General features: G+C 43.0%; 2 protein-coding genes and 1 pseudogene across 8 annotated transcripts; 2 read left to right on the top strand and 1 right to left on the bottom strand.

The window, feature by feature from the left end:
• Positions 1 to 15,986: 15,986 nt before the first annotated feature.
• On the top strand, positions 15,987 to 18,429 carry LOC136494863 (cytochrome P450 87A3-like; annotated as a pseudogene).
• A 2,584-nt stretch (positions 18,430 to 21,013) lies between these two features.
• LOC136493497 (protein FAR1-RELATED SEQUENCE 5-like) lies at positions 21,014 to 23,564 on the top strand. The gene has a single exon (XM_066489588.1). The coding sequence runs from the start codon at positions 21,497 to 21,499 to the stop codon at positions 22,475 to 22,477; it is 981 nt and encodes a 326-aa protein (XP_066345685.1). The 5' UTR covers positions 21,014 to 21,496; the 3' UTR covers positions 22,478 to 23,564.
• Positions 23,565 to 30,598: 7,034 nt separating this feature from the next.
• LOC136493495 (sulfite oxidase-like) lies at positions 30,599 to 33,277 on the bottom strand. 7 transcript variants are annotated; one of them, XR_010768366.1, is made up of 7 exons: positions 33,110 to 33,277; positions 32,409 to 32,524; positions 32,088 to 32,150; positions 31,949 to 32,014; positions 31,761 to 31,842; positions 31,114 to 31,232; positions 30,599 to 30,912 (listed from the first exon to the last, which is right to left on the bottom strand). XR_010768366.1 is itself a non-coding variant. In XM_066489587.1 (7 exons), exons 2-7 carry the CDS (start codon positions 32,440 to 32,442, stop codon positions 30,802 to 30,804), a joined length of 450 nt encoding a protein of 149 aa, XP_066345684.1. In that variant the 5' UTR covers positions 32,443 to 32,524; positions 33,110 to 33,277; the 3' UTR covers positions 30,599 to 30,801. The 7 variants fall into 7 exon arrangements, 1 of the variants encoding a protein (XP_066345684.1); XR_010768368.1 differs by having other exon boundaries at positions 31,949 to 31,984; XM_066489587.1 differs by having other exon boundaries at positions 31,949 to 31,984; positions 32,083 to 32,150.
• Between the last annotated feature and the right edge of the window lie 38,812 nt (positions 33,278 to 72,089).

The following is a 72,089-nucleotide window of genomic DNA, read 5'->3' as shown; positions in this document are numbered from 1 at the left end:
TTGCCTAATTATGTGTTTGCAACATAAGTTAATATTTATTTTCTTGCAAATGTGGTTTTTGGACAGATCTGGGAACTTATCAAAGTTCTTCATGATAATGTGCTTTGTTGTGAAACTTGTTTATACAAAAGTTATAGATAATTCATGTATCTAGCTTCTATTAAAATTTGGTGTCATTTGGCCAAGTAGTTTGAGAGTTACAGCTGTTTAAAGTTGGGTTTCAGAAATGGCTGTTTTCTGTCAATTGTGGACCAGTTTCTGTAAATGGATATATTTGACTTAGTTAACTTGAGAATCATGCTAAGATGATTAAAGATGAATTGTAGAAAATTTCATAAGCTTTCCATAATGTCTTCTTGCAAGTCATTTGGATTTGTGTAACTCCAGTTATAGCTAAATCTTGTAGCTACTGTTTGTATGTCCAGAAATTGGCAGATTCCAATTATAGTGCTTGCTTGTATATTGTTAAGTGTGACGTATGCCTTGAATGATGACTGAGTTAGAGCACTTGAGATCTTGGGAAACTTGTGTCATGATTGGTGTTGTCGTCTTCTTTGCCATCTTAACATAATAGATTGTGTGATGTTTAAGTTAAGCATCGCAAAGTACTTAAGTGTGTTAGTGTAAACTATGCTTGTCTTGCTTGCTATTTTGTGATGTGTCTCATGGTACTATTCTTCATATTTATGCACTTGCATATTGCATCTCATCTAGGTACGCTAGATGAACCACGTAAAGGACGTGATGTTGGAGCCAAACCCGAAGACGGTGTTTGATGGATCTATCCCGAAGATGGAAGGACTAAACGAGTGCTAAGATCTGAGATGTCACCAGGATGGTGCAAGCTAACTGAACTGACTTGTGGTGGATCCCAGGCAAGCCCCGGAGCATTATAATTCTTCTAATTTATAAAAGCAATTCTTTCTATATATGAGTTATATATTGTTGCATTAAGTTGTAGGAGTTGATTGAAACCGTTGATGCATTTATTACTATCCTTGCCTACCTTATTACCTTTTTACCCTGTTAGGTCAGGATCGAATAACTGCTTAGCCTTGCTTAGACCGGTAGCGATCGGTGATATCCGGTCACCTACATTTATAGGTGGTTACTGGAAGAATTTAGCTATGGAAAGAATGATATCCTGGAATTAACCATGTGTGATGGATAATTGGAGACCGGACGGAAAAAGTTGGAGGCAACCAGACAGGGTTCTGGGGTGCTGTTAGTTTCCGTCTGTGTCGATTAAGGACCGACCATTGTTGGGCCTCGAGTCATGTTGAACGCATGCCTTACATTTAGCTGGCCGGATAAAGTACCTTCCGACCGCGAAGCTGGGAGATTTTTCGGGCCGAGTAGATTGCCCGCAGCGCACTGTGCCGGAGCAGGTGTGGTAGGACACGGGGACGAGATGATAAGACCAAAGTGCAGTCGGTCGGCCCCTAGGTACATGTGGTTCCTAGCAAACTCGAGATTCCTGGAAAGTTGACTCGGTGATCAATATCTCACTTTAGCGGGTGAGTGAGGTTTGTGTAAGTAATAAATCACCAGCTGGTTAGGAATCGATTCGAATCGCCATCGCTCCTGGATAGTGAGCACTTGACTCGAGTTACTTCATTGTAGTAATTATTATGGAACAATGATGGTTATCTAGATGGTATGAGATATGCTAAATCTAAATTGGTAACTAGATGTTATTGGTTAATCAAGTGATTGCTATAGTACAGGTGCTTACCTAGATGGATAGGTCATAATAAAGATGATGCAAAGTACTTAAAATGGTTTCTTCATGATAGCTTATGCTTTTCGCAAATAAGTCAGCTAACCCACTAAAGAAAGCCTTGCATAATCCTTGGTGTCACTTTATTTTTGGTTTACGACGGGTAAGTCTGGCTGAGTACATTCGAGTACTCAGGGTTTATCCCACCTTGTTGCAGGTGATGTTCTCGACCTGTTGATGATGGTGGCTAACCACCGGTGGGCTCGGTGATTCTATACTTACTTCTCATCTATATGCTTTTGTTAGATGATGTCACTATACTAGCAATATATTTGGAACTTATATTAATGTAATCATTTGAAAGCTATGTTGTTTTCACTAAGCGGTTTTGAAACCCAAACTTGTATTATTATTTGTTAACCCCTTTGTAATATTATTTTCGCTGCAACCCGATGTATGTGATGTGTATTTGCTTAATCACGCGATCTTGGTTGTGATGTTGATTTACCGAGGTCTTTCGGGACACTCGGCGGACTACCGGGTTTATAGGAGTGAAAGTATGGGTGTGTCAACGTGTTAGCGGGGACAACCGTACTTGATCTTGTATAAATTGGGCGGTTCTGTCATAGCCGGTATCAGAGCGAGATTAAGCATAATACTGTTAGGTACATAGTTTTAAAAGCTAAGTTTTGGTTTTAAAAGGTCTATTTTAACTAAAACTTTAGCTACAGGCAAATTTGTCAAAACTTATTTGCAAAACTATGCTAGCGACATCTTCCTTTATGCCCAGTTAAGGACTATTAGGTGGCTATCTAAGTACTAACTTTAAGGGATGTACTTTATTGCAATTTTTCTTTCGTCGTCCATACGGCGTGCTATTGTATGGATGCCATTCGCTTGAATGGTACTGTATGGATCAATTGCCTCTACGTCCAGGTAAGTGTGAGTTGTGAGAGTATGACCGTCCAACTGTCGGTCTAGAGAAGAGTTAGCTATGGTTACTGGAATATTTACATGTTACACACATGTATATATGAAGGTACTTAATTGCGGGTATATGTATCGGGTAGCTATGGATATCAAAGTATATACATCTGGGGATGTATATATGGAGAGTATCTTAGTTTACTGTTTTCATTATGCGCTTATTTATCTCTTGTGGGGATGGGCTGCAATGAATTTGCCTGCAGGTACGCTAACCACGAATACGTAGATTGAATGTAGCTGACGACTAGCTATATATCGAGAGAGTACGTGTTATGCCGCCAACATAGAACGTGATTGCCACCTTAGGCTGGCAATTTCGTGAGGACGAATAGGACGAGCATGCATCATGATTGTGCTTGTGCATAAATATGCTTCCCTTCCTTTGTTTAAAGTACTAAGTAACTTGTGATCGATGTATTGCACTATCTTCCTTGTGCGGAGTTAAACAAGAATGCCTTGTTCCATGTTTCTTGAATAGGAAGTGCTTGAGAAAAGTGTGTGCTTAGTCTTGCTAGAAATAATTGTGGTTACATGCTTAACCTATAATGTCATCTAGTTTAGCCAAGTGGTGGGTATGTATGCTTGTTATCTAATTGGTGCCATAGTTATCACCCCTTTTGTCCTCGGTAAGCATACGAGTGTTGAAGAGCGCTATCCTAGAACCACGTCCAAGTTTTGGTAATCACTTGGTGGACACAAGACGTATATGGAAATTTGGCAAGAAGTCCCCTGCTTGTTGACTCCTAACCTTGTGACTACCTTTGTTTGCTATCCCTCCTTCGCATAGTGCTTGCTCCTATGCAACCCAATTTGTGCCATGTGAGATTTCTTGTAGGTTATATGTTCAGTAATGGTGCCACGATTAGCGATCTATGGTGCTGTGATGAAATCGAGAGCCTCCTGTGGGCGCGCACACAAGGTTGTGCTGCTCGGCACGCGCTGGTATCGAGGTTCCTAGTCATGATCCATTGCCGAACTACGCCGATGTGTTATTTTTACGTGAGCTCTTCCTTGGTTATCTCTCCTTATCATGTCAAGAGATCTATATGTCAAACTAGATGCAATAGGACTTCCTTCTGGAGTAGTCCAACGGTTAACCTTTGAAGAACAGGTCACTAACAGGAACATAAACAGACTGCAAGAGGTGGTAGACAAGTGACTCTACTTGACGATCTCTATAATGATGTCAGTCATCTAGTGAGCAACTTATGCCATCCATGTTGGATCAGAAAGGTGCACCACACTTAAGGTTGAACAAGTTATCAGTCGGATGATAAATGGACTAGGAGATTATGTGCTGTAATAGGTCACCTGGTATACATGAGATTCCTGTCCAAGTTCTCAGTCTTTAGGTGCATAAGGCTAACGTAGACAAACCGACCTTCTTTGGTGTGACCCCTTTCTGCTGACTTCAATGGCGACCATCTGTAGGCTTCGACCAAAATTTTTATTATCAAGAGTGAAGATTTGGAACCTTTTTAAGTGTTGAGGGACAACTGATTTGTTACCAGTAGGAAAGTTAGTCTTCAGATAGGTAACAACTAATTGGTAACTATGAAGGCCAGATCTCATAGAACAATGTTGATCAAGGAAACAGCAAACCTGGCCCCACAATGCAAGTGCTACTTCTTCTCCAAATGTGCTATCAAGTCAATTCCATCTTGGACAATCACGTTGATAGTACAAGACGTGGTATCGGCTAGGTAGGAGCTAGCGAAAGCACGTCCCTAGTTTTTAGTCAGCATCTTTGTGCCCCAAGGTGCCACTAACACATGTGTCCGGACTCTATTGGATGAAGTGCCGAAGGATATATAGGAATGGTTCCTTGTCAATATAGAAATGTCCTACATGTGGAATAATGTTTTGTGCCCTGCGAAAACAGCCCACGAGTCCAATGCTTGTGCATAGTCAAGTTGGTGTCTAGAACGATGGTTGAAGTGTTACCAGAGAAGCATGTAAGGAAAAACTCTAGCCTCCATCTTCAGCTAGAGAAAGGCTGTTGCTGCTATGAGAAAGATTATAGAGTGCAAAACACACACCTCAATGTGCGAAGCAAAGAAAAGGGAGAACACGAAATCTGTCCAGATTTTGTGGCACTAAACTAGTTATCTTCAAGCTGGCGATTAGTGACTCAAACGAAGTTGGATTGACCCCAAACTTGGTGATCTCATTCCTTACTTAGGACCCTTCAATGTCTTAAGTTAGTTTGAGTATTGGTTGAGTAAAACATCAGATTTGAGAGATATCTTGTCGGCTTGGTTTGCTGCCATTTTAGAACAGAGCAGTTTTGGTAGATGAATTGTTTGGATGGTCAAATGGTGTTCGGTTGAGTTGAATTTTGGTGAGTATTTAGAAGACTCATGGATCTATATGCCTACCAAAATTCATGCATAATGGAGCTGTAGATTATGAGTTATGAACAACAAACTAAAGGGTATAGAATCTACAATTTCTCTAATTGACTGTGATCATCCTTTACTTTAGAAAGTTGTGTTTGCAATTGACGTCAAGATTAGCAACGCAGTCAAGGTGTTCTAGAAGTCAAAATTTTGCCCTTGCAATTCGAAAGCAATTGGAAAGATGTCTAACCATATATTTTTCTTGGATTATGGTTTTCGAGATATTGATTGGCCTAAGAATGGAAGCCTCGATGTCAAATATAGTTCAAGAAAGCTGATTTTGCTACGATGCAAGTCAACCCAACTTGCTGTGCAACTGCACCACGAAGGCAAATTGTGCTCAACCTGCTTGGTAGTGAACTAGTCCCTAGTTTTGTGATTACTTGCAACTTGTGTTGTCCTCCAAGCCTCGCTAACATCCTTCTGCGTCAATGGTTCTCTAATGCTGACATGCCTTTGGTACCTTATATGTGTTTTTACCCAAGAGGTTGCATCAGATTCCACCCAGATCCCTGTTGCAACCTGGATCCAAAGGCTCCCTAAGGAATGATCATCGAGAATGTTGAGCCGACAGAGTCAGCTACTATGTTTACTACTCACTCAGCAGACTCAGGCCATACAATATTGTTATCAAAGAAAGAGCACTGCACACATGGAACATTATGTAGCCTTCCATCAGTTGACATTTGAGTGATTGCACTGCTACAACTAGTTTGGATATTGGTTAACTAGCTTCTCATACCCTCAAAGGACGTTTACCCGTTTATGATCACATCCTTTGCGAGAAGTTGTGCTCAAGCCACTTTGATAGCGAACTGTTTTTCAAACCTTGGGAACAAATATAGTACCGTTGCAAGGAATATCCGTCAACAGGCTGCGGTCTAGTGCAAAGTCCATATGGTCTGTGCTATATCCACTTGGGAAGTAGATGCTACAAGTATTTAGTCTACGTTGTATTGCCTTTCGTACATCAAGGATGAAGTACGTAGGACATTGCTATCTTGGATTCCTCCCAAAGTAACAATACATCATGAAGGCCAACGAAGGAAATTCTTTAGACAAAACTTACTACAAAGGACAAGTATCAGAAAGTGTCTTGACCAAATTAGCCTCTCTTATGCTTGAAGCTATGTAGCCTAAAGCTCTGGCTGATATTGGAAAATGGTAGCATGTCTCTCTTTCATAAAAGTCTTTCATCCTGAATCTCGGGACGCGATTCCTTTAAGGGGGGAGGGCTGTAACACCCCAGGTGTTTATCACCAGTTAAGCAATGGGTTTGAGCTCAAACATGGCATGTCAAGTGGTAATCAAGGTGTCAAGATCAAATTTACATGATGAAGCTCCAACTTAAACTTGGGCCACACACAATTGCTTACATATGGACCCTTGTTAAGATTATGCAAGAGTAATTCTAAACATACTTCTTCCATGTACATTACATCCACACGCATCCATCTAGACCCGTGGAAAAGTTTCATGAAGTTTGGAATCAAAAAGTCACATGAAATGATAAGTCATATCTTTGCATGAATTGCTTTATCAAGTGGATGGAAGCCTATGAAGTCAAACAAACCTTGGTACTTTGCTCAAACAACTCCACTTGCACTCATGAACAAAAGTTATGAAGGGTTCATGTTGAGCAGGTGGCCAGAAAATGCCTCAATCGGTAAATAACTCTAATTTAAGCTTTACAGTGACGATACTTTGACCTATGTGGACCAACCACTTACAGTGCTTGCATGGAGTTGTACTTTAAATAAAAGTTGAAGATTGAGTAGAGTAGAACAAACTTTGTTTTTGGAACAAGAACCAGATCAACTTGGAACTAAGTCAAACAGAGGCTCGAAGATTGAATCATCAGCTGTTTTCAGGTACTTAGAATTTTTCTAAGTCTGGAATTCATCGTCGTCGACGTTGGCATGTCGCGTTCTCATGTTTTCATTAAGCAACTCGACTTGACCCCAAAATAAAGGTTGAAGGTTATGTTATGGAGAAGAGACTGCAAAAGTTGCACTAAGTTTGATCGAGTTTCGACCTCCGAAAGCGAGTTTCCGTGATCGCTGTTAACATATTGACACTATCATTTTGGAGCTTAATTATCTGCTGTTACAGAGCTCAAATGGCCGGGCACCTTAAATAAGAAACGTAGAGCAGGCCGAGGTGAACAAACTTTGTTTATGGCCCAATGTCTAATTCGGCCTGGAAGAGGCCCAAAACGGTGTTCCACCTTGCCCACGTCGCTGCCCGCCACGTGCTCGGTGAAATGACTCAACGGGCGACACCTGTCTGTGGACGTGGCCACCATTGACAGGCTTTGCTGCCGTGTGGCCGCCACGCGCCATGGCCAGCCTGACGCCGATGCCCACTGGCGACCGCTTGAAGGCCGCGCCCGCCTGCCCTCCCACTCAACCTTGCTCTCTATTTCCCTCTCGCGCTCTCCTCGCTCCGCTCTGAGGCAGGACGCGCGTCCGCCATGGCCGGCTGGCCAAGCTCGCCGACGCCGCATTCCCGCTGCCCCCGTGCTTTCTTGTGTCTCTCCGCGTGCGCCACCGGCTCAACCGCCCTCTCTTTGGCCTTGCGAGCCACTTCCCGGCCCTTCTTCACGGCCGTAACACGCTGCCATAGGTGCCGTGGCCGCCGTGGGCACCTGTGCACGCGGCCAGGCCATTCTGGCCCATCTCAGGACATGCAAGATGGTCCTACGAGTCCGCTATGCCCCCTTGGTGCTCGTCCACCCCTCCTTTGCCGCCGTTGAGAACTGCGGTGGTCGGAAGAGCGAGCGCCGGCGAGGCTGCCGCGGCCATCGCTGGCTCACGTGGCCGGCCCTTCACCGGCAGTCTTCGTCCTAGTTTGGGACCTCCTATAGGTGCGGCTGGGCACGTTGATGCTCTGGGACCCCTCCTTCGTCGCTGGCGATCACCACGGCGGCCGGAATCACGAGCTCCGGCGAACTGCTCTGTTTCCGGCCGAGGGATGAAGCTGATGGACTTCGCGCTCAAATTCGAGAAAAGGGGAGGTCCTAACTGCGAAGTCAGTGACTCATGTGAATAGTGCCATAAGGACTGGTTTGTAATTATTTTGCAGGAACTTTGGAAATTCATAGTAAATCGTAGAAAATTCGTAAAATAGTAAATGAGGACTTTTTGGAATCCTTGTAAAATTCTCTATGCACTAGATCTATAATATTACATGTTTTACTTTAAAGTTTTAGCGGTAAAAATATATTTATGCAGCTAGGTTTGTAATGCTAGTGGTATTTGTCTTTTTCATAACTGTAGATCTAGGGCTCCAAATGAAGTGAAATTTTTGTGGCATGCTACTCATGTGATAGTTGATGTGTGGTAAAAATTTCATGAGTATTGAATGAAGTATGAGTGAGTTATTGGTTTACCTCGCTCTCACATGATTTCTTGCTTTAGCAACTTGTCTTTTTCATAGAGGTTGCTATACATATACAAATGGAGTGAAATTTGTACAGTAGACTATTAATAGGATATGTGAGCCACTGTAATTTTTGTAGAATTTATTGTATACTTTTGGTATATGTTCATTAAGTCACCCTGTTATATAAAATAAATTAAGAAATGCATTAAAAGAATTTAATTGGCCATGGACACTAGGTTTTCTGGTGTTCTTTAGTCATGTGGGAAATGTTGGTAAAGTTGGTTTTGCCTAATTATGTGTTTGCAACATAAGTTAATATTTATTTTCTTGCAAATGTGGTTTTTGGACAGATCTGGGAACTTATCAAAGTTCTTCATGATAATGTGTTTTGTTGTGAAACTTGTTTATACAAAAGTTGTAGATAATTCATGTATCTAGCTTCTATTAAAATTTGGTGTCATTTGGCCAAGTAGTTTAAGAGTTACAGCTGTTTAAAGTTGGGTTTCAGAAATGGCTGTTTTCTGTCAATTGTGGACTAGTTTCTGTAAATGGATATATTTGACTTAGTTAACTTGAGAATCATGCTAAGATGATTAAAGATGAATTGTAGAAACTTTCATAAGCTTTCCATAATGTCTTCTTGCATGTCATTTGGATTTGTGTAACTCCAGTTATAGCTAAATCTTGTAGCTGCTGTTTGCATGTCCAGAAATTGGCAGATTCCAATTATAGTGCTTGCTTGTATATTGTTAAGTGTGACGTATGCCTTGAATGATGACTGAGTTAGAGCACTTGAGATCTTGGGAAACTTGTGTCATGATTGGTGTTGTCGTCTTCTTTGCCATCTTAACATAATAGATTGTGTGATGTTTAAGTTAAGCATCGCAAAGTACTTAAGTGTGTTAGTGTAAACTATACTTGTCTTGCTTGCTATTTTGTGATGTGTCTCATAGTACTATTCTTCATATTTATGCACTTGCATATTGCATCTCATCTAGGTACGCTAGATGAACCACGTGACGGACGTGATATTGGAGCCAAACCCGAAGACGGTGTTTGATGGATCTATCCCGAAGATGGAAGGACTAAGCGAGTGCTAGGATCTGAGATGTCACCAGGATGGTGCAAGCTAACTGAACTGACTTGTGGTGGATCCCAGGCAAGCCCCGGAGCATTATAAGTCTCCTAATTTATAAAAGCAATTCTTTCTATATATGAGTTATATATTATTGTATTAAGTTGTAGGAGTTGATTGAAACCGTTGATGCATTTATTACTATCCTTGCCTACCTTATTACCTTTTTACCCTGTTAGGTCAGGATCGAATAACTGCTTAGCCTTGCTTAGACCGATAGCGATCGGTGATATCCGGTCACCTACATTTATAGGTGGTTACTGGAAGAATTTAGCTATGAAAAGAATGATATCCTGGAATTAACCATGTGTGATAGATAATTGGAGACCGGACGGAAAAAGTTGAAGGCAACCAGACAGGGTTCTGGGGTGCTGTTAGTTTCCGTCTGTGTCGATTAAGGACCGACCATTGTTGGGCCTCGAGTCATGTTGAACGCATGCCTTACATTTAGCTGGCTGGATAAAGTACCTTCCGACCGCGAAGCTGGGAGATTTTTCGGGCCGAGTAGATTGCCCGCAGCGCACTGTGCCGGAGCAGGTGTGGTAGGACACGGGGACGAGATGATAAGACCAAAGTGCAGTCGGTCGGCCCCCGGGTACATGTGGTTCCTGGCAAACTCGAGATTCCTGGAAAGTTGACTCGGTGATCAATATCTCACTTTAGCGGGTGAGTGAGGTTTGTGTAAGTAATAAATCACCAGCTGGTTAGGAATCGATTCGAATCGCCATCGCTCCTGGATAGTGAGCACTTGACTCGAGTTACTTCATCGTAGTAATTATTATGGAACAATGATGGTTATCTGGATGGTATGGGATATGGTAAATCTAAATTGGTAACTGGATGTTATTGGTTAATCAAGTGATTGCTATAGTACAGGTGCTTACCTAGATGGATAGGTCATAATAAAGATGATGCAAAGTACTTAAAATGGTTTCTTCATGATAGCTTATGCTTTTCGCAAATAAGTCAGCTAGCCCACTAAAGAAAGCCTTGCATAATCCTTGGTGTCACTTTATTTCTGGTTTACGACGGGTAAGTCTGGCTGAGTACATTCGAGTACTCAGGGTTTATCCCACCTTATTGTAGGTGATGTTCTCGACCTGTTGATGATGGTGGCTAACCACCAGTGGGCTCGGTGATTCTATACTTACTTCTCATCTATATGCTTTTGTCGGATGATGTCACTATGCTAGCAATATATTTGGAACTTATATTAATGTAATCATTTGAAAGCTACGTTGTTTTCACTAAGCGGTTTTGAAACCCAAACTTGTATTATTATTTGTTAACCCCTTTGTAATATTATTTCCGCTGCAACCCGATGTATGTGATGTGTATTTGCTTAATCACGCGATCTTGGTTGTGATGTTGATTTACCGAGGTCTTTCGGGACACTCGGCGGACTACCGGGTTTATAGGTGTGAAAGTATGGGTATGTCAACGTGTTAGCGGGGACAACCGTACTTGATCTTGTATAAATTGGGCGGTTCCGTCACAGACGCAGTCGCGCGGAGCGCGCACCAGCCGCGTGGAGCGTGCGCGCCCAGACGGAGTCACCGCGCGCAGAGCGCGCCCACGATCTGCATGAGCACGACGAATGGCTGAGCGGCCTAGTCTCCTTGTATGTAGGATCTGAGAGACCACGAGCTGTGCTCGCCCCTGTATAAGTGTAAATGTCAGTGTATCAATGCAAAGTGTGGCTTGAGTCTAAACTTCTTTACTAATATATCCTTCTAAAATTTACGCACTTGAAAAATTCTCTCCCATCGCTCATAACTTTACCCGGACTCAGCGTCACGTGGAAAGAGGTTTCCTGCTGGTCGTGCGCCTGGTACCTCCCGGCGAGCACGTCGGCGAGGACGAGCTCGGCGTCGGCGAACCGGGTCTGCTCGATGAGGCAGAGCGCGAGATTGCACGCCTTGTTGGCGTCCGAGTCGATCATCTGCGCCTTCCGGTACACCACCTCCGCCGCCATGAAGTTGCGCTGCTGCATGTACGCCCACGCGAGGTTGCCCTGCATGCATGTCCGGCGGCGAAGCTAGCTAGCGTCAGACAGATCGAATCATATGTAATGGCACGCACTGGCACTGGCACTGGAACTTCCGGAAGTGAATGAACAATAAGCCGACGGGGATCGAGACGCACCAGGACGCGCGAGGTCTCTTGCTTGACGGAGACGTGGATCTTGCGGCCGTGCGAGCGGGCGCGCTTGGTGGTCTTACCATGGAACGCCTCGCCGAGGTAGATCTTGCGGAGCTTCTGCTTGAGCAGCTCGATCTCCTCCTTGGTCCGCCCGCTGGCCTTGTAGAGGTCGAGGAGGATGTTGTCCAGCGACTCCTGGGACTGCTTGGGGCACAGGTGCCGCAGCGACCTGATGGCGTCGATGGCCTCCGTCAGGTACCCGCGCTGCTTCATCACCACCGCCATGTCCTTGAGCGCGCTGTTCACCTTGTCGCCCGTGCTGATCGCCTTCCAGAACCACGCTGCTGGGAGATGGTGCCGGCCTGCTGGGAGGTGCTGCCGGCGACCTGTGGCTGGGAGATGGTGCCGGCCTGCTGGGAGGTGCCGCGGCGACGAAGACTTTCCTGGGAAAAAAGGTGCCGCAGAAAAAAATCCAAGTCGGACTAAATTTTAATTTTTTAAGTAGAATATTGAGTATTATTGGAGATGGACTTCTTTTTCTCTTCCAATACATTTTTAGGAGTTGGAAAACATAGAGTTTTTGGGGGGGAAATTTAGAATACTCTTGAAGATGCTCTAGGGAAGTTGAAAACTTCTTGAGCCAGTAATATACGCAATCTCTAATTCGTGATGCTCTATAGCGCAACCACATGACCTCCAGCCTCTGCCGGAGTTTAGAGGTTGCTTCTTTCCTCATCCAGTCCTAAATCCCGGCGTACCGGACATCCAAAGACCTTCGGTTCAATCTATAAGAAAATAATCTATACCTATATTAGAGCAAATTATCTTTCTTCCATGCATCTCACACTTCTCTTCAATTCTTTGGTCGTTCGTCGCTCACTCATCTTTTGCGCTCTTCGCCCGGTTGCTGCTCAGTCTTACCTTTCTTCTTGTTTTAGGTTTCGAGCCACAAAACATTAGTTGACGTCATTACCACTTATATCATGGTCTAGCCGTCTGAGCCCATTCGTGTTGTAAAGTACGTGCGAACGTTTGGCTCGTCTTTCACTTCCATTAAACTCACAACAAATACACGCAATAGTCATATATTTAAGTTGAGTCAATCCCAATATTCCGTATATGTGAAGAAGAACGTACCATCTAAAACTTATATTTATGACTAATTAACATTGTATAAACAATAACCATTTTAGTATAACCCATTTAAACTATTTAATAGTTATTTCTATGGCTAACTATAAAGGTTAAGTTTAGTCTAAGATAATTTTAAAACCTATATTTATGATAATTTAAAACTATCAAAGGCAGTATTCTCTGTCGAACCTTGTACTACTTGTTTTTTGATTTTTTAGGTACACAATTTATATTATGTATTAGACATAGCCTATATCTAAGTATACGACTTACTATAATTTGGAATGGAGGGAGTACATTTTTTTTTGAGAATGTAGAGGGAGTACAATTTTGACAGTATCTTGGACCTTCCTTTTGCTTTTGCAAGGGTGAAAATAGAGGGGTGTTTCGTAGCTGTTCAAGAGACAGAGAGATGATACATTTCATAGTTGCTTCAACTAAACACCTTATAATTTTTTCATAGCATATAGTTCACAACAGCTTTTTGCATAGCTCATAGCTCAATAACAGTTTTTTTAGAAGACTTCACCGGAGGGGGGGAGAGCCCCACCTGAATGATTTTCCATAGATTCCGACAAGCCGGTAAATGGAGGGTGCCAGGCACCTAGAGTTTACATGGTCTTAATCGTACAGGGCATTAATTCATGACAAATAAATTACACCAGTGATCAGCAATGGAACGGTCTTGGGAACGAAGGCGGCTGCTCCATAGGCGACATGTTTCCCTGCAGCTGTACAGGAGGCGGCTCAGACAGGGTTGCTGATGGCGAAAGACGACGTCGTGGCGATGGTTCCAAATCTGCCAGCAACACAGTAGTATCATCATCGGGAAGTGCTTAGCCGGGATATGTGGTGGCTGTGGCATCTCCTATAGGTGAGTTGGCTCCGGAAGGTTCACCCCAGTCCAGCCAATATGATTCCAGAAAGCCGAAGGAACCAGGCAACGGAAGATGAGGTGATCGGCAGTCTCTGCCGCATTACCACAGAGTTGGCAAATGTCGTCGTCGAGGACATGCTTGAGGTGGAGGTTGTAACGGCACTGTATGCGGTTGTTTACCAATAACCAGCCGAAAAAACGTACCCTGGGGGGCGCTCGGTTTCTCCAAACGAAGCTAGAGAAATTGCACGGGGAGCCCATGGTCTTGGATGCCTGATACACGGCTGAAGCATGGAGAGTTCCCAGCTGGCCGGCAAATTTGGAATATCTGCTGTCCGGAGCTTGTGTTAAAGTGATGTTGCTGATCATTTCATTGAGGGCATGCAGCTCTTCACTTGCTTGGGGTGACAGCCTGGAGACCAACATCGGTTGCAAACCGATGGTGAGGACCTCGGAGGCAGAGGCATCCGACTTCGTGCAGTGGGAGAAAAGACAGGGGAAGACAGTAGCGAGAGGCGAACCATCAAACCAAGAGTCATGCCAGAAGGACGTAGTCCGCCCGTCGCCCAGCTGCACCTTGGTGATACACCGGTAAGCTGGTAGCAAGGATCTGAGGGCCGACCAGTGACTGCCATCACCATGGTCGGACATGTTGAGGATGTCTTTGTGCTCTCTGACCCAAGCAGCCCAAGCTGACTGTTCAGGATGGTGAAGACGGTGGAGAAGCTTCAAAAGGAGGCAAGCATTTTGAGTGGCAAGGTCCTTTACCCCGAGGCCTCCTTCCAAGGAAGGCCGCTGAACATCGTCCCACTTGACCAGGCATTTTGCACCGGATGTCTTATCTTTGCCGGACCAAAGGAAAGCTCGCCGTCTGCTATCAATGGCCGAGATGATTCCCAGGGGCAGCGCGAGAGCCTGCATCATATAGGTGGCCAGACCGTCTAGAACTGAGTTGATGAGAACAAGTCTGCTTTGGTGGTTGAGCAGCGCAGCCTGCCACCCAGAGAGCCGCCGGTCGACCTTGGAGATCAAGGGCGCGAAGGCGGCGAGGTTAAGCTTGACATTTGAGAGTGGTAAGCCAAGGTACACCTGAGGAAAGCTTGCTTGCTGGCACTGGAGGAGTCGGACGATCCATTCCAAGAGGTCTTGCGGTACGTGCATAGGCACAAGCGTGCTCTTGGAGTAATTGATCTTGAGACCAGTGGCCATGGCAAAGCTATCCAAAGTAACTTTGAGTCTCCGGATGTCTACTATTTCCGCTCGCACCAGTAGGAGGGTGCCATCGGCGTACTGCAACACTGGGTAGGGGCCATCTACAGCAGGGTGTCTGATGTTGGAATGCTTAATGAGTCGTTGAAGAACATCAGCTACCAACACAAACATATACGGTGAAAGAGCATCCCCTGTCTCAAACCTCTCTTGCAGGTAATCCAATTCCCCGGGCAGCCATTGATCAAAACAGCTGAGTGAGATGAAGAGAACAACATTTGCATCCATTGTAGCCATCTATCTGGGAAAGCTCTGGCAGCCAGGATTTTTATAGTACTGTCCCATGAGACAGAGTCAAAAGCTTTTGCAAAGTCTAACTTGAGTACCACTGTCGGGATTTTGTTGCGGTGGCAGTGCTGAACTAGTTCGGTGGCATACACAAAGTGTTCTGCTGCCTAAGTGCCCAGGTGCCTCTTCACCAAAAGATTTCCGGCCGGCCAGTATCTCTACAAAACTGCCCAGTCAAGATTATTACCAAAATTCTCACAACAAGGCTGCAGAGATAACAGTTTTTTCACGAACAAACTCTAAAGCATCACACTTACTAAAAAATCCTTAATTATAATAAATTAGTTTATCAAGACCAGTGGCTGACAAATTTTTGGAAAGGAGGAACCGACCTCATCTCTCAAAGTCTCAACCACCGAATGATGGAACATTCGAAACCATGTCTAATGTTAATGAACCACTCGAATACGTACCAACTGTAACAGATCCAGCAAACCACTAGTCTCCACACCCTTTACGTTGCCATATTCACCAAACCACGGGTCAAAGTCCGGCCGGGCCATATTCTTTACACACTGAACTTGTGCTAGCTGAGGAAGCTCGTGGTCTTTTAAATTTGGGGTCCAGTGTCTATATGGCAGCTTCCGAATGCACGAACGAAACATGCAGAGGCGCGTGACGTGAGTTTTCCCATATCGCCGGATCTCGCACATGCGGCTCTCCGGCGTCGTGGCGGCCTTCGTGCTCCTTATGCTGCTGCTGCTGCTGTATGCGGTGCAGAGGTGGAGGAACCCTCGATGCAGCGGCCGCCTCCCGCCGGGCTCCATGGGCCTGCCGCTCGTCGGGGAGACGCTGCAGTTCTTCTCCCCTGAAGCTTCCTTGGACGTCCCGCGTTTCGTCCGGCACAGGCTGGAAAGGTACGCCTCGGTTTGGGCTTGGGCCGAGGCCCGATTAAGCTGGAACATGATGGGCCGGACTCACGTCGCGATTCTGAATCTGAACCTGTGTCCCGTTCGAGCGCAAGCTAGGTACGGCCCGATCATCAAGACGAGCCTGGTGGGCCACCCGGTCGTGGTCTCCGCAGACGAGCAGCCCAACTACTGGTGTTCCAGCAGGAGGGGCAGCTGTTCCAGAGCTGGTACCCGGACTCCTTCGTGGAGATCCTCGGCAGGGACAACGTCGGGGAGCAGCAGGGCGCCATGTTCAAGTACCTCAAGAACATGGTGCTCCGCTACTTCGGCCCGGAGAGCCTCAGGGAGTCCACCATGCTCCGCGACGTCGAGCACGCCGTCAGCAGCTCCCTCTGCACCTGGTCGACCCTGCCGGCCGTCGAACTGAAAGAGGCCGTCTCCACGGTATGCAAGTAACATTTTTTATGTGCCAGGCTGCCATTGTTGTGATTGCTGCAGCATGTGTGTGTCTGCGCGCGTAGATGGTGTTTGATCTTTCAGCGAACAAGCTGCTCGGCTTGGAGCCGTCGAGGTCCAAGATTCTGAGGAAAAGCTTCTTCGACTTCGTTAGAGGGCTCATCTCGTTCCCTCTGTATTTGCCAGGAACAGCATACTACTCATGCATGAAGGTGCGTGCATACTGCTACTCGCTGCACTATGCTGTCCATATCACGATCGAATTAAACTCTGCACAAGCTTGGCCTTTTTTTATCTGTCATGTCACTTTCAGGGCCGGCAGAGCGCAATGGAGGCGCTGCAGGAAGTGCTAGAGGAGAGGAAGAGATAGGTACAGGTGCTCGGAGCAGGAGAAGGCGCCATGGAAACGACACGTCGCCATGGCGGCGACTTCTTGGACCTCGTCATCCAGGAGTTGACGAAGGAGAAGCCGCTCGTGACGGACAGAATGGCACTCGACCTGATGTTCGTGCTCCTGTTCGCCAGCTTCCACACGACGTCGCTGGCGCTCACTCTGGCCGTGAAGCTGCTCGCAGACCACCCTCGCGTCCTGGAAGAGCTCACGGTCAGCAACATACAAACAACCTTTGATAGGCACTGATACCTCTGCGATTTAATTTTGGCTTGGATGCAGGTGGAGCATGAAACGATTCTGATTGACCGTAAGGTGCGCCATGGATCTGGTGGGATCAGATAGAGTACAAGTCTATGACGTTCACGTCCCAGGTTGTCGATCGGCTAGGACAAAAATTGGTCAATAATTACTGATCTGCACCTTCTAGTGTTAAGAACATGTATAACTGGAACAGTTGGCTTCAGTTATTCAGTTAGATACTACTGCGCGCGTGCACTATGAACTCTATGAGCGTGCATGCATGTTTGCTCTCAAACATTTTAACATGGTACAAAAATAATGCCCTATTTAAGATACAACAATAACATGAAGATCCACACTATTTTATAGGTCATCAACGAGACTGTCCGATTAGCCAATATTGCCCCTGGCATCTTCAGAAAGGCACTGAAAGATATACGGTTCAAAGGTGAAGCTGTCATTACACATGTTGTCCTATCTGTTTCAGCAAACTGATCGCACTCTAAAACCAAACACAATAGCTTTATTTGATGTTACTTTAAAGTGCTTTCGACGACTAATCATATCGTCTGGAAAATTATGCGTGCTCAAACTGAGGAGCAATAACTGAATACTTTTCTAATCCCCTTGCTTGACAGGGTTCACAATTCCAGCAGGATGGGGAGTGATGGTCTGTCCTCCAGCAGTGCACTTGAACCCAGTCATTTACCCAGATCCCCTCATCTTTAACCCTACAAGGTTCAAGGTTTGTGGATTCAGTAGTCCATGTATGCGGAAACACACATGCATGTAGTGATATCCGGTAATTTTGTTTTTTGGACATGTCCACATACAGGATAAACCGGAGATAGACCGTGGGTCAAACACTTCATGGCATTCGGAGGAGGCCTCAGATCCTGCGTTGGAGCAGACTTCAGCAAGCTGCAAATGTCTATTTTTCCTCCATTTCCTCGTCACTAGATACAGGTAGAATTTTCACAAGCTTAGCTCTCCGGGAGTCAGAATTTAGTTAGAAAAAAATCCAAATTCATTTCCCAGCGCCCTTTAATTTCTTTCACATATTTCAGGTGGAAAAGTCTTGGAGGTGGCAAGACAGTCCGAAATCCGGGGCTAAGAATTCCCAGATGGCTACCACATTCAAATACGACACTAGAATTAGTCAAGGCCTTTTTACCTTCTGCTACTACTAATTCTAAAAAAAAAGAGTCAATCTCGTTGCGCATTCAAGCCACGAAATGGACGGAGGAAACAATTACTGTTAGTGTCAAAGTACAATATTATTGTACCATGTGAAGATTAAAATGTCCCTACTATAACGCTTATATGTCTATCAAGTTGAACAAGCAATATTGTTGCCTCGGGCTAACCATGCCTAGCAACCGCGCGCCTAGGGTGAATAGGAAGACGCCGCGCCCGCCGCCCTTGCTCCTAGGTCCTCGCCGTCGCCACGCCTCTACCTATGGCCCTCTCCTTCCTCTCCGATGCACCTGCCGGGTAAGGAGAGGGGACCCATCTCTTTTTTTTGTCGTTTTTACATCCAGTTTATTTAGGGTTTAGTCCAAATAAATCCACTGATAAAATTAGATGATTTTTGGTCGGGATCTTGTTACCTACAATGACTTCGGTGATTGCACAACGAGATTGCCATTGCAAACGTCATCGGCAGGCGGTCAATTTGTGGCCATTATCTACAAGGGGAGGGATGCTCTTGCGCACTCCTAACCAGCTAGGACAGTTTCTCGAGGTCATCAATCTTGTTGTTGATGGTTGTGAGAGAAAATCAAGGATCGGAGGAAATGAATCTGTATCCTATGTTGTACTCAACGATGTAACTGTTGATATTCTTTCGTTGATTCATATATGTTTTGGACTGGTTTTGGTCTCCTTTTGAAGCATGGACCCGAACCACATCCAGTGGGTTGCCCATTGACATTAAATATGCATGAGGAATTGAAGAATGAAGATTAGTTCCCGATTGGTTGTTCCTTAATTAGATGGAAGAATGAGGAGTTTTAGAAATTTGGAGATAACGAAACGACAAAGTCTTTAATAATCGTAGGAACCGGACATTGCTGGACATCGGAGGGATCAAGTATGAATCAAGGACATGGTGCTACGCTGGTAACAAAGCTCTGGAGCTAATCTTACCGCCGGGAAAAAAAACCCACATAGGCGCAAGAAGACAATACATAGCATAGCTCTTAGGTTGGAGGGAATTCCATGTGAGCCACTAAAAAAGATCATAATTTTTTATGAGCCACTGAAAAAGTTCAGCGGATTTCAGTGTCACTGCTCCAATTTTTTATTGCCCTCCATGCCATTGCCATCAGATTGGGCTCTAACGGTGTCAACTGCAGTTGTAAAAAGTCAAAAATATCCTTAGGTCTAAATATATCATTAGTTTTTTTGAGTATCTTAACGATTTCAAATGGAAAAACTCAAAACTAGAAAGTTGTAGATCTCGTCGAGATCTACAATTTTTATATAAAAAATATCTTCATTTAATACCGAAAATATACGATTTTTCTAAGATATATTACTCATACCAAATCATATGTTTTTTGCGGAATTAAATGAGGATAAATTTTATATAAAAATTGTAGATCTCGACGAGATCTACAACTTTCTAGTTTTGAGTTTTTTCATTTGAAGTCGTTAAGATGCTCAAAAGCATTAATGACATATTTAGACCTAAGGGTATTTTCGACTTTTCACATCTGCAGTTTGACACCATTAGAGCCCAATCCGACGGCAGTGGCATGGAGTGCAAAAAAATTGAAACAATGGCGCTGAAGTCCGCCAAACTTTTCCAGTAGCTCACATGGAATTACGATCTTTTTTAATGGCTCACAGGAATTCTCTCCTTAGTTATAGTTATATATAAAGCTTACTAGATATATGTCCGTGTGTTGCACGGGATAATAAGTTTGTGTCGATGTCTATGACGTGGTTTGTGGTTTAGACGAACATATTAAGACATCCATAAGTCTAATTACATAAAGCACATTTCACGATCTTTATCACATATATCGTGTATATCTAGTTTATACAAACCAAATTGGTTTTTACTATTTTAAATTAGTAAGCTATTTGAGTTATTATTATATATATATACATTTAGAAATTAGTAAAAATCTAATAAATATTTTTGCATTGGGAAGCTTAAAATATTTCTAAATTCATCAAGATTTTTGTCTCGATGTGGTGTTATTCTTCCACGCGAACCATCGCGCAACGGACTCGTTCTCTTAGGGTGTATCCAGCAACAGCCGAAAATCTTCTGTGTTTGTGGATGGTTCCGTGGAGGTGATAGAAAACATAAAACAAATCATGTGTAGGACCTACATGTGATTCCTCAAATCTGTAGCTTCTGGCCCCACATTAAATTCCCGCCAGTTGAATTAGATAAAGGAGGCAAAAGGCGTGAGCCTGTGAAAAATGGCGCCAATTACAATAGTTGGTTCCATCAGATTAGCATCTAGGTACGGAAGGGTAATTAGATTAGCAATTCTTGTCGTTTCTCTCGATCTACACAAAATTGCATCTCAGCCAATTCTCTCCATGCCTGACGAAACCGGTGCCGACGAGACCAGCTACATGGGGGCATCTCAGCCGATTCCCCCCATGCCTGACGAGGCTAACATGGAGGCCGATTCTCCGCAGGTACCCAGAATCTTGATACGACCTCCTGTTGTTGTCACATCCTCACAGAACTTCTCTAGATCAACATTCCCTCATCTGACACAGTAAGAATAGAGTTAGAAAATGCAAGTCATATTGGATTACCATTCATAATTTATATTTGTTTTGTCTATGCAAATATATTTCAAATTTAACCGCCATTGCAAGTTTGCATGATTTCTAACATGTTCTGCATGAAACCCACTACAAATCCAGACCGAACCTACTCAGGTAGAAAATTCTACGGGAGACAGGATACCTAAGGTTGGTATGAAATTCTGCACTGAAGAAGAGGCATGCCAATTTTACAATGCCTATGCTCGAGACAAGGGTTTTAGTATTCGAAGGAGCAGTTCACATAATGTGAAAAACAGCACCACCATAAAGAATAGAACCTTTTGTTGTTCTCGTGCAGGTATTAAATCACTTTTGTTTTGTGCCACTTTCTTCATAATTAGGGATAGAACATCATTTGGATCAATTATTTATTTATCAATAGGTGTTCGGCGTCCTGATAAAAAAGAAGAATCTTCCAGCATATGAACCAGAATGCGTGCAAGCACCTTGCTGGAGTTGTGGAGGACTATAAGAAGTTCAATAAAGACTTTCAGAACTGTATTTATGATCAAGAGGAGGAGGAGGATTTTATAAATGCATGGAACAATTTGCTAGACAAGTATAAGCTACGAAACAATCAATGGCTACAAAGATTATTTGATAAAAGGGAGAAATGGGCCTTAGCATATGGAAGAAATACATTTTCTACTGATATGGTTAGCACTCAAAGAAGTGAAAGTATGAACAATGAGTTGAAGGGGTATATTAGTGTCAAATATGACATACTTATCTTTTTTGAGCACTTTGAAAGGTTGGTGGCAGATAAAAGATATGAGGTAAAATGTGATTTCAAGGCAACACAAAGTACACCTAAGTTGAAATCTGACTTGAGAATACTAAGGCATGCAGCAAGAATTTATACTCCAGCCATATTTAAGATATTCCAAGAACAAGTGATGCAAACACTTAATTGTGATCTGTTCTATTGTGGTGATAGTAATGCTGAAAAGGAGTACAAAATAAAGGTTTATGGTAGGGGGAATGAACATGTTGTAAAGTTTTCTGCATCCGAAGTTCAGGTGAATTGTAGCTGCAAAAAGTTCGAATTTGTTGGAATCTTATGCTGCCATGCGTTGAAGATACTTGATATCAACAATATCAAAAAAATTCCTGAACAATACGTACTAAATAGATGGACAGTTGATGCAAAAGTAGTTCATATAAAGAGCAATTCTGAGACACATGAAGATCCCAAAACAAAGCTATCAAAACGGAGAAAGGAGTTATGCAGAATGTATATTCATTTAGCTACTCGAGCTGCAGAATCTGATGAAACATACTTTATGGCTGTGAATAATGCAGAGAAATTAGGAGAAGATGTAGAGAAAAGCCTAAAAATTAAAGCTGATTCAGATGTCGGTACCTTATCTCACCCACAAGGTTCGCACTCCGGTATAGCCTGAGTAATAATTACGTGAACACCATACATATGACACCAAAATCTAATTATTATCTATTTTGTAGCTACTCAAGAAGAAGACCAAGCTATAAAACCAAAAAGCTTGAAGGTTAAGGAGAAAGAAATTCATGAATCTGAGAGACCAGTTGGTGGTTTCGAGAAGGCAACACGGCAGAAAAAAAAACAAGAATGACCCAATGGCTTCTGGTTCTGCAACAGAAGCAAACACACGACGAAAAAAGAAAGGGAAGAATGACCCAAAGGCTTATGGTCCTGCAGTGGAAGTAGATAATGTAACATATGAGCAACCACACTGCACTGACCTGGTACGAGATTTCGGTTATAATTAATACTATCAAGACTACTCGTATCTTCATTACTGATATTAGTATTCCTTTTTTCTTTCATATAGGGCCATTTAGGGAGTAGTATGTACCAAAATCAAATACAGATACCAGGCTACTATCCGGGCTACTATCCACATGGAAATGCTTTTGTGCCTCTGCCTTTCAGTTCATTCTTTGGGACCCCGAACCATGGTCAAGATACACAACAAGGAAATGTCACTCAGTCATTCAATACAAATCCCTATAATGTGTTTGCCAATTTTAAGTGAAGGTCTCATCCCCTTAGGACAACAGATGAGTTCTGTGCACTTTCCATGGAATCTTATGTATGGAACAATTTATCATAGCAAGAATCTAGGCTCTCATGCTTTGTTAATTCAGTAATTTCAATGTCATCCAGACTGCAATTTTTTTTGTGATGTGGGACAAATTTTAAAGAAACAAGTATTCCGATTTGTTTTTTTTTAGGATGTCTATATTATATTCATGTGTTTCGTGACCAACTAGCACACGGTTGTTAGTTCCATGGAAAACACACGATTTCTATGAGAAACAAATTCATTTGCTTTAGATAACAGTAGCACACGAATTCTACCACCATTAGATCGAAATTCAACAGCCACCATGCTTATTGCATATATTTTATGATAAAATTGCAGCTGCAATTTTTGAATCATGTTATAAAAAACCCGATACACAAAACTATACAAACCTAACGAAATCTAATATATGTTGACACAAAGACAATTAACAAGTAATAATTTTTTTTCTATAGCTAGACTATATATATATATATATATATATATATATATATATATATATATATATATATATATATATATATATATGTGGTAGGGGGTACCTTCTGACTAGAAGCGAACTCGGAACTCAAAATTCGAATTTTAAATTCTTGAGTTACTATTCATAGCACTATTCAAATTCAGATTTACTATTCAACTTCGGAATATGAACAGTGCCCGAGCACTCACCGGGAGTGGCTCAACCACTTCACTATTCAAGGCAAGCGTCGCTTTCACGCTCAAATATTTTATGCACGCTGGATGAGCGAGCGCTCAATTAGTGAATATAAATATTGATATGTCGCTTTCGCGATTAGCTAATCTGGTGCTTAGTGAATATGCTTATGCGGATTATTTCTAAAGATCTTCTGTAGGCTGGCGAGACCAAAAGTTCAGCCGGTCGTGCGTACTATGCTTGTGACAGTCCTACTCGGTACTCACCGTATGCATCACTAACTCGCTTCAGAACTAGACTAACCCGGTCTACTCCCTTGCTATCCCCAGCCACGAACACACAGGACTCAGGCTCTATCGTCTCCCCAGACAGTTCCACCCAAGGGGAACACTTCTCTGCACATACAGAGTTCTCTACAAACGCCGCTATCAGGGCTAACACGAGAACAACACACGCAGAGGTTTCTCCTCTAAGGTCCCTAGCATAGAGACATCGCCCCATATGAACGAGCTTAAAGGAAGGCAGGGATTCAAACGGAAAAGCTTAATTCATTTCCACAGAGCAAGCTTACATACGGCTTTCCCTTTCGGGAAACCCCAAGCACTTAGCACAAACCTTGGGGGTTACCTTACAAGCACAGGATGATCACGGGGACCTCCTTTATTCTCTAATTTACAAAGGTGGAATGATACAGCGACGGTGTGTGATTACTATTATTCGTGGATGATTCTCAGAGTGCTTCTGAGATCATATCTTCATGTGTATGTGTGTGGGTGTGGAGTTAGTGGAATGGGTGGTGGATGAGTGTCTGAGCTTTCTTCGATGATGGTCTGGTGTGGTGGTTTCTTCGATGCTGAATGAATGCGCCCGGCGTCTTGCTTTATAGAGTAGCAAGCACCTTCTGGAGCGTCCTTTGCGCTTATCTTCTGGAGTTCCTTCGAGGCGAAGTCTTCACTCATTTGTCTGAGGAGCCTTCGTGATTAAGGAAGCGGCCGACGTCTTCAATTATCATCCTTTACTGTTGCCTGGACAGCTGGACAGAGAATAATTGTCCTGGCTATAGTAGAGTGACTGTATATTCCTTTTGCGCTGTCCTCCATCGCGCACAGATAGTATCCTTCTGGATATTCTTTGGTATGGTCTTCCACGCCCGAATGATTGATGTTGCAAACATCAAATCAAGGATAGGCATGCGGTATTATCTCCAGGGGTACCTTCTGACGAGAAGCGAACTCGGAACTCAAAATTCGAATTTTAAAATTCTCGAGTTACTATTTACAACACTATTCAAATTTAGATTTACTATTCAAATTTGCGGCTACTATTCAAATTCGGGATATGAACAGTGCCCGAGCACTCACCGGGAGTGGCTCAACCACTTCACTATTCAAGGCAAGTGTCACTTTCATGCTCAAATATTTTATGCACGCTGGATGAGTGAGCGCTCAGTTAGTGAATATAAATATTGATATGTCGCTTTCGCGATTAGCTAATCTGGTGCTTAGTGAATATGCTTATGCGGATTATTTCTAAGGATCTTCTGCAGGCTGGCGAGACCAACAATTCAGCCGGTCGTGCGTACTATGCTTGTGACAGTCCTACTCAGTACTCACCGTATGCATCACTAACTCGCTTCAGAACTAGACTAACCCGGTCTACTCCCTTGCTATCCCCAGCCACGAACACACAGGACTCAGGCTCTATCGTCTCCCCAGATAGTTCCATCCAAGGGGAACACTTCTCTGCGTACACAGGGTTCTCTACAAACGCCGCTATCTGGGCTAACACGAGAACAACACACGCAGAGGTTTTTCCTCTAGGGTCCCTAGCATAGAGACATCGCCCCATATGAACGAGCTTAAAGGAAGGCAGGGATTCAAACAGAAAAGCTTAATTCATTTCCACAGAGCAAGCTTACATATGGCTTTCCCTTTCGGAAAATCCCAAGCACTTAGCACAAACCTTAGGGATTACCTTACAAGCTCAGGATGATCACGGGGACCTCCTTTATTCTCTAATTTATAAAGGTGGAATGATACAACGGTGGTGTGTGATTACTATTATTCGTGGATGATTCTCAGAGTGCTTCTGAGATCATATCTTCATGTGTATGTGTGTGGGTGTGGAGTTGGTGGAGTGGGTGGTGGATGAGTGTCTGAGCTTTCTTCGATGATGGTCTGGTGTGGTGGTTTCTTCGATGATGAATGAATGTGCTCGGCGTCCCGCTTTATAGCATGGAGGGAGCCTTGTGGAGCGTCCTTCAAGCTTATCTTCTGGAGTTCCTTCGAGGCGAAGTCTTCGTCTGAGGTGCCTTCGTGATTAAGGAAGCGGCCGACGTCTTCAATTATCATCCTTTACTGTTGTCTAGACAGCTGGACAGAGAATAATTGTCCTGGCTACAGTAGAGTGACTGTATATTCCTTTTGCACTGTCCTCCATCGCGCACAGATAGTATCCTTCTGGATATATTCTTTGGTATGATCTTCCACGCCCAAATAATTGATGTTGTAAACATCAAATCAAGGATAAGCATGCGGTATTATCTCCATGGCATGTATCTCTTTCCCTGGACAAATTGTTGATAAACCTTATCAACATAAGGAGTATATTTCTTGTATGAATATATTAATATTGAACTGAGTCTATATTGATTCTTCAATATTTTCTTCGTTGTCCACTTCTTCAGGTTGCCATATTTCATACCAGGACAACAACTCATGATATTTTTTTCATCATATTGAAATCTAATATTCTGGTCTTTGTCCATGACCACGGATATCCAACATCTCATCATCATTATCATCGTCATTAGATATCTGTATATTCATTTTTGAGTCATAGTCTTTCTTAATATTTTCTTCATAGTCTTTCCTTATATTTTCAGATTTTTTATTTATTTCATGTCTTACTTCTTGTAAGACTTCTTCTTTTATATCTTTCTTCAATAAAGAAATTCTTGCTTCAAGTTTTTCTTTTATTTTTTTCTCAAGAACTTCTTCATTCAATGATTCTGTGTCTCTTTTCACAACATCTTTATATGTGGATACCCTTGAAGATCCTTCTTCTCTTATATTAACACCTGGCAAATTTATCTTCACATCTTTTACCCTTTTATATTTTTTAATATAATCTTTTGCTGCTGGTTCTATGAAATAATTTACTTCCAAAATGCTTCTTGCATATGAGAGAGCTTGATCAATATCTGAATATTTTTTCCATGATACACCTCCATCATTTTTTCTTTCTACCTGTTGAGCTATAATTGATTCGAATGTTACATATATTCCTGGTGTTTTCCCCTATATATAACATATATGGGTCTTTTCTCTATATTGACAGATGATTCTTTCGGTTGTATCTTTCCATTGATCATATGAAAATATTCAGCCAAACTATTTAATATTGCTAGCATATATCATTTATCTTCTCTTTTATTATTATATTGGAACCAAAAATTATCTAGAATGCATTCTTGTATATCATCTAGAACAATATGGTCTCTAGGTTTGAATTTATAAGTATTAGGCGGAAATATTGTTAACTTATTTTCAGTTCCGAAATTGAAACATTCACCCCCAATAGGGTTTGTTCCTCTCTTCATTCCTGCAAAATAGAAGATCGTAAAAATATATCAGGCAATGTAATATCTTTGCCTTTTATATGTTCAAATATTACTTTATATCCGTTTCCAGTAATAATATCTTCAAATAAAATCCATCTCCTAGTTGAACTTTTCTTACTATTTACTTTATTATAGTATCTACATATAGCTTCACAGTCTGTCCTAACTGTGAACTCTTTAAATCATAGATATAGTCTAAAAGCATTTATTGTATTTATAACAGCCAAAATTTCTCTATCCGTATTGTTTATTGCTTTTAACTTATATTTTTCTGAAGCATACCTACATATTTATTCTTCTAACTTTGGAGAATATTTATGTGGTTTTTGCTTTAATATTGCACCCCATCCTAACTTGGATGCATCTGTCTCTATAATAAAATAATTATCATCTAAAGGTAACTCTAGGGGTTTTAAATCTTTCACTTTTCTTTAATAGTTCTTACTAACTTTATATCTTCAGAATTAAAATATTTTTGCCCATTTTTTCTTAATTTTGCATATAATGGACCAGCTAACTTAGCTAAATTTTTAATATAATTTCTAGCATAATTGACTATTCCTAAGAATTGCTGCAAGGTTTTCTTATCATTCATGACATCTGGAAATTCTAAGATTTTCTTTGCAATATGATCTTGTAAATAGATTTTTCCCTCTCCTATTTCAAGACCTAAAAAGTTTATCTTTTTCTTACATATCTCTATTTTCCTTTTAGACAATATCAACCCATGCTGTTCTACCTTTCTAAAGAAGGTTTCCAGATGAGCTATATGTTCTTTATAGGATTTTGAGAATACTAATAAATCATCAATATAAACCAATATGAATTCTTGATTTTCATTAAAAATATTTTGCATTTTTCTTTGAAATAAAGTAGGGGCATTTTTTAATCCTAAGGGCATTACTAACCATTCAAAATGACCTTGAGGACATGTGAAAGCAGTCCATTCTATTGATTCTTCTGCCATTTTTACTTGCCAAAACCTAGCTTTTAAATTAAATTTTGAGAAATATTTACTACCTTATATTCTATTTATCCATTCTTGCTTATTTGGAATATTATAAGCATCATCTATGGTATTATCATTTAGTCTTTTATAATTGATAACCATTCTTGACTTTCCTCTGGCTATTTCAGCATGATTTCTAACTATAAATGAAGCTGATCTATGAGAACTTCGGCTATCTCTTATAGCTCCTAGTTTTAATAATTCTTCAATATGCATCTTAAATTCTTCTATATCTTTAGATGTTGCTTCTATAGGACTTGTCTTAATTATATGGTCAGGATTTATTATGTTAATTTTACATAATATACCATTCTTGTCCCAATGCTTCATTGGTATTTCTCCTATTATCTGAATATCTTCTAATCTTGTTATAATTTTATCTATATCCTTTTTAGATTTTATATCTCTATACCAATTTGGTGCTAATGATTGCAAACTGATATATTTTATGCATGAGTTTGCTATATGAAACTCTTCTATATTTTCACCTAGCTCTTCATCTATATAAATATCAGGGACATTTTCATTAGATCCTTGGAGTTCTAAATTGATCTTTCCTGAAGTAGAATTTATAGTCTTTCGCACTTCTGTTATATATGGAATATTGTCTTGGTAAGGAATAAATGTTATTCCTTGCTCATGTATGATAGTTGTTTGTAATGAGAACTGTAGAAATCTTAATCCTAATATCATATCATCATGTATCATAGATAGATCTCTTATTGTAATTTCATCCATTATGTATTTTGTGTTATTTATTTGTACTTCAACATCATAAGCTAGTTGATTATGAACTTTTTTTATCCCAGACATATCAGTAGATATTTCTGCTTTATCTTGATCTATTGTATGAACTATTTCTGGACACTTTACAAAATATTTATCATGTATAATATTTTTTGTACAACCTGTGTCTACTAATGCTAATATTTTATAGGAGATATTAGGCGTTAATTTTACTTTTACAGGTATTCTTATACCTATAATTTCTTTAAATGGTAATTTAACTATGTATTTGCTACCATAGTTTATTATAGCTTCTTTTAATTGTAACGCTTTATTATTATTTTTATTTACCATTGCTTGATCTTTTAACTCAGTAAGACCTCCATGATTATCTTCTATCTTATTAACTTCGTTGAGTTCTATTTTACTCTTTAGCTCTTCTAATTCTGCTTCTAAGTTATTTATTCTATTCTCTAAATTTCTGACTCTACTTGTTAATAATTTATCATCTGATTCTAATTCTACTTCTTGTCTCCATTTTTGGTTATTGGTTCTTAGACATGAAGCACATGCTTGCTTTAAATATTTAATACATGTAAGTCTATTTTCTTGACTAGGGTAGAATATACAAAAGGTACATTTTATATTATAATCACCTCTTCCTTTTATCCAATCATGTTCACAGTCTTCTTGATTCATTAATTCTATTTTTGTTTCTTTTGAACTATTAATATCTTCAGATATTATATCTAACCCTTCCATAGCATTATCAAGATTGAGTAACTCTTCATCATCTAAGGAGTCTATAAAATCTTGGTAACTTTCAGCATTATTTTCTTCTTCTTCATAACTTTCTAATAGAAACTTAATGTTAATCTCTCATTGCTCATCTTCACTGGTAATGTATTCAATATTATTTGTCTGCACAACTTCTTTAACTTCATGAGTCTCTTTGTCTTTAGTTTTTAACTCATCTTCCTGTTTCTTTATCACAACAGGTGTTGATATATATATATATATATATATATATATATATATATATATATATATATATATATATATATATATATATATATATATATATATACTACCCTGTAGCTGGCTACAAAATAACTTATTCTATAGCCACTTTGAGTTACGATAATTACTATGTTAATTTACGAGATTATAGTAACTCCTTCCTAAGTGGTTTACTATAACGTTATGGTAAATATCCCCATGTGTTAGAGTAACCCAACTATCGTAAATATGTATTGACATTATCGTAAATTAGTATATAAAATTATCGTAAATAAAGGTGGCTACAGAATAACTTATATACAGACACAAAGATAAATAACAAATCATAAATTTTTTTTCTATAGTTAGGCAAGGACAAAAAATAATATAAATGTTGACATAAAGACAATTAACAAGTCACAATTTTTTTCTATAGTTAGACAAGAATAAAAATAAATAATATATTATAAAATGACATGATTTTTTTCTATAGTCGCTGTTGTCAGGGGGAGACGATGAAATGAAATGAGAGAAGACATGCGGAACAGCTTGTCAGCGACAAGGGGAAAAAAACAGATAGCTAAATCGGTGGGGATCAGACGATCAACTGTGGACAGACCCAGCGATCAGATGATCAGAAAACCGTGAGGTTAATGTTTTTCCACCTCTCCATTCATTTGATACACAAGTAATACATCAGCATCAGGATCTGTTGCCTGCTTTAATGGAATAGATGCCGTATAAGGCCCGCCTTTTTCCTCCTGACACAAACAATACAAGGTTAGCAGGGAGGCGTTGCCATAAGCATCTGCCAGTCAATCACCATGTTCGCTGGTTGGTTTCAGCCAGGCTTATTCAACCAGCCAACAGTGTTTTTCTCTCACAACAAACCAGCACCAGTCAGCCCAAACCAGCCCAGAAACCAATCAGCGAACACGCCGAATAAGGATCAGCACACTCACTTTACACTTGTCAACACTAACAAACTCAACATGCTTCCCTCCTAGAGATGTGACTGAAGTGAGTTCTGGTATTCCAACTAGCTCAAGGACATCAGATAGTTTGGCACCTCCCCAAGTTGCTGGAATCATACAAAACATCAGTAGATCTACTACTAGAATCATTTTCGTCAACAAGAAAATGCCAGTGCTAGTATCTACAAGCAAATTTTGATGAGGACAATCAGAAGACAAAAAACTTCAGTATTTTCTGTATGATACTGTCATTAATCAGTAGGAAAAAATGGAAGGTGAAAAAAGAAAGGTTGTCTGTTCCAGACTATAAATCAGGAGTCTTGAAGGGAAGTGAAAGATACAGTTCTAGGGATAGTAAAACAAAAGCAATTCTAGTAAATCCCTTCCATTTCATATGATCATTATACCTAGCCCATATGTTATTAATTAGTTCATATGAGAGTTCATGAGGTTCATCCAAACTGCTAATCTGATACTCACACAGTAACCAACAAGGGCTTATCTCTAGTCTAGAACTCATAAGATCTCACAGGTGCTACTACCACTTGAAGATAGACACGAGCATACCACAATGGGTTCCATTTCTACAACCTCGAAATGAAAGGCACCACGTAAGTTCTGAACTCATCGCTTACCATTTCCAAGAGCAGATATGTCCCACCCAACACCTCTCACTTTTTGTATCTTACTCATCGCAGTCCTCCTGTTTCCCGCACACTGTAAATGTCACGATCATATTGTTATATGCTTAGGTTATTAGTATTAGCCATACTAACATATAAGCATCACAGAACAATTAGTTGGGCAAGCATATATATGAAACCTGTAAAGTTGCCGTGACATTTACTTTGGAAGAGCCCTGAGTGCAAAGTTGTATGTCAATTCTTTACTGAAGAGCAAAGACCATTCATGTCACATTTTTAGACGCTAGAAATAAGAAGAAAAAAAACATTAAACATTACCAAATGTCAGCCATGGATAGCTGAATAGACTTGTTGACGAGACCAGAAATGGAAACAGTATATCTGCCGATCCATGCATATTAAGTGTCAGGGCGGAGCTAGAGCAAATACGAGGTGGGTGCGCTTGCCTTGTGGGTGCATAGGATTTTACCGTATGGGTGCGAATATGGTGAAAATTTGATCATAATCACTGTTTTTTTTATATTTTTGTGGGTGCACCCGCACCCTATACAGTGTATATAGATCCGCCCATGGTCAGTGTTTGGTAAACTGTAACTGATCACAACGATAAAAGGAAATTCACAGTTTGTGCTAACGAACCTTGAGAGGTCCTCGACTTTAGGGATGGGTCCATGATTCCTCTTGTAGAAGAAATTGACTGGGGTGGTGTAAGATGCTACTAGTGCCGATCGGTGAGGCTCAGCATTGAATGGCTCCTGCAAACAGCATGATGCTCCCAGATTACTCCCATTTTTGTATCTTACTGGATAGTTCAGGAATAATTCCTACTAAAATAAAAACTCATTCAGGCAAAGCTCTTGACAATCTAGACACTCGCAACCGATAGTCCGATACACTGCCTCATTCTGGCAGCGTACAGAGAACTACAGCATCCATGTGCCGCTGACTGCGGCCCGAAAGGCATACAAACTCAAACTGGGGCCTATTTTCACACGACAGAGACTAGAAAAAACCCTGCTCACTGCTCAGTCGCACCACGCTTCGCTAATCGTTGCGCAATAACAGCACGTGCACGTGCACGCCTGACGCATGCGGGCAGCGGAGCGCTACCCGCTGCTGCGGCGGGTCGGCGGCGCCCCGATCGGCCAACGCGCCGGCGCCGTAGAAGCCCTCGCACGCATCCAGCCGGCCTGGACTGGACCGGGCCGGGCCAAGCCAGAGCCTCGAAGGCGCGAACGAATCCGCGCGATTGGCGACACCACAAGGCACCCACCCAATCACTCGAAGTCTCAAATCTCCAAGGGGGTGGGACACGGGGAGATGAGAAGCGTAGCTCTGACCTTGGAGTTGATCTTGAGGTCCGGGTGACGCGGCGGCTCCTCCGCGTAGTCGGACGGCGCCGTGAGCCCGGGCATCTTCGCTGGCCTCCGCGGCTCGCTCTCCCTGGAGGTCCGCTGCTCTCGCTCTGCTCCACGCCTCCGCGAAACGAAGGTGGGGTGGAAAGTGGGCTCCCCTGCTTTGTTTTATTTCAATTTTTTTTTTTTTTTGGTGTGTTGTGACTCGGCGGCGAGCGCGAGGCCGGCGGGCGCTCCCCGGCCCGGGCCCTGCCCGACCTAACATTCCTGTCACATGACATGTGGGCTCCTCACCCGCCACTCGAAAAGGTTCGTTCCTTCCTCGATGTTTCTGAATGCAGGCAACATGGGCTTTGATCTAGCTTTTGCAATGGGCCCTGAATTTGGACTCAAAACTACGGCTGAAATGGACGGAACGGGCCTTGCTGTCTTGGATACAGAAATAGAAGAGAAGGTATACGCTTCTCAAAAAGGAAAAACAGCGTCCGTCCATCCGGACCGAACGGACCTGCCCCGTGCCATATGCCCTCGCGTCTCCCGCCTCACGCCTCGCACGGTCGCATCGGCCCCGCCTTGCGCCGCGCGCCCCTTCGCCTCCCGCATCGCATCGTGCGCCGCTCCACCCGCGCCTCGCAGAGTCGCACCGGACCCATCTCGTGCCACGTGCCCCTACGCCTCATGCCTTGCACGGTCGCACCGGACCCACCTAGCACTGGACCCGCCTCGCATCGCATACGCCCTGCGCCTCGTACCTCATGCAACACACACCTACCCGTGCCTCACACCGTCCACGCCTCGTGCAGCGTGCTGCCTGCGTCTTGTGCCTCACGACGCACGCTGCTCGCGCCTCGCTCTGCGCTCCCCCGCACCCGCATCAACCTTCATTGGGCATTAGCAAGTAGATGAGCACGTGTTGCAACCATATGTTTCATGCGTTTCAGATGTACGTTGCATATGTTTCATCTGGATATTGTAAAAGTAGATTTGGTGTTCATATGTTGCAATGCTATACACGTGTGTTGCAAGTGTATGTTTCAAATGTTTCAGCTGTTGTCAAATGTATGTTGCAAGTGTTTCATCTGGATGTTGCATATATTGCAGTTGAAAGGTTCTTGTTTGGTTTTGGTAATTGAGTGACAACCTAGGTGGACTAATATGTGTTTAAGTGTAATACACAGGTGAATTAGTCTGCAGGTACATGTGTGTGAGCAACTCACGCCATGACGGTGAAGATGGCTTGGATTTGTTGCAAGGCTCACACATGTGATGAAGGATCTCATTGCATATGAGACATGACATTGAGTCATGTGACTAAGGTGGAGAAGATCAAAACAAGACTTAGCTTGATGGACTGGTTGCAAGTGTGAAGGGCAAGTTGGAGGCTTTGGAGCGATGGATCGCGTGGCGGTGAAGCTTGAGCAAGACTTGGCGCCGATGGACGAAGGCAACGATGAAAAACAAGTGAGGTCAAGATCGATGAACCAATACGTTCACGTGATGATATAAAGTAGATCATTTCATTTGGTGATTGGTTGGTGCATGTGTTGCATCAACGATGGAGGAGATGGATAGAATGTGCAAGGTAATGGTATATTTATAATGCATTTTATTTCACCGATCAAAGGTTGTGTAGAGAAGTGCATGACCGGGTTTAGGATAGATGGTCGTACTACTAAGAGGAGCAAACTTGTTTGCATATCGGCTATCCAGTGCCACTTGAGCAATCTAACTTTGCATACGTGTTAGGATCGAGTGGCGTTGAGAAAAGAGTGCCAATTTTTTGGAAAAAATGATTATGAAAAGTTAAGACACGATCACAAGGTGGTGATCACTTGGTGATGTTAGCACATTTACAAAGGAGAAGTCGAAAGGTGAAGAAAGGAGGCAAAACCGGGCTTGGGGCTGCCCTAAGGGCACCGCCACCCTAGTGGCGATGATCGACTAGTCGAGGGCGAGAGTAGTGGTTGGAGCTAGCACCGCCGTACCTTGTCCAGTGGCACCGCCACCCCTAGGGCAGTGCCCACCTAAACTTGGTTTCGAGTAGCAGAAGGGTTGTCACCAGACGTGATGGTGTACACCGCCATGTGCAGGGCGGTGCACCGCCAGGTGTTGTCCGGTGGCACCGCCACCCCCTGTCCGGTGCCACCGCCGCCTATCCGGTGACCACGACTAGTCAAACTAGCCGTTGGATCCGACCATTGGGGGGGGCACTACCACCCCATGTTCGGTGACTACACCGTCGTGTCTGATGCCCTCGTAGAAAGTGTAGCTTTGCTTCAACGGCTCTATTTGGCTTGGGGGCTATAAATAGAGGTGGTGCTCGGGCATTTAGCTAGATGAGCACCTTAGGGATGTGTGTTCCCTTGTGTGTGCTTGGTTTGATAAGCCTCTAGCTTGTGCTTGCGAGAAGTGCGAATCCATTATGAGTGAGTGATTCTAGTGCGTTGCATAGTGAGATTGCATCGAGTGGCACTAGTTGATCGAGTTGCAAGCCGGTGGTGCTTGTTACTCTTGGAGGTTGTCACCTCCTAGATGGCTTAGTGGTGGTCTCCGTCGAAGCACACAAAAAAGATTGTGCGGTGCTCCGGAAAAGTGATTGTGAGGGGGATTATGCTCACCCCGCGGAAGCCGCGAAGAACAACTCTAGTAGAGCGAGACGCGAAGGGCGACAAGTGGTCCGACCGGGTCAAGTGCTAGAGCTTGTGGTAAGCACTCCATGTGAAAGAGTGTGACTTACGGGTCACCACTAACAAGAGGACCGACGACAACCTTGGAGCTTGTCTCAATGGAGACTAGCGTGTTGGCAAGCATGTGAACCTCAGAATAAAAATCACCGTGTCATCCTTATCTTTCCGTTGGTTTGCATCCTCATTATATAAGCTGGTATTTACTTTATTTATATTGTACTTATGTAGTTGCTCTTGTAATTAGTTAGCTTGTGTAGCTTGCTAGTTACTTTCTTGCTTATGTGGCATAGAAGTAGCTCCCTTGCGTGACTAATTTGGTTTGAGTAACATTGTTAGTCACATTGCTTAGTTTGTGTGGCTAAGTAATTTGTGCTATCTAATTTGGCATTAGTTGCCTTGTTATTGAGCATTGCTAGTGAGCTTTGGAGCTTTGTACTTTTTCTTACTAGATTGTGTAGGAGCTTCCTTGGTTGTGCAAAGTACTAGTGTATAGGTTTGTGTGACCTTGCTCTAGAATAGATTAGGTGAGCTCTAGCTAGCCTGGTACCTTTGTTGCCTAATTAGGATCTTTATAAGGTGCTTGTGAACTTAGATAGGTGGGTGTAATATTGGTTAGACCGTTAGTTTTAATTCCGCATTTATCTCAGTTAGCCGACGTGTTTAATTTTAGAAATAACTATTCACCCCCTTTAGTCTGTCATCTCGACCCTACAACAATGGCTATACACATATGTTGCAAGTGTATTTTTTAAATGTTTAAGTTGTTTCATCTAGATGCTACATATGTTCTAGTGGCTATACATGTACATTACAAGTGTATATTCCAAATGTTTCACCTATTTCACACGTATATTGCAAGTGTTTTATCTGAATATTGTTATACGTTGCAGTGGTTATACACATATGTTGCAAACGTATGTTTCAGTTGTTTTACCTGTTTTAGTATGTTGCAGCAGGTGCTGCTCCCCACATGCTCTGACTCACGGGCACGCACGTGGTGCATGTACCCATCCAACGCTTGCCTACCTCTATCATGCGGGCTAGCTCCAATAGTCGGATGTGCACGCAACGGGCTGTCAATGCCCAAATGGCCGAGCACTCCCCGGTCAAAAGGGCATGTGCGCATGCAAAGTGTCGGAGCAGGCCAGCACCCAACGGATGCAGAACCAGGCGCCTTTGCATCACCATGCTTGTCCCCCATAGTGGAGCATGCAGTCGGGGCAACACAGGGTACGCACGCTATGCTTCCACCATCTCTCTCGCATGCAGCTGGACGGGCCTCACGCATATGCTCTCTGTGCATGTGCAACAGCAGCACACGAACAGTAGCAGGCGTGGGGCGCGAAGCATCGCGGTCAGACCCAGCAAGCCAGCAGGCGCAGCAGCCACGGACGTGCACGGGTGTCCGGACATCCAGACGCTAGTATGGCCCAAAGAAAAAAAAAGAGAGAGGGTATACAAATCTCTAATCCCGCGAGTTTAAAAGAATACACGTGCTCCTTCCATTTGAGTAAAAAACCATCATTCTAATTTATAAATTATTTATACTTAGCTTTTACCATATATCTAGATGTATACATTACATACATAGTAAAATATATTAAGAGATGGCAAGTAAAGGTCACCAATTAGTTGACAGCCATGAAAGTGTTCTGGGTGAGCGCTGGCATGCCTGAAGAAAATATCTCTGAAGATCTGAGAAGATTCCAAGGTGCCAACAAGATCTTTGTGGGAGCTATGCCGAATGTACTTTCTAATCATCTGTTTGATTCAACTCTGCACATAAAAGATGCAAAGACGTTGTGGGATCATTTGAATGCTACTTACGGTGCATCAGATGCTGGCAGTGAGTTGTACATCATGGTGAGCTTTCATGACTACAAAATGGTTGCTAATCGATCTGTAGTCGAGCAAGCTCATAAGGTTCAATGTCTGGCTAAGGAACTTGAACACCTTACGTGTGTCATACCCGATGAATTTGTGGCTGGGTGCATTATTGCTAAGTTGCCTCCTTCATGGAGGGGCTTCCCACAAGCCTTAAAAACAAGAGATAGAAAATATTAGTTGAAAACCTGATAGCATCTCTTGATGTTGAGGAGAAGACTCGGACTAAGGACAACATTGAGAAGGAGAACGAGGGCATCCTAGTGCCAATTTTGTCCAACGAAACCCACATGGCAGGAACAAAGGAAAGAATAAGCCTTGCAATGCCAAGTCTAGTACTACCTTCAAGAAGAAGAAGAAAGATAAAGCAAAATTGCCTTGCTTCACTTATGGAGAGCTTAGCCACTTTTCCAAAGAGTGTCCGGAGTGAGCGGACCGCAAAGGAAAAAAAAGAATGTTAATCCCGTGACTACTATCAATGCTGATGACGGGTATGGTAATCTTCCTACTGTACTATCAGTGTTTCAATCTCCAAGTTGGTGGGTTGATAAAGTGGTAATATTCATGTGTGTGCTGACATCTCTATGTTTTCTTCTTATCAGGGGATCCAAGGTGTCTCCGTCCTAATGGGGAATGGGTCGCATGCTTCTGTTCGTGGTGTTGGCATGGTGGATCTGAAGTTTACTTTGGGAAAAATCGTGCAGCTGAGGAACGTGCAGCATGTCCCTACTATAAGGAAGAACCTAGTTAGCTTCTCCCTTCTTTTGAGAGATGGGTTTAAGGTAGTGTTAGAGTCTAATAAAGTAGTAATGTCTAAGCATGGACAATTTATTGGTAAATGCTATGATTGTGGAGGCTTGTTTTGCCTATCTTTGGTAGATTTTTATAATAAGTTAGTGAATCAAATTTGTGGTACAATTAACGATATTTCAAGTGTTTGGCATTCTCATTTATGCCATGTCAATTTTGGGTTGATGTCACGTTTGTCTAGCATGAGTTTAATTCTAGATTTGACTATTGCCAAAGGTTCTAAGTGCCATAATTTTGTGCAATCAAAGCAACCTCGAAAGCCTCACAAGGCAGCGAAGGAGAGAAACTTGGCAGCTCTAGAACTCATACATTCTGATCTATGAGAGATGAATAGTATGTTGACAAAAGGTGGAAAGAGATATTTCATGACTTTAATTGATGATGCAACTAGATTTTGCTATGTTTACTTGCTGAAAACTAAAGATGAAACGCTAGACTACTTTAAACTCTATAAGGCTGAAGTTGAGAATCAACTAGAGAGAAAGATTAAGCGTCTAAGGTCAGATCGTAGTGGTGAATATTTTTCTAGATTATTTGATAAATTCTGTGAGGAACATGGGGCTTTAATGTTTGAGCCCATGAGTAGAGGTGGGAGGTACAACATCAATTAGTACCATATTGTTAGTCGATGTGAAGGTAGGGGGTTCTCATCCCTATATATATGTACCAATCCTCCTAGAACAAGACACACAAAAAAACTATTATTGGAAGTTCTAGTTTGGAAAATCTAAATGTAGTAAATTAGTATTTTTCTTTTCTCGCTGTCGCCGTAGTCTCTCCATCACGGCGTCTGCGTGCACCGACGTTCGGGAGAGCAGGTCTCCGGAACCCTTGTCCTTGTAATCCTGCACCGGGAGAGAACAAATAAGGTTTTTGGGAAGCGCTCGTCGCGCGACTGCTCCTGATTTTCATGACGGGTTGTCTTTCATCCAAGTCAAGCGGCGCTACGTCACGGCGTATTCGTCGTCAGCTGCTCCGAGCTCTTCCTTCACCACTCATCGACGACTTAGTACCACCACCAGTAGCGTCTCGCTCTGCATCATCTTCACCAGCGACACCATTTTCTTCTACAAACAAAAGGTACACACCACGTCACCAATCTATTATTGTCGTTCGTCTACTGTGTTGATCATGATGATCTTAGCTATATTGCTAGCTATATTGCTATTAATGCTGTCTGATTTAACCAGTATGTTAGAGATCTACATGCTAGTTTATGAGATTGTCATAATTTGTATTCTACTATTAATCTGAAAATTAATCAGGAAATTGTCTAATTATTCAGCATTTGGATCAGAAATTTCACAACTGAAAATAATCTTTCAGACATGGGTTCCTTAAGCGCTTTTTGTGGTCTGTTACCATCTGTCACCTTTGTTTGCTCCATTGCACAAGTCTGATAATGACGAACAAGCGCTTTTTGTGGTCTGTTACCATCTGTCACCTTTGTTTGCTCCATTGCACAAGTCTGATAATGTCTATTCAACTCTGGTTATGTTCAGACTTCAGACTCGATAAATAATGACGAACAAGTGGAATTTGATTATACTATGTGATCAAGACTTCAAGAGAGACTTTCTGTAGACATGTCAGCGACAAGATCTCTCTGGCGGGAACATAATAGGAGGATAGAGATCCTGTTATCCAGCAGCTCAGCTCGAGCATTCCTTTGGTATATTCATTCCAATGACTCCACAACCCGCCAATGGGTATCTCTGAAATTTTCTTTCGTAGTGGTAGATGCCCGCCCCTCAGAAGGTTCTCCTCAGAGGTGTCGTTAATTTGCAGCCAGTTTGACTGATGTAGAAGCTGTTGTAGCAGACGCAAATTTGGCTCTATTTATTCAAATTCAGAGATCTTGCGCTTTGTTAGTTTGTTGATGGGCTGTGGAAGCAAAATAGTGGTCGCAGTTGATGAAGGACCATAACCTACCCCTTGCTTTGTTGCTGTTGATGATGGCCCGTAGCTTACCCATCCACAGAAGAAGCACTCGTGCTTGAGCCAGGCTGAACAAGGCTACAAAACGGCCCTTTTGACCTCGTAAACACGAACGCTGGCTTGGACGCCAACGTGGGGCGGTCTGGACTCTGGACCGAGACGACGACGAGACAACATTGGGGTATGCACAGAACGGCTGAGCTAGCGGAAGTGCGGAATGGGTCGAGCGGTGGAATCCCGGAACGGAACGCCGAGTACAGGGCTAGCAGCAAAGCGCCAGCCAGCAGGAGTCCATTGGTATTGAGGTAGTTGGGAGTTTGGGACAGATTCGTGTGGCGCGAGCATCAGACACCGGACAATCCGATCCGTGGGCATGTCCCCTTGCTGCTTTGTGCCTTCGGACGTCGGCACAAAGCGGTGAGGGAGGCTCAGATGAGGGCCCTGTTCCTGTTCGGCGGCGAACACCAAGGCTTTGTTTAGATTGAGGTTAGCGATCAGTATTTGGCACCGTAGCACTTTCATTTATATTTGACAATTATTGTCCAATCATGACCTAACTAGGCTCAAAAGATTCATCTCGTAATTTACAATCAAACTGTGTAATTAGTTATTTTTTTTATCTACATTTAATACTCCATACATATGTCCAAAGATTTGATGTGATGAAGAGAGAGTGAAAAAACTTGCAATCTAAGCAAGGCTCAAAACCGAGAGTCCGAGATGCTATATAGTAGGACAGATTTTTCGTCGTCAGGGTCGTCAGGCTTTCTTGAGGCACCGCATTTCGGAGTCAGCCGTGGATGGCTCATGCCGCCTGTCTTCTTTCCACTTTGTGCAATTATTAGGAGTAGCTGATTATTGCAACGTTTTTAAAAAGAAGATGGCACTTTGTCAGGGGTGCTATGAAGCCGGGAAAATGTACAATTCAGGGTTCAGGGAAGGCAGAGTCAAAATACAGGACGGGAAAGAGACATTTTATCAGGAGCCTTCCTGGGTCAACTCGGAGCATAGTAGGATTCTGCAGCAAAGTAGTTCCAATTTCCAAGAATTAGGCTACTAGTACTAATAGTTTGGCTTGCTGAAAGGGTAACATATACCCAGGTTGAATGGGATTTTGATCGACAGATTACTAGCACCATCGTCCATCTTACTCTGGGTCTCTGGCTGTGCTGCACGCCAGCACTGCTACCCACCACTCACTCGGCAGTCTGCACGCATGCATGGATCAGGCAAAGCCCGTGGACCAAACGAAGTGGGCGCTCCTCAGCTCACGGTTTCAGGTCTGGGCAACAGAATACTCATTAGCGCTCCAGTTGGCTTCGATTTGGCTGTCGCTTGCGCCAGCGGCAACACCTTTCGGACGTACCGAGGCCAAGGAGGATCGCTCAAACAGGTCATCAGGAATGATGGCGCCCGTCTTTCGTGACGGGAAACTATCCATCGTACGCCAAAGCAAACCTTTAATCGTACCACCAATCCACCGTCGTCTGTCACGAACTCACAATCATTGCATCGCAGATTCGCAGCAACAAGCCGCACGGCCACGATCGTAGTTTGACTGTGATTAACCAGGTTCCCCCCTTTTCCCTTTGGCCTTTATCGATGATGACTACTAAAAAAAAGTGATCTGTTGGGCCAAGCAGGCTGCAGCCCGTCCAAACCGTCGCGTTCTCCATAGAAATGGAGCGGGCTGGCGGGGCCAATGACAGATCCCAGCGTAAGGCAGGCCCAGATAGGTGACGCCACCGCAGCAACGGAATCCAAGCTGTCTACTGGCAGGATCCTGATTCAGACAGGCCCCACAAGGCAGCCAAGCAGGAATCCGGCAGTCGGTCCACGTGACCATCCTGCACCTGCCCCTTCTTCTCTACTAGCCTTTCGCGCGCTCACGCCACTCTCTCTCTCTCTCTCTCTCTCTCTCTCCGTCTCTCTCTCTCCACGACAGGCTACAACGAACCGATAGGCCTGCCTGCCCGGGTAGGCTTGTGCTGTTTCCGGGGCAAAGGCTGGCGCAGCTCCCGTCACATCCCGGCGCCCAGCGGTTCGTCCTCAGCATCGCTACAGTCTCGGCAGGCAACAGAGGACGAGAGCGAGCAGCGGAGCACCAACGACTCAACGAGAGGACGGAGGACTGTTGGCGCCCGGGGACAGGGAGGGATAGCGACGCGCAGGTCCCGTGGGAGGGCGGAAAGAGCCCAAGACCAAAAGAAGAACCAACCAACCGGAGAGAGGACCGCACGTTGGGCATGTTTGGTTAGAAGCACGGGAACTTGTACGGTAAAAAGTGATGTCCGGAAAGTTAATGGTTTTTGTCAATTCTGAAGAAAAGCTGTTTGGTTGGAGGCATGTGCCTGAGAATGTTAATAAGAGGAGATATTCGTAATATCAATGTGTTAACTGATGTTTGTGATATATAATTAGCATAGAGCTTTTGCAGTTTTACTAAAAAAATATATTTTTATAAATATTTTAATTAGTTAAATAAATATATAATTATTTATAAATCTAAAAACGTTATTTTCATTAGATTTATTTTAAGTTATTAAGCTAATAAAATAGAAATTAAAAATGTATTCATATTAAATTAATCCATAATGGTACACATTTGCCTTAATAAAATAGCTAATGTACTTTTGCCTTAATTATAAGTAGCTAATGCACGGTAGTTAAATAGCTAAAGCAATCAAATCAGTCATTGGAGTAGTATTGATCCAGGCAAAGAAGCAGCAGGAGCAGGCGACCGTTTTTCTACGCCTGCAGTCCGGTCGAAGATGTCTGGGGCAGGCAACCCACCAGGTCTGCAACCAAACAAGGTGCAGTCAACTTCCAGGCAAGTGACAGGCCAGGCATTTTTCTCTCAACTTCCAGGCAAGTGACAGGCCAGGCATTTTTCTCATAGGGTTCAATCCAAACATGCCCGTTAGTGCGGGTGGCAAGAGCCGGTGGCTGGCTACTTGCCCGCCAGCGTCCGAGTCTTCGACTTGGCGCAGTTGTCTCAACCGGGGTATTTTTTACCTAAATTTTTGTGTCTTATGTCTATGGACCACAAAGGCGTCCCTAGCGAATCCTGTCTTCGTGAATGTCGCATGTTGTGGGTAGTATAGGTTTTAGATCAAACTGTATATCCTAGTTGTGTGGCGAATAAAAACTCACGGAGGCAGGGGATTTTCACTGTTGTGGCGAATTAAAAAAAAAACAACCGGAGAAGGCGTCACGGAGGCAGGGGATTTTCACTGTTGCTGATATGGCTTTACTGTCATAGTGGGCCGTTGAGGAAATGCTTTCCCCCGCCGATCTGACTTGTTCGAGGGAAGGAACAGAACAGTAGAGTAGGACGATGATCTTCTGTGTTCTGAGACATGGGACTCGACGAGCTTTGTAGGAACCACTATGTACACTTGGCTAAAATGGGAATACCAACTAATTAATCCGATTATCCGAATGCTTCCGGTTAGCGGTGGATCCAAGTTGTCGTTATTTCGAAACTTTGCAACTATGAAACCTTCACTTATGTGATGAAGAGGATATTTTTCTGGAATTTGGAAAAAAGAGTTCAAAGCTTTGAGTCAAGTTCGTATATATCGGCTTAGAATCATAAGCTGACGTGGAAAGGCAGAGTGCTTCCTAAAATTAAATTTTCCAGCTATGGTTCGTTGAGCTTTGATCCAAATTCAAGCATGGACCGAAGCGAAGCGGCTCATTAGCGTTAAGATAAACTACACCATTTATTAGTTCCGTATTGCTAATAGACGAAGGTGCGGGGTTTTTCCTCCCTATATATACTTTATGTAAGCCATCGTCTTGGGATAAGAAAAGTTATAAATCCCCGACGTTTGTAGCATCACCTGATATAGTGAAGATTTGCTGGCTGGTGCGCGTGGTTTTTTTCCTTCCACCTTTGGAGGGTTTTCCACGTTAAAATCACGTGTCCCCTGTGCTTGATCTACTTTTTTTGTCATTTATATTGCCTATCATTTCTAACGAGTGGTACCAGAGCTTGGTTTCACCTTAGGGTTTCGCGATGGCATCGATGAAGTTTGATCTACTGCTGCTGGATTACAAGACGAGATTTGCACTATGGCAAGTCAATATACGGGCGATTCTAGCACAATCTTCGGATCTTGATGAGGCGTTGGATGGTTTTGGAGGAAAATGACAGAAGTCATGGACCGCTAAAGAGAAGCGGAAGGATCGTAAGGCTCTGTCTCTAATTCAACTTTATCTACATAATGATATTTTGCAAGAAGTGTTGCAGGAGAAAACTACCGCAGAACTTTGGCTCAAGCTGGAATCGATCTGCATGTCCAAGGATCTAACCAGTAAGATGCACGTGAAGATGAAGTTGTTTACGCACAAGCTAGAAGAAGGTGGTTCAGTGATGAACTACTTATCGATCTTTAAGGAGATCGTTGCCGACCTAGTGTCGATGGAGGTAAAATATGATGATGAAGATTTAGCTCTTCTACTGGTATGCTCATTGTCTACTTCGTTTGCAAATTTTCGAGATACCATACTATTAAGCCGTGATGAACTAACGCTTACGGAAGTATATGAGGCCCTCTAGACGAGGGAGAAGATGAAAGCTATGGTTCAGTCTGACGTGTCGTCCTCCAAGGGCGAAGTGTTGTAGGTTAGAGGCAGACCCGAGTAGAAAACCTACAACAACAACAATAATCGAGACAAGAGCAAGAACAGTAAAGGCCGTTCCAAGTCCAGAGGCAAGAATAAGTTCTGCAGGTATTGTAAGAAAGATACTCATGTCATTGAGGATTGTTGGAAGCTGCAGAATAAGGAGAAAAGAAACGGTATGTATAAGCCAAAAAACAAATCTGATGGTGATGGTAAGGCCTATGTTGTCTCCGCTGTTCATACTTCTGATTTAGGAGACGTTCTTATTGTCTTTGCTGGTTGTGTTGCTGGTCGTGATGAATGGATACTTGATTCTGCATGCTCATTTCATATATGCTCTAACAGATATTGGTTCAGTTCTTATGAGTCTATGTAGAGTGGAGATGTCATGCGTATGGGAGATAACAACCCACGTGAGATCGTGGGCATTGGCTCCGTTCAGATCAAGATGCATGATGGCATGATACGCACACTGAAAGATGTGAGACACATATCAGAAATGGCTAGAAATCTCATCTTCCTCAGCACACTTGATGCTGAGGGGTACAGACACTCCAATTCAGGTGGAGTGTGTAAGGTATCAAAAGGCTCTCGTTCATATGATAGGTGATATGAATTCTACAAAGTTATATGTTTTTAGAGGAAGTACTTTACATGGTTCCGTCATTGCTGCTACTGTTTCTAATGATGAACCAAGTAAAACTAATCTCTGGCATATGCGTCTTAGGCATATGAGTGAACTTAGTATGGCAGAATTGATTAAGAGAGACCTGTTGGATGGCTGCACTGTGGGTAAGATGAAGTTCTGTGAGCACTATGTTTTTGGTAAGCACAAGAGGTTAAATTCAATGCATCTATTCATACCACCAAAGGTACACTTGATTATGTACATGCTGATTTGTGGGGGCCGTCTCGTAAGCCTTCTTATGGTGGTGCTCGTTACATGCTTACCATTATTGATGATTACTCTAGAAAAGTGTGGCCTTATTTTCTGAAAAATAAAGATGATACTTTTGCTGCTTTTAAAGAGTGGAAAGTTATGATAGAAAGACAAACTGAAAAGAAGGTAAAATTGCTTTGTACTGACAATGGCGGTGAATTCTGTTCGGATGCTTTTAATGATTACTATAGGAAAGAAGGCATTGTCAGGCACCACACCATCCCGTACACTCCTCAGCAGAATGGTGTGGCTGAGCGCATTAACCGAACCATCATTTCGAGGGCTCATTGTATGCTGTCCAATGCTCGTATGAACAGGCATTTTGGGGCTGAGGCTGGTAACACCGCCTATTACTTGATCAACCGGTCACCTTCTATCCCACTTAATAAGAAAACTCTCATTGAGGTATGGTCTGGTATGCCTGCTGATTATTCACAGTTGAGAGTTTTTAGTTGCACTGCTTATGCTCATGTTGATAATGGAAAGCTAGAACCTAGAGCCATTAAGTGTTTGTTTCTTGGTTATGGTTCTAGAGTTAAAAGATATAAGTTATGGAATCCTGAAACTAAAAAGACTTTCATGAGCAGGAGCGTTGTTTTCAATGAATCTGTTATGTTTAATGATAGCTTGTCCACAGATGTTTCACCAGTTGGTTCTGATGAGGAGCAGGAACATGTTAGCGTGTAGGTGGAGCACGTAGATGATCAAGAAACTAAAATTGTTGATAATAATGTTTATGATATTGTTCAGCACTCACCTCCTGTTTTGTAGCCTTAAAATTAGTCTATTGTAGATCACAGAACAAAGAGGAATTATGGACCTCGTTCATGTTTAATTGAGGAATGTGATATTGTTCATTATGCCTTTAGTTGTGTTGAACAGGTGGAGAACATTCATGAGCCGGCTACGTATACTGAAGCTGTTGTTTCTGGTGACTGTGAGAAGTGGATTTTTGCTATGCAAGAGGAGATGCAGTCACTCGAGAAAAATGGCATATGGGATGTTGTGCGCTTGCCTAAACAAAAGTAGGTTGTTCGTTGCAAATGGATCTTCAAAAGAAAGGAAGGTTTGTCTCCTAGTGAGCCTCCAAGATTTAAGGCAAGGTTAGTAGCAAAAGGTTTCAGTCAGATTTCTGGCGTTGATTATAATGATGTGTTCTCTCCAGTTGTAAAGCATAGTTTAATTCATACATTTTTTTGTATTGTTGCTATGCGAGATCTTGAGCTTGAGCAGTTAGATGTAAAGACTGTGTTTCTACATAGAGAGCTCAAGGAGGAGATATACATGGACCAGCTAGAAGGGTTCATAGTACCTGGTAAGGAGGATCATGTTTGCAAATTAAAGAGGTCCTTATATGGTTTGAAACAGTCTCCTCATCAGTGGTATAAAAGGTTTGATTCTTTTATGATGTCACATGGTTTTAAGAGGTATGAATTTGATTACCGTGTCTACATTAAATTTATTGATGGATCACCTATATATTTGTTGTTATATGTTGATGATATGTTAATTGCTGCCAAGAGCAAGAAAGAAATCACTATGTTGAAGAAACTGTTGAGTAGTGAGTTTGAGATGAAGGATCTTGGTGCTGCTAAGAAGATCTAGGTATGAAAATTACAAGAGACAGAAATTCTAGTTTATTATTTCTTAGTTAGCAAAGTTATATTAAGAAAGTTCTTCATCGTTTCAACATGCATGATGCAAAGTCTGTTAGTACTCCTATTGCTCCTTATTTCAAATTATCAGCTTTACAATGTGCTAGTACGGATGAGGATTTTGAGTACATGTCAAGAATTCCATATTCTAGTGTTGTTGGTTCTTTGATGTATGCCATGGTTTGCTCTTGTCCTAATTTATCATATGCTATGAGTTTGGTTAGTGGATACACGGTTAATCCTGGTAAAGAACATTGGAAGGTTGTTCAGTGGATTTTTAGGTACCTTCATGGCACAACAAATGCTTGTTTGAAGTTTGGCTAGACTAATAAGGGACTCACTGGCTATGTGGATTCAGATTTTGCTGCTAATTTAGATAAGAGGAGATCTCTCACAGGTTATGTGTTCACTATTGGTGGTTATGCTGTGAGTTGGAGGGCAACATTGCAGCCCGTTGTTGCCCTATCTACCATTGAAGCAGAATACATGGCTATTATTGAAGCATGTAAAGAATCAGTTTGGTTGAAAGGTTTGTTTGCTGAGCTTTGTGGAGATGATTCTTGCATTAATTTATTTTGTGATAGTCAAAGCGCTATATGTCTCACTAAAGATCAGATGTTCCATGAGAGAACAAAGCACATTGATGTCAAATACCATTATGTTCATGATATGGTCGCGCAAGGTAAGCTGAAGGTATGCAAGATAAGCACACATGATAATCCTGCTGATATGTTGACAAAGCTAGTTCCTATTGCTAAGTTTGAGGTTTGCTCAAGCTTAGTTGGTATAATTGTTCAGCCCAAGAGACTATTTGGCACCGAAAGCATTTCTTTGTTGTTTCAGGGTGAAGGTTCATTTTATGCTATAAGAAGGAATTTGCCTCAAGGTGGAGTTTGTTGAGCTATGATCCAAATTCAAGCTTGGGTCGAAGCGAAGCGTCCTATTAGCGTTAAGAGGGACTACACCATCTATTAGTTCCGTATTGCTAATAGACGTGAGTATAGGGTTTTTCCTCCCTATATATACTTCATGTAAGCCATCATCTTAGGATAAGAAAAGTTATAAATCCCCGACGTTTGTAACCTCACCCGATATAGTGAAGATTTGCTGGCTGGTGCCTGTGGTTTTTTCCCTTCCACCTTGGGAGGGTTTTCCACGTTAAAATCTTGTGTCACCTGTGCTTGATCTACTTTCCATGCAACATCAGAGTATAATATTTATTATTTATAACAGCGGAATATAACCATGTTATTAGAGTTTTAGCGGAAATAAAATCATTTAACGACAAGTTAAACTTTAACACGATGATCCGTTATATACATCATAACAGTTTATAAGTTTTCCATTGTAAAATATTATAGGTGGAAGTTTCAAATAAACTCCATGTCCGCAACGTTAAGGAAATCCTTGCTGAGCACATCAGGAGGTTTCCATACACAAGTGTCAACTCCACATGTTTCTGTCACCAGCAATAGGGTAGAACAACCCTGAGTACTCAATTATACTCCACAAGACTTACCCATCAGGAGGAAAGAAAATACTCCAAGGATATGTAAGGCTATCTGGCTTGTGGTTTATTGCATCTGTAGGAGGCATTACTAAACGTGCGTCCTTATATTCAATTTCATTTGCAGTCATCATTAGTTCATTAACTAACCATTCTATGTAAGCACATGTGCTACTTTCAAGCATGTGGTAAGCAATTGGAACCATTTTACCATCTTTCATCTTTCAGTTCTTACTACGGTGCTAGATTATAGACAAATCATACCGAATTACCTGGCGATTCATGAATCAATGAGCCCACCTGGGTACCCCAAAACACACGCCCCGCTCATACCCCAGGCACAAGCAGGACCAACCCATCACTCTCCTGTCAAGGGGTCTAGGTCCCATAAACAAGCCTTTCCAACTCATGAGTCCAAGCCCCCACACATGAGTCCCAAACTTAGTGCGGTGCTTAGACCTCCACCATCCCCACCTCCAATCAGTCGATCCGAAAAGAGCTAGAACCCATGATAAGAGAGCAATGAGCCTTTCCTACTCCCATAAACAAGTATGTGCTCAGGATAATAAGTCTATGACCTCACTAGAACCCAATGCAACGGCCGGTCCTTAACCGACACAGGTGGAACAAATGCAATCCGAACCTCGCTTGAATGCCAAACCAAGTCCAGATCCAAAGTACCATTCCACCCGGTCTCCAATTATTATCCACATGTATTCCATGTGATAGTAACATGATAATAGTAACAATAATATATTTCCTATCTCTCGCGAGTGACCGATAATCACTCGACCTCTACTAGAGTCCTTTAGCATATCAACCTACATGACCCTATCATACTAGTAAGAATCATAGGATAAGGATATATATATGCAAGTGGGTTTCATTCAACTCCTTAAACTTAATGCACAAGCATAAAATAAAGTGCAGAATAATATGAGTTATACATCGGGGCTTGTCTGGGTAAGATATAACCAAAAGTTAGCATTCCATCATGGTGGCATGATCCTTCGGACCCTCCTTTTGATACTCTAGATGACTCCATGATCCCTCATTGTTCCTATTAGGGTATATGTGGATGAAATGCAGAGACGTGATTAACCAACTGCAACCGTGACTCGTAAAGTATGATTTACGCCTCTCAAGCTAACCAGCTAGTACTAACAATGACCGTACTTAGGCTATGTATCCACATTGCCAAACCAAATGTCATTTCCCAATGAGTGTTTTACCTATACAACCCAAGTTATTTCTTTATTCCATTCTATTGATTTACTATCTATTCAAAATAGGGCATCATTATCTACCTAGCAAACTAAGCACTCTAGAGCTACAAAAATTATGGTGAGCAGATAATAATATTAGGAATTTATTGTAAATTTTTAGAGTCAACACTATCACCATTTTCTCACAAAAATTCCTACAAGTTCATGTTTACCCATTTTAAGTGCTTCAAACTAATTAGTCTACTCTTGAAAATTCTATGAAACTAAGTGAACAAAATACATTAGCAGATAGGTCATGATCTTAGGAACCTAACAAAATTGGTTTCACAATTTTTGAACATCTACACAATTTTCATTGACTTTACAAGTTTACCTTAAGAGCTAAATTAAAAAAGACTTTAGAAATTGGAAAGGGCCACCGGTAACCGGATCTGGCCTGGCAGCCCAAAACAGCCCACGCGGAACATGGCGTGCGTAGCCGAACAGCCCAGTAACGGCCCAAGGCGGGTAGTCCGCATGCGCGTCGACGGTTTTACAAAAGAGTCCCCAATCTATCCATTTATTATGCGGCACTATGCGCACTATTGCAATAGAGACATGTTTTGTAGAGAGACCCCTGAACTAGCCTACCCTTACCACGGGATGGTCCCCGGTGGCCTGCGCATGATAGCGCGACTTCGGTTGGCACAGCGCGTGGACACCGACCACCGGAACAACACACCAACCCCATAATCGAGCCGATGAGCACCGCGAAGCCAAGACAAAACCCTGGACGGTGATCAAGAGTTAAATGGTTACTTCTACAGCATTGCCCATGGTGGTAGCCCAACCACCATGGCGACGTGAGTGGTCTGGCGAGCTAACGCAAGTAACAGACTAAATGGGGGTGATTGAGCATGAGCAGCTTACAACGAACAAGGTCTCGGTGGTGGTGAAGTCAGAGATGGCCCCCGTAGCGCTGGCCATGTGCGAGCTGATGGGGCGGTGATGCTCTGACTAGACACTGGCGCGTCATCGTATCTCCGATGAGGTCCCTGGCTAGAAGTGTGGCAGAACCACTAAGTACTTGTCTTCCATTAGACATTAAGTACTCAAGTGAGGGCACCAAATTACGATGTTCCGTCAGGCACACCCTGAGAGAGAACCCAAGAATTCTACCCAAAAATCCATCTGGATCACAAATGAGAGAATAAAGCTTATATAATTATTAACTCATTTCTTACATCACTTTACATGTAGCATTAGAGTATAATATTTATTATTTATAACAGCGGAACATGAACATGTTATCAGAGTTATGAACAATTTAATTTAACAGCGAAATATAAACATGTGAACAGAGTTACAACATAATTAAACATCTATTTATGACATGATGAAGTATTGATATATAAACTATGACAATAGATTATAAAACTTTCATTTATAAAAACATTTAGTGAGAGTTATAAATAAAAACTACGATCGCAGCGTAAAGGAATCCTCGCTGAGCCCACTAGGAGGTATCCACACACAAGGGTCAACTCTAGCATCCACCTGTCACCTACAACAAGGGAAATAAAACCCTGAGTACTCAATTGTACTCAGCAAGACTTACCCGACAGGAGAAAAGAAAAGACTCTAAGGATATGCAAGGCAATCTGGCTTGTGGGTTTATTGCATCTACGGGATGCATTACTAAGCGTGCGTCCTTAAATTCACTTTTATTAGCAGTCATCATTAGTTCATTAACTAACCATTCTAAGTAAGCACATGTGTTACTTTCAAGCAGGTGGTAAGCAATCAAATTTCTTTTTATCATCTTTCATCTTCTAGTTCTTACTATGATGCTAGAGTGTAGACAAGTCGTATCAATACGGCGGTGATTCATGAATCAATGAGCCCAGCTGGGTACCCCAAAACACACACCCCGCTTATACCCTAAGCACAAGTAGGACCAACTCACTACCCTTCTGTCACGGGGTCCGGGTCTCCATCCAAACTTGGACTCCAAGCCCCGCTCCTGAGTCCCGGACTCAGAGTAGTGCAAGGACCTCACCCAAAAACCACCATGAAAGTCGGTCTGGAAAGAGCCAGAATCCATGACAAGAGAGTAACAAGTATTTCCTACTTCCATACCCAAGTATGTGCTCGGGATAATAAGTCTATGACTTGCCTAGGGTCTAATGCAACGGTCGGTCTTTAACCGACACAAATAGGGAAAACAATGTAACCAAGCTACATCCCATTGACCACAGAACACAACCTCTTACACCTACCAATACCCAAACCATATCCCTACCCAATCTCCATTTTTCCTTTCACCATTTATATATTCCAAGTGATAATAATACAGTAATATATTTCCTATCGCTCACGAGCGATAGACAATCACTCGACTTCTACCGGAGTCCTGTAGCATAGCAATCTACATGACCCTATCATGCAAGTGGGTTTCATTCAACTCCTTAAAACATAATGCACAAATAAAATTTAAAGTGCAGAAAAATAGGGGTTATGTACCGGGCCTTGCCTGGGTAAGATTTAATCAGAAGTTAGTTTTCCATCATGGTGACACGATCTCCAAAAGTACCATTTCTCCAGCAACTCCCAAGGACTCTATGATCCATCGACGTCCCTATTATGGTATGCAATGCGATGCAATACAAAGACATAATTAATCAACTACAACCGTGACTCGTAAAATACGATTTATGCCTTTCAAGTTAATGAGCTAGTTCTAACGACTATTGTACTAATCTATGTATCCATATTATAGAGAAAGGGGTCATTTCCCAATAAGTGTTTTAGTTATACAATTCCAAAGTGTTTCTTTATTTCTTTTATTTGATTTACTATATATTCAAACTAGGGCTCATTTGCTATCTTAGCAAACAAATTATTCTAGAGCTACAAAAATTACAGTAAGTAGCTAATAATATTAGTGATTTACCGTAAAAATTTTAGAGTCAACACTATCACCGATTTCTCACAAAAATTCCCGCAAGTTCACATTTTAACAATATTAAGCATGTTAAAATAATTAGAGCAACCCTAGAACATTTTTAAAACTAAATGAACCAATTATGCTAATATATAGATCATGATTTTTGGAGCCTAACAAAATTAGTTTCACAATTTTTGGATTCCTATACTATTTTATATTGATTTCACAAGTTAAACTAGAAACCTATATTAGAAAAGCATTTAGAAAATGGAAAGGGACGACGGCAACCCCTTTTTGGCCCAACAGCCCCTACGGCCCACGCGGAATGGCTGCATGCATAGGGGGTTGGCCCAGCATCGGCCCATAGCGGGTAGCCCACGCGTGGGCCTATGTTCTTGCAAAAGAGCCCCCAGTCTAACTACTTATTACTCTACACTATACACACTATTGTAACAGAGACAGACTTCGCACCGAGCACCCCGAAAAACATCACCTTCGCAAAGACGAAACCCCCATCGTGCCTAGGCACAGTGACGCAGCTCTGGCCAGCACAACACCTCTACGTCGGTCAACAGAGCGGGGCACGGGCTACCCTAGCAAGCCGACAAGCGCCACGGGGCCAAGACGAACTCCAAGACGACGGTTGGAAGAAAAACACTAGTCCCAGCGCTCTACCCGTGCTGCCAAGCCACCTGCCATAGTGGCATGAGCACGCCGGCGTCCTAGGATACTAACGGTGAGCGCTGTGGAGACGATAGGAGCAAAGGATGATCGAGTCAGCCTGGCCATGCGTGAGCGGCCTAAGCAGCGGAGCTCTAAGACAGACATGGCTGCATCACCATGTCACCGGCGAGAAACTAACTGAAGGAGGGTAAGCACCCGATAGAGGGGATCAAAATGCGACTACTAGTGCCATCAATTGAACCATTACCGATGGTTAGGGCCTTACCCCCAATCGTGCTCTGCTCCAGCGGCGATTTGACCGACGGCGATGGAACTCAGAAATTGACCATCGCTAAAGCACGACTGTGGCTAAATGCGGGTCGGGCGGTTGGCTAGCTCCATGACCTAGCTACTAACGTGAAGAATGACCTGAGATGGCCCATACATCATGAATTCAAACAACGCCCGTCGACAGCAGCATGTGGGCGCGGTAGAGCATAGCGGCAACAGTGCACGACATAGGGCGATTCGACTTGCTGTGGAGTAAGGGTGACAAGGCGGTTGCACTATAGGACAGCAGAGATGGGTGGCTACTCGATGGGACCACCTGGCCTTGTCCAAGAGTAGGCGACAGAAGCAGAACGGTGAGCGCGCAGGAAGGGCATTGACACCCCGATAAGGCAGTAGCTCAATGAGACAGCGGAGGGCGGCAGTTACTACGGGGTAAATGGCTTGGTTGGCGAGGCAGGAACCATGTTGACCCAGCGGCTGCTACCACGACACTGGCCTGGCTGCGCCTAGCCCCACCAGCGACACGCACGCACCACCCCACGGCAACGACCGCGCTCAGATGAGCTGGCCAATGGCAATGGTGCGCCCATGAGGTGACCGCAGGGCAACAGCAAAAGCAGGCGTGGCACATGTGTGAGGGGCGTCTAAACACGATGGCGCAATGTGGTGGACGTGGTGACCGTGGCCACAGGCTAAACAGCCAAAACCAGTGTCATGCACACTTTTTAAAGCGATGCCAAGTCTACCAAACAGTGCGGTTAAGGTTCGACCAACCTCACTAAACCAAAATCCACGCCACCAGCTAGCTAGGGAAGCACTCGGCATGACCAAAGAGTGGCTAGGAAAAAAGATACGAGAAGGCCAAGATGAGTTCATCGCGCCATGCGCCGGTTCACGAATAGAACACCGAACGTGGTTCTTCGTGTGTTCTAAAGAGTTTCGAGCAATTATTGGGGTAACCCTGCTACATCAGACCATTCTACGATCCACTCCATGCCAAAGTACTCACCATGATGCAACTAGCGATACAAGAATATAAAGTTAGTGTTTAAGAAATTTTGCTAGAATTTAAATACTAACACATTATTGTCTATCATCATCTTGGAAATTTCAAGGTTTAGGTTATAACTAACAGTCATAGAGGCAAGAAATTTAAGCACTATTTGATTATTTTGCTCAATATAACACACCAAAATGGCATCCTAACTATCACTCAACTTCTTGACGATTCACGAAAATTCTAGTTTAAATTTTTGAATTCGATTTCTGAGCTATCAAATATACTATTGAACAACCTTTACTCACCAAAACAAGAGTTGCATTTTCATCTATTAAACTTACGCTCCAGATTTATTTAAGTACTAAATACAAGTTATATTATATTTTGTCTATAAAAATGGCTTTTCATGCTTAATCTAATAGAACCAACCATTCGCTATCTATTTGTTAGAATTGTTGTCAGACATTCTAAATATCTTTACACACTGAGTAATTTAACTTGGGCATTTATTTGAGTCCACAAACTAAGTCACACAGGATTCACTTATCACTTCAAGTACAGTTTAAATCAAAAATTTGAAAAACTCGTTTTGGAAAATTTTTAGGCCTAAATCTCGGTGCTAAATGAGCTCCTAACACCAGAGGTGTTACAACTAACCCCCCATAAAAGAATCTTGTCCCAAGATTCGAAGCAAGAACCAAAAGGGGGGAAACGCGATTACATTATGTAGATCAGAGATCACATGAAAGATTACACGACATCGAACACCAAACCACACACGGATTGAGGGATATATGCTAAGAGCAACCTAATACAACCGAGACTTAATCTAGAAGGCGAGATAGATGAGGGCAATGGAGAAACAACAAGATAATGATTATCCAAAACATGACGTATGACCAATAGATCTAGAAACAAGAGACTGAGAAGTCAAACATCGTGAACCCTAAGACCAACTAACCAAAGCAAACTTGAACTTCTTCAAAAACCAGATCCTTTCTTCTTAGATTACACCATCACCTCAGACTAACGAACCTAGCTCCACAATAACGACTGGATCTCGTAGCTCTACGTTGGGTTTGACGGGATGGAGATGAAGAAGAAGAGCAAGGACCAAGGGTATCTTATAGTGGTGAATAGAGGTGGGCGCAACATACCAAAAGTAGAGGCGGCGTGAATGCAATACACAGACGAATCATGCTGTGGGGATAAACTCAGCCTTGGTGCGCTTCCTACACAAGCGACCAGAGGGGAAATAAAGGAGGGAAGATAAGAGGGTTCACTTAATGAGGCAGGCGTGCATGCGGTTGTGTCCCCAAAAGAAGAAAGAAGGGAGGGGGAAGGAGGGGTCTAGTATGGGGATGAGAACATGGGGGTCAAGAGTCGACCGGATGCCAGGAAAAGGAGAAACACATAGTGCACAAAGACAGCGAGTATGGTACGATGCCGTGGCCATGTGAAAATAAGGTGCTAATGGGCCCAACACAGACGACATCCGTAGGGCATGCAGTGAAATAACCCAGCATGAGTAGCATGGTTAGCTGGACATAGGACTTGGGACGTGACATCCACTCAGGCTTTTACAATCACTCCCGACTATCCACGGCTAACTTTCCTTACTACTCTTCTTTTCTTCCCTTCCTTGTCCACATCTGCCTTTCATGTAAACCAAGACCATGTCCTACGTTCTTCCTCTGAAACCATGTTCTCTTGCTTACCTTAAGAGAATACTATTTCATCAACCCATTGTGGATTTCCCATTTGAACACCTAAACATTTCCAAGGAGAATATTTTGTGGCAAAAGCGGTACGACGGTGTAACTTGGTAAAGGTACTTGGTCAACAACCTCAATACCAGCATGTGCCGAGTAGCATCACCATGTGGCAGTTGTTCCATAGGGGGGCCCTTGGTTTCATCGCGGCACCATAAGCTATTAACCAGGCAACTATTACCAACTTACATGCCATGAAGGCAGTGGGGTCATAGACCACAGAATAAGAGGAGTATTGCAAGGGAAGATTCAAACAACAAGGGTTCCTTTCACAACAAGAGACAAGGAATTAAAAACCCAATGGTGGATTTGATTTAAACGGGTTCAAGTGTTCTGCTGGGACATCCATAATTAGTTGATACAGTGCCCAACGTTATCCAATCACGGTTGGTCTATTGACATCAGAATGGTAACTTCTCTTATAACCCGCTTAACATCATCCTTGAAAACTATAAGCGCGTCTACTGAGACCTAGTGTAGATGGATGCAATACACACAGCAAAATAAATAAAATGCATATTCCAATGATCTTATATGGGTACAACATATAAGCATTCACTCTCCCATTCTCGACTCATCATTCACCTTCCCTATGATCGGACTATCTCAACAACTACGGTCGAAAAACAATGGCAAGAGTACAACACTGGAGGACAACAACGAAAAGCACTACTACTATGGGTATAGCATCCCACGACAACTAATCTACTTCGGACCACATATCTTCATTCCTGGGCTTGGCAGATTCTTCTACTGCCCTGGCTATGGATCTGCCTCCTCTCTTGGTAATGGCTAAGTGAGAGGAATCAAGGGTTCTACTTCTAACACTTCCGAGAGCGGAGGTGTTGATGGTACTGCAACACTAGTTCTCCTTCTTTCTGGTGGGTGGATAGTGCTCCACAATCAAGGGATCTTGCCGTTCGGTAGCCAGCGTCCTATGCTTGGCCCTGGTGACAAGGTAGGCCTCACCTAGCTAATGGACATGTGATCCTTAGCCTCCTTCAGAGCTTCCGACATGGCAATCTCTCAACTCTCTACAGCTGCCGCACTGGCATGCGCTTCTACAAGCTATACCTAAAGCATCCTAGAGAAGATCTTGGCTTCCTCGGCTCACCGGAGGCACGTCCTCATCTCCAAGGCATGCCAGTCATACTGCTCATCCAGAGCAAGTAGGTATATGGTCAAGTGCACCATGGTAGGACTATCTTCTTGCGCATCCTGCCCTTGCAAAGCCTCCATACGAGCCCTCCATGCCCGTCGATTCTTTTCCAAAGGTGGAAAGAACCTCATTGGGGCATGAGTAATAGGCTCTTCTTAGATCTGGCAAAGATACCATAAGGCTTTGCAGGCCACAACCTGGTAGGTGTCGATGAAGTGAAATCCAGTTGCAGTCACATTCCAGGCTTCAGTGATGTCGAGGAACTCTTCACTCTTCCCAATATAGATGGTAACCTCACACCACTTAGTGTCATGCTTCTCATACTCATGGCCCTCATACTCAGGACGATCTTTGACTCTGAGTTTTTGTATGGTGTCATGTAGGATTCTGGGAAAACCCTCATCATTTAGGTAGTAACTACTAACCTAGGCTCCTGCCATCCCTAGCGGTGGGTGTTAGGAAGGACTGAGCGAAAAGCTTGCTCAAAGGAAAAACTAGACGAGCTAAAGTATGCCGAGTGGTGGTACCAATGGCTAAGCTAGACTCTACTTATAAAGGCAGAGCGGTTAGTGGTCCAAATGCAGTCCACTAGGGTTCCTGCATGGGATGGCTATGAATGGATCGACCAAACTTTTCGCGCGTTCGAGGTGAGCGATGTCTGAGGCCATTACTGACTAGTACAGCTATTGGGCAAGGGTCCAACAAGAGCATAGAAAAAGAGAATGAGGAGACATGGGTCATGATCAGCGTGAACCATAGGCAAACATGGAGCACAAAGCCACAATGTAGAAATAATTCTAGAAGAGGAACGAGTCAGTCGTGCACAATACGACACATGTGACACCTATGGATGGCGTATCTGCAAATAATACGGGCACTACAATGCACAACAAGATATGCATGAATGCATGTCCTATACATCCTTTCACTATTGCCAACATATAGGGCAAGTGTTCTCAGATTTTTGGCACAACATTCTCTCCCTGTAGCTAGTCGATACTATCGGACTATGCTCGGGTCAGTGTACCTGCAAAAAACTTGATTAAGCCAATCTAAGTCAGCAGAGTGCCATCTATCCTAGATACATAACCATAGTAATAGGGCTACTTATATAACTTCACAGCTGAATGCCCTAACTTTTTTAAAAGAATTTGTTGTCAAGTTTTAATTTAGAAAGATGTCCTAAAGCTTTATTTCCTCATTTATGCTCTGATACCACCTATGGCAGAACTGCCTAATCGAATGCCTCCCAGGAGTACTTGTCTTCCTATAGACACTAAGTACTCAAGGGAGGGCACCAAATTATGTTGTTCCATCGGGCACACCCCGAGGGAGATCCCAAAAATCCACATTTTTTCCATCAGGATAACAAATGAGAGAATAAAGCTTACATCATTATTAACTCATTTCTTACATCACTTTACATGCAACATCAGAATATAATATTTATAATTTATAACAGTGGAACATGAACATGCTATCAAAGTTATAAACAATTTAATTTAACAGTAGAATATAAACTCATTTTGGAAATTTTTCCTAGGCCTAAATCTTGGAGCTAAACGAGCTCGTAACACCAGAGGTGTTACTAGAAGGATGTGAGCACCAGCTAGAGAAGGTCAAGATGAGTTCCTGGCTGTAAGTAATTGAACTTCTACTAGCCCTATGGGCCTTACCCCCAAGTTCGAGGTCGCGGCGGCGCTTCGGCCGACCCTGAGCAAAAAATACCAAATTGGAGGTCGGTAGTGATCGGCAGGAGATGGGGAAGATAGAGTGTCTAGTTGGCTCCCTAAGCCACTTACTGGCGTGAGTAATTGGACCATGGAGCTATGAGCTAGCTAAACCGACAAGCGGCGACACAGAGCTCAGGTCATGGTTGTTTCGTGGAGGAATATGTGAATGAGCTCAAGCGGATTAATACGGTGGCTCTGGCCATTTGCTGCCACTCAAACCCATGCACACAAGTGATGAGACAGAGCAAGCCTTGGTGTGGTGTGCATGAATTGAGTTGGTCGAACTTGAGCGGAGTTCTCCATGGCAGCTAGCGGGACAAGGCAGGTAGAGGAGCGTAATTTCAGCACTACGACAGGGACCGGATGGCCACGGTGCGGCGAGAGAGGCATAGGTAGGGCAGGGAAGTGCCTCATCTCCTAGGTGACCAAATCATCATTGTAGTAGGTGGAATGAGGGGCAGTGTAGTTGCCATGTTGGCTAGACGGTGGCAGCCATGACATGCGCTCGGCTCGCCTACGTCCTCGCCGGCGGTGACCCCAGCCCAGTCCCATGGAGACAAGCGTTGCCCACCCCAGCCCGATGTCCAACCAGCGAAGCAGCAGCCATGACCAGGAGTGGCTGGGCAGCTATGGCCCTAGGCTCGCGTGGTGACCATGGCCACGGGAGCCCAATGGCCAAAACAGCAACACACATGATTTTTAAAGCATCGTGAAAACCGCTAACGACCCTAGATGAAGTTCAACTAATTTCCCTAATCTTAAGCTAGAGAGTAACTTGAGGAGGAGTTAGATGCATACCAATATGGGCTTGCCACGCCAAACGCCCATTCGCGAACAAAGCACCGAAACGTGTTTCACCGCACGTTTTAAGGAATTTGGGCAATTTTTATGAGCACAACGTGACTCCCATCATGACTCCAACCTATACCATACTCAAGTACTCACCTTGATGCAGTCAACTATAGAATTACCTGAAGCTAGTGTTTAGGTATTTTAGCTAGAATTTAATTACCAAAACAACATTGTCTACTACCTTTCCATACTTAGAAAATTAAGTTTTCAGTTTGAACTAACATCTTCTAGCGCTTTTGCTGAAATTTTTAATATGCCTAAACCTAATTAATTTCAACCACTAGGCATTTCATACACTAGTCCATAGGTCATACTAACCCGTAGAAACAAAAAATCTCAGAACTACTTAACTAGTTTGTTCAATATAACTCAACAAAAATGATACTTTTAAACATAAGTTCAAGTGTTCTAAATTTAAAATCTGAGAAACTCATTTTTTGTTAATTGATTTTAGGCCTTAATCTAGGTTTTAAGCAACTCGTAACACCAAAGGTGTTACACCTCCACCCGACCCAATTGCCCACACCAGTAGGTGTGCCTTGCCTTCCTCTTCATCTTGCGTGGCTTGGCTTAGTCGCTACCAGCTCCACCCTACCTCTGACGCGACCGTGCCACCGTGGTGTGCTGCCACATGGCTCAGCTACACGTGGTCAGCTCCTCTCCACCACTCTCTTCACCAATGGTCACCGCAGCTAGGCTCACAGTAGCCTGTTAATGCTCACTTGCTAGCTAGATGGGTTTGTTGATGCTTGAGTTCATCGGGGCGGTTGTGCCACCATCACGTGCGGCCACGTATTGTCGTTGCCGACTCCAGCGCACCATGCCGCCCCACGCTGCCACTTGGTGTAGCTAGTTGAACTAGGGATGGAGGCCAGTCTGACCGTCATGCTAGTGGCGGTCCTAGGTGGCCGACGCAGCCGTGCTAGGCCACCGCTCGCCGCGCCGCCACGCACTAAACCACCGCGTGTGCATGGGTAAATTAGAGAAAGGCCCAGGGGTTAAGTGAGAGGGTCTGTGAGTAAGCAAAATAGTGTTGGTCCTTGGTTACGAATTGGGGGAAATGCAAGGTCTCTTTTGCAAAAAATGCTGACTCGCGTGGGACTCTCCCGCCATGGGCCACCTCGCGCGTGGGCCTGCTTCGTGTGGGCCATGCGGATGGGCCACGTAAGAATTGGTTTTCCTTTTTTCAGCGAATTAGCAAATGTTTTTCGAATTTAGTTTTGAGCCGATCTTTGGAAAATTATTGCAAATTCTGTAGATGTCCAAAAATTGTGAAACCAATTTTGTTAGGTTCCTAAAATTGTGCTCTATCTGTTAGTGTATTCAATTCATATATATATATATATATATTTGTTGATACTAGTGGCTGTTGAATCATTTGAGAGTGCTTAATATGATTAGGTTAAATAATTGTAGGAATTTTTATGGTAGATTGGTGGCGGTAAAAACCCTGAAATTTTTATAGTAGGTTCATTGTATTATTATGTGCTCATTGTAATTTTTGTAGCTATAGAATAGACTGAACATAAGGGTAGTTAAATGCTCTTTGTTTCAAATATACATTAAATCATTAGTAGAAATAAAGATATATTCTTCATTTATAAAGTTAGGTGGTTGTTAGTTGAACCCAACACTTTACTTGATGAAACATGATAGTTAGCTTAGTATCCCAGTCACTAGAGTTGGCTTAGTAGTTTACCATGTGTATTCTTATTTTAAGAGTTGTTGTTGCCGAAATGCTAAGTGTTGCATCATCATCGCATGTATGTAGATAACGAGTTCGTGGAGATTGTGACCATCGGAGATCACGAGTTCAAGGAGGTGATTAAAGAGTACATGGAGGAGATCCTTGTATAGGAGGAGGTCCTAGAGCCAGCACTGACTGACTGAGCTGACACCACGCTTGCCCAAGGCAAGCCCTGGTGCAAAACTCATATTTTGAATAATCACTAAGAATATATATATGATGTGCATTTACGTTACAGGATTTATATTGAAACTACATGCATAGATATACCTAGCTATGAGTACAACTAGCTTAGGTCAAGTAGCTGCTATGCTTAGGTTTTTTGGTAGCGTGACTAACCTACCTGTACTCACAATAGGTGATTATTATTATCACTCCCATGATAAAATGATGAAAAGAAATGGAGACCGGGTAGGGATATGGTACGGGTATTGGTGGGTGTAAGAGGTTGTGTTCCAAGGCCAACGAGGCATAGCTTGTTTACACTATATTCCCTGTCCGTGTCGGTTAAGGACCGGCCATTGCATTGGATTCTAGTTAGGTCACAAACTTATTATCCTAAGCACATACTTGTTTATGGGAGCAGGGAAGGCTCATTGCTCTCTTGTCGTGGGTTCCGAACCTTTCTAGATCGACTAATTAGAGGCGGGGATGGTGGAGGTCTATACAGCATACTGAGTTTGGGACTCAGGTGTGGGGGCTTGGAGTCCAAGTTTGGATGAGGACCTAGACCCCTTGATAGGAGAGTGATGTGTTGGTCTTGCTTGTGCTTGGGGTATAAGCAGGGCGTGTGTTTTGGGGTACCTAGCTGGGCACATTGATTCATGAATCGCTAGGTAATTCGAAATAACTTGTCTACAATCAAGTACTGTAATAAGAACAGGAAGATGAAAGATGGTGAAATTGATCTATTTGCTCAACTCTTGCTTGAAAGTAGAACATGTGCTTACCTATAATGGTTAGATAATTAACTAATCATGACTGCTAATAAGAAACATACATAAGGATTCACTACTAGTATTGCTTTCCATAAAAAGGAAACCCAGGAACCCATAAAGCTTATCATATCCTTTGGAGTCAGGAAATTATTCTCAGTAGTCGGGTAAGTCTTGCGAGTATATTATGTACTTAGGGTTTATTTACCCCTGTTGTAGGTGCATCTTGAAGAGTAGCTATTGTGTGGAGGATTTTTCTGGTGGGCACAGATGGATCCTTGTATTCTACCGTTAGATGTTTATTGTAATTCCGCTATTTAAATTCCGCACTCTGAACTTGGTACTATAATAATGTATTTATAAGAACTCTGGTTGTATGAAATGGACTAAGTATTGTAAACTCGGTCTCATTATTGGATCATGGAGGAAAAACATGGATTATTCGAGTTCTCTATTAGGGTGTGCTCGATGGAATCCGTCCGAGGTAGCTTGCTTTTGGGGTGCTTAGTGTCCGGTGGAAGACGAGCACCTCCGAAGGTGTGTTATTTTGGGAGGTTGTGCCATATGTGGTACCAGAGCCAATAATCAGTCTATGAGTTTCATAGTTCTTTTCAAAACAAAAAATTTGACCAACAAAAGTTTTGCGAAAGGTAGGATGTGATAAAATTATGTAAATAAGTATAAGCCCTAGCAATATGGTCTATCTAGAATAGCGACACTGGTTTATCTAATCAAGTTTCTGTTGGTACACTAACTTACGCTGTGTAAGAATCATTTAGCACGCGGAAAGTGAGTGTGCGATGTGCCCAATTTTTTTGCGAATGCTGCTATATTCTGGCGTGAGTGAACGGGTAGGCCGATGCATGTATCATGAAAAGAGAATCTTGCTTAAACTAGACTTCCTCCACACATATAATATGGATTAGTAAATTGATAGGATAATCTAAAAGAATGTTTTAATAAAAGTCTTATCATTTCTCTAAGTCTCTTGTTCATAATCAAGAGGGTGTCCCTAATAGTTGGTTCTTATTTGTTTATAGATGAACCTAAGGTCTGGTCGGGAGAGTACTAGTGCTGGGGCAGACTAGGATGATAACGATCATGGTGAGGACAATGGCCACACCAATGGGTACAGCCATGAGGCCCCACTTCTGGCTCCTCCTTCGCTACCACCACCTCTGATGACCCATGCAGAAATGATGGTAGAGATGTTGGTTGCTCGATGTGAGTTAGCCCATGCCTTAGAGATGCTAGCCTAGGCGATTGGTGTCTTCGCTCGTGGGGGCCACAGAGGCACTGGTAGGAACAAGGGTGGTGCTCATGGTCCCATGGGGCCCTGTTCTTACTAGGATTTCTTGAAGACGCACCCACCCACATTCATGCCGACTGCTGAGACTCTAGATGCGGAGCATTGGCTTCGTATTCTAGAGCATAAGTTTCTGTTACTCACTATAACTGAGGAGCAGAAGGAGCGCTTTGCAGCGCAGCAGCTGTTGGGTTCTGTCAATGCATGGTGGGACACATTCAATGCCATGCAGTTGGTGGACCACCGTGTGACTTGGTAGGAGTTTACCGCTGCTTTCTGAGAGTACTACATTCCTGCTGGTGTGCTAAATAGGAAGTTGATGGAGTTCCTGGACCTAAAGTAAGGGAGTATGTCTGTGATGGATTATGTGAACAAATTCAACCATCTATCATAGTATGTTGGGACCCACGTTGATACTGATGAGAAGTAGAGGGACCATTTCTATCGTGGCCTTTCTTGTAGTCTGTAGAAGGAGTTATACACAGGGAACTACCAGACTTTTGGTGCTATGATGAATATTGCTATTGCTATAGAGGGACTTCGGCATGACTCCCAGGCTAAGTAGAAGTGCAAGTGGGTGATTACTAGGTCTTCTAGTCACCCCTAGGCTCAGAAGGTATAGGTTGTTAGGTAGGTGCCCTATCAGTCTTTGGGTGGGCAATCATTCCGTCAGCCTCAGCAGACCTACCAGGCACCTTCTACTCAGTACCATACACCTACTCAGTAGGTGCAATAACAACAGCCTCAGGGACAGTAGGTTCTGCCTCATCCGGGGTAGGGGAATAAGCCTAGTGCTTGTTTCAAGTGTGGCAAGGAAGGCCACTATGCTTGGGAGTGTCCACGGAACCAGCCTGTGCAATCTTCCTAGCCTCCAGCTAATTCCCATCTAATCAAGCGGAAGGTTATCAAGAAGAAGGTGCCCATAAGCCGCTTTGGGCAAGTTAATTTCACTAAGGCTAAGGAAATCTTACAGAATGAACCGATGATGGCTGGTATGTTTACCATTGATTCCCACCTAGCATATATGTTGTTTGATTCTAGTGCATCACATTCATTCATGAGCATGGGGTTTGCATAGAGGCATAATATATCTCTTATGGCTATTCCTATTGCCTATAGAATTAGTACTCTAGGTACGTAGTTGTGCATTAATACTCGGACGGACATAGTCGGATTAGTGCTAGCCACTCACACTTACTGTCTCCAATTCATGGTGCTGCCTGAGCAAGGCGTAGATGTAATTCTAGGCATGAACTAGTTGTGAGTTTATGGGGTAGTTTTAGACCTTAAGCAGAGAGTTGTTGAGTTATGACTGCCTTCTTTTGAGGATAGGATGTCTCTTCCTATGCCCTTAGATCCAACCTTACCAGTTGCTGCTCATGTTGACGCCTCTCCTGATCTCGCCTCTATTCTTGTGGTCTATGAGTTTTCGAATGTCTTTCCTGAAGATCTACCCGGGTTGCCATCGGATAGAGATGTGGAGTTTTCCATTTGAGTTAGAACCTAGCACTGCTCCTATTTCTTGGTGTCCTTACTGCATGGCTCCTAAAGAACTAGCTAAAATGAAGAAGAGGTTAGAGGAATTATTGAAGAAGGGATTTATTTGTCCTAGTTCTTCACCATGGGGTTGTCCAGCTATTTTTGTGAAGAAGGACGGTACTCTGCGAATGTGCGTGGATTACCACCCTCTCAATGCGGTAACCATTAAGAACAAGTATCCTTTACCTCGTATTGATACTTTGTTCGATTAGTTGGCTAGTGCCAAAGTGTTTTCGAAGATTGATCTTCATTCTGAGTATCATCTAATTCAGATCCGGCCACAAGATATTCCAAAGATAGCTTTCTCTACTAGGTATGGGTTGTATGAATACCTAGTCATGTCTTTTGGTCTTCCCAATGCTCCTGCATTCTTCATGTATCTCATGAATTCAGTCTTTATGCCAGAGTTGGAAAAGTTTATAGTGGTGTTCATTGATGATATTTTGATATCCTCCAAGAACCAAGAAGAACATGCACAGCATTAGACAGTACTAACTTGATTAAGGGAACACAAGCTGTATGCCAAAGTCAGCAAGTGTGAGTTTTGGTTAGATTGAGTGTAGTTTTTGGGACATGTTCTGACACATGAAGGTATCTCTATAGACCCAAGCAAGGTACAAGATGTGTTAAATTGGAAATCTCCCAAGTTAGTGCATTAGATTCGTTAGTTTCTTGGTCTTGCTGGTTATTATTGGTGCTTCATTCCTGACTTCTCCAAAATAGCTCAGTCGATGACCAAGCTGCTCTAGAAAGATGTCAAGTTTGTATGGAGTTCAGTTTGTGAAGAAGCATTCCAAGCCCGAAAGAAATTTCTTACCACTGGTCCTGTTCTTGCCCATCCATATATTGATAGGCTATTTGATGTGTATTGTGATGCCTCAAGGACTGGACTGGGGTGCATGCTTATGCAGGATGGACATGTGATAGCTTATGCTTCATGTCAGCTGAAAAAGCACGAGGTGAATTATCCCACCCATGATTTAGAGCTTGCTGCTATGGTGCACGCTCTAAAAATTTGGAGGCATTATTTGTTGGGAAATAATGTACACATTTTTGTGGATCTCAAGAGCCTCAAATATATGTTTACTCGGTCCAAGCGGAACATGAGACAACGGAGATGATTGGGGCTAATCAAGGATTATAATTTGGAGGTTCATTACCATCCTAGAAAAGCTAATGTGGTAGCTAATGCTTTGAGCCAAAAGTTGAATCAAGTTGAAGAAGCACCCTTGTCTCTCAACCATGCTGAGGTGCTAGCCCATATTGCTCTAGTATCGGATTTACTCGAGCAAATTATTATAGAGCAAAGGCATGATGCTTCAAAAATCCCACACATCAAGAAGTTAATTGCCAAAGGGCGTGGTCCTTATTTTAGTATTGATGATTAAGGTGTAGTGAGGTTCAAGAATAGATTGGTTGTTCCCTTAATTGAGGAAATTAGAATAAAGATTTTGGAGGAAGCTCATCATTCCAAGTTGTCCATCCATCCAGAAAGTAACAAAATATACCATGATTTGCGCCACTTGTATTGGTGGGCAAATATGAAGCAGGATATCACCAAGTACATCATGGAGTGGGACACTTATGGAAGACTTAAGGCAGACCATATGCGCACCCTAGGATTGTTGCAACCCTTGCTTATCCCTATTTGGAATGGGCAGAGATTTCCATGGATTTCCTTGTGGGTTTACCCCACACGTCCAAGGGCTATAACTCTATTTGGGTCATTATGGATCGCCTTACCAAGTTCGCTCATTTTTCTCCCGGTGGATACCAGATATTCAGCCAAGAAGTATGCCAAGCTGTATTTTGACCAGATTGTGACCCTGCATGGAGTTTCTCTTACTATCGTCTCTGATAGAGGGTCAGTCTTTGTCTCTCGTTTTTAGGAGCAACTTCAAGAGTGTCTTGGTACTAGTCTCCTTTGAAGTTTAGCTTATCATCTGTAAACTGACTGCTAACAGAAAGGGTAAATCAAGTACTTGAGGATATGTTGAGAGATTGTGCCATATCTTTTCCTAAGAAGTGGAATGAATGCTTGAAGTTATCTGAGTTTTCTTATAACAATAGCAATCAAGAAAGCATTCGTATGGCTCTATTTGAGGCCCTATATGCCAAGAAATGTAGAACACCACTTAACTAGGTTGAAGTAGGTGACCGTGGATATTTTGGGCCTAATTTTATTAAAGAAGCTCGAGAGCAAGTTAGCACTATTCAGAGCCATTTGAAGGTAGCTCAAAGTCATCAAAAAACTTATGCGAAGGCCCTTGCAATTTGAAGTTGGTGATCATGTGTATCTCAAAGTGTCACCCATGAGAGGGGTGCCTCACTTTGGTGTTTGGAGAAAGCTAGCCCCTCGCTATGTTAGACCTTACAAGATTTTGGCCCGGTGTGGTTCTGCTGCTTACCATATCCAGCTCCTAGATATTTTATCAGCAGTATATAATATCTTCCATGTTTCTCCATTAAAGAAATCTTTGTGGGTCCCTAATGAAGCTATGGAAATTGAAAGACTTCCCATCCAACCTGACTTGTCTTATATTGAGCATCCTATCAAGATCTTGGATGCAAAAGAAAGAGTGACTAGAAACAGTGTGGTGAAGTTTTACAAAGTTCAGTGGCAAAATCACTCGGAGGACGAACCAACATGGGAGCAAGAAAGTTATATCTTGAAGCATTATCCCCACCTTCTTTCTAGTTCACCGAGGTAATTGTTTAAATTAGAATTTATTTCTTATCTCTTTTCCCACGCTAGGCACACGAAATCTTGGGATGAGATATTGTTTAAGGGGGAAGAGCTATAACACCCTTAGTGTTACATCCTAAATCATTTACTAAAACATGTCATGAGCATCATACTTATGGGGTAATGCATGTGATGAAACGAATAGGTGAAGTATTTCAACTAAAACGATCAATAAGAATGCAAAATGAAAAGTTACTCCACGATTCATACAATTATCAAGTATGGTTGTAAAGCAATTTTTATTGAGTAAAATTACTATAGAACATATATATGGGGCTTAAATAAAGTTTGGAGTGTGAACTTTGTAGAACATGATGAAATACTTGTTGTTGAAAAATAACCTTGCTAGATAATATTTCCAATAGCTTAGAAATGTAATTTGAAATAGAGTTCAACTCAAAACTTAGAAAAATTTCGAAGTCTGTTGACAGTTAGACATTGTTATGTTTAGCAAACTATTTTGAGGAATTTTGTTAAAGATCGATGAAGTGTTATAGCTTGATTAAGTAGCCTCATATACCATCTTGAGTGTAGTAAAGACCATATATGTTTAGGAGTAACGGTTTGGTCGTGGTAGAAGCTTTAAAATCCATGCACAGCACGTTTCCAGTTTGCTTCCCCCACGTAGACGCGGTCACCGCGCATCAGTGGTCGACATCACCGCATCGGTGTGCCTCGCGCGTGCCCGCATGTTGCTACGTTGGGCTGGCCGTGTGCCATAGGATTAGTCATGGGCACAGCCGTGTGAGGCTGCCGCCGCTACCGCGTGGCCACCCGCCCTACGTGCTGTCGTGCTGCCAAGTCTATTGTGCATCGTGACATGCCTACTACCACTAATGTCGCACCCCCCGTGCTCATGTCTGTGTCGCAATGCTCTGTGCCCTAGCTCGGTTTTATTCGGTGCACATGGTTGCACCCACCGTCATCACTTCATTGATGGCGCTGTGGAGCACGGGCCAGGCCGGCGTGAACACGCGTGTGCACATTCGCTAGTGGCTAGATTAGGTCACTACAGTTATGTCAACCGCGTCCTACCAAGGAGTGTCACAACAAAGCCCTGGCCACATTCCTCCATCCTCGCTCTGTCTCCCATCTCTTTGCCGGTGTCGGTGCCTTGCACCCACGAGTGCGCTAGAGATAGGTCACCTATATTCAATTCTGCTTGTCTGCACCTCCGCCCTCACATCTCCTCATCGCTCGACCCCGCACCGCATGGATGATGGCCTAGCTAGGCGCCAATTTGGTGTCTTCCCACCGGTGCGCCGTTAAGGCCACGTCGCGACCATGACCGAGGGTAGATCTCCCATCCCTCCACTCGAACCCAATTGCCCATGCCAGTAGGTGTGCCTTGCCTTCCTCTTCATCATATGAGCCTCTACTTAGTGGCTACTAGCTCCATCCCACCATTGACATGACCGTGCCACCGTGGTGCACCGCCGCATGGCTCGGCTACACGTGGCCAGCTCCTCTCCTCCACTCTCTTCGCCAAAAGTAACCTCTGCTAAGCTCACAGTAGCCTGTTAATGCTCACTCCCTAGATAGATGGGTTCGTTGATGCTTGAGTTCACCGTGGCTGGCTCCAGCGTGTCCCGCCACCTCATGCTGTCGCTAGGTGTAGCTGGTTGAACCAAGGATGGAGGTCGGTCCGACCATCGAGCCAGTGGCGGTCCAAGGTCGTTGGTGTAGCCGTGCTAGGCCACCACTTGACGTGCCGCAGTGCACCGAACCGCTACGTGCGCGGGGGAAAATTAGAGAAAGGCCTAGGGGTTAGGTGAGAGGGTCTGTGAGTAAGTAAAATAGTGTTGGTCCTTGGTTGCGAATTGGGGGAAATGCCAAGTTTCTTTTGCAAAAAACGCTGATGCACGAGGGACTCTCCCGCCGCGGGCGTGGGCCTGCTTCGTGTGGGCCACGCGGATGGGCTGCGTGAGAATTGGTTTTCCTTTTTCCAGCGAATTAGCAAATGTTTTTTAAATTAGTTTTGAGCTGATCTTTGGAAAATTATAGAGAATTCTGTACATGTCCAAAAATTATGAAACCAATTTTGTTAGGTTCCTAAAATTGTGCTCTATCTATTAGTGTTTTTAGTTCATATATACATATATATTTGTTGACACCGGTGGCTATTGAATCATTTGAGAGTGCTTAATATGATTAGGTTAAATAATTGTAGGAATTTTTTGGTAGATTGGTGGTAGCAAAAACCCTTATTTTGAATAATCACTGGAATATATATATGATGTGCATTTACATTATAGGATTTATATTGAAACTACATGCATAGATATACCTACCTATGAGTCCTACTAGCTTAGGTCAAGCAGCTGCTATGCTTAGGTTTTTCGGTAGCATGATTAACCTGTCGTTACTCATAATAGGTGATTATTATTATCACTCCCATGATAAAATGGTAAAAAGAAATGGAGACCAGGTAGGGATATGGTACGGGTATTGGTGGGTGTAAGAGATTGTGTCCCGCAGGCAATGGGGCATAGCTTGTTTACACTATTTTCCCTATCTGTGTTGGTTAAGGACTGGCCATTGGATTGGATTCTAGTCAGGTCACAGACTTATTATCCTGAGCACATACTTGTTTATGGGAGGAGGGAAGGCTCATTGCTCTCTTGTCATGGGTCCGGCTCTTTTTGGACCAACTAATTAGAGGTGGGGATGGTGGAGGTCTAAGCACCACACTTAGTCCGGGACTCAGGTGTGGAGGCTTGGAGTCCAAGTTTGGATGACCTGGACCCCTTGACAGGAGAGTGATGGGTTGGTCTTGCTTGTGCTTGGGGTACAAGTGGGGCGTGTATTTCAGAGTACCCAGCTGGGCACACCGTTGTAAGAACTAGAAGATGAAAGATAGTGAAATGGATCTATTTGCTCAACTCTTGCTTGAAAGTAGAACAGGTGCTTACCTCGAATGGTTAGATAATGAACTAATTATGACTGCTAATAAGAAACATGCATAAGGATTCACTACTAGTGCCGGTCCAAAAAGTGACCAACTAGTAAATATTTGTCCT

The sequence above is a fragment of the Miscanthus floridulus genome, chromosome 11, assembly GCF_019320115.1.
Source record: "Miscanthus floridulus cultivar M001 chromosome 11, ASM1932011v1, whole genome shotgun sequence".
Lineage (NCBI taxonomy): Eukaryota > Viridiplantae > Streptophyta > Magnoliopsida > Poales > Poaceae > Miscanthus > Miscanthus floridulus.
The sequence above is the reverse complement of the archived record's forward strand: the minus strand, read 5'-3'. Positions and strand labels throughout refer to the sequence as shown.

What these genes read in the sequence shown, in the direction of transcription:
- LOC136493497 (XM_066489588.1), top strand. Translation starts at nt 21,497, where the DNA reads ATGAACCAGAATGCGTGCAAGCACCTTGCTGGAGTTGTGGAGGACTAT.
- LOC136493495 (XM_066489587.1), bottom strand. Translation starts at nt 32,442, where the DNA reads ATGGACCCATCCCTAAAGTCGAGGACCTCTCAAG. An exon ending in AAAGTCGAGGACCTCTCAAG is followed by an intron (nt 32,151 to 32,408) that starts GTTCGTTAGCAC and finishes ATGGATCGGCAG; the next exon opens with ATATACTGTTTCCATTTCTG. An exon ending in CATGGCTGACATTTGGTAAT is followed by an intron (nt 31,985 to 32,082) that starts GTTTAATGTTTT and finishes CTTTGCACTCAG; the next exon opens with GGCTCTTCCAAAGTAAATGT.